This window comes from Ranitomeya imitator, chromosome 2 (genome assembly GCF_032444005.1).
Source record: "Ranitomeya imitator isolate aRanImi1 chromosome 2, aRanImi1.pri, whole genome shotgun sequence".
NCBI classification, from domain to species: domain Eukaryota; kingdom Metazoa; phylum Chordata; class Amphibia; order Anura; family Dendrobatidae; genus Ranitomeya; species Ranitomeya imitator.
In genome coordinates this window covers 170,508,640-170,580,728 of record NC_091283.1, presented here as the reverse complement: position 1 = coordinate 170,580,728, position 72,089 = coordinate 170,508,640, and the positions used below count along the sequence as shown (strand labels likewise).

At 45.7% G+C, this 72,089-nt stretch overlaps 1 protein-coding gene across 1 annotated transcript; it reads left to right on the top strand.

Annotated features, from left to right (window-relative positions):
- The first annotated feature begins 15,237 nt into the window (after positions 1-15,237).
- Positions 15,238-61,251, top strand: LOC138662400 (uncharacterized). The gene is made up of 6 exons (XM_069747958.1): positions 15,238-15,307; positions 41,083-41,164; positions 43,220-43,326; positions 59,445-59,509; positions 59,868-60,006; positions 60,084-61,251. Exons 1-6 carry the CDS (start codon positions 15,273-15,275, stop codon positions 61,234-61,236), a joined length of 1,581 nt encoding a protein of 526 aa, XP_069604059.1. The 5' UTR covers positions 15,238-15,272; the 3' UTR covers positions 61,237-61,251.
- The last annotated feature ends 10,838 nt before the right edge of the window (positions 61,252-72,089 follow it).

Below are 72,089 nucleotides of genomic sequence, written 5' to 3'. Positions count from 1 at the left end.
ACGGTCAAGCAGTCCAATGCCAGAGGCAGCAAAGCAACCCCAAAACATCAGGGAACCTCCGCCATGTTTGACTGTAGGGACCGTGTTCTTTTGGGCCTTTGCCCAAAAAGCTCTACTTTTGTCTCATCTGACCAGAGAACATTCTTGCAAAATGTTTTAGGTTTTTTCAGGTAAGTTTTGGCAAACTCCAGCCTGGCTTTTTTATGTCTCGGGGTAAGAAGTGGGGTCTTCCTGGGTCTCCTACCATACAGTCCCTTTTCATTCAGATGCCGACGGACAGTACGGGTTGACACTGTTGTACCCTCAGACTGCAGGGCAGCTTGAACTTGTTTGCATGTTTGTCGAGGTTCTTTATCCAACATCCGCACAATCTTGCGTTGAAATCTCTTGTCAATTTTTCTTTTCCGTCCACATCTAGGGATGTTAGCCACAGTGCCATGGGCTTCAAACTTCTTCATGACACTGCGCACGGTAGACACAGGAACATTCAGGTCTTTGGAGATGGACCTGTAGCCTTGAGATTGCTCATGCTTCCTCACAATTTGGTTTCTCAAGTCCTCAGACAGTTCTTTGGTCTTCTTTCTTTTCTCCATGCTCAATGTGGTACACAAGGACACTTTAGTCAACTTTAATCCATGTCAACTGGCTGCAAGTGTGATTTAGTTTTGCCAACACCTGTTAGGTGCCACAGGTAATTTGCAGGTGCTGTTAATTACACAAATTATAGAAGCATCACATGATTTTTCGAACAGTGCCAATACTTTTGTCCATCCCCTTTTTTATGTTTCGTCTGGAATTATATCCAATTTGGCTTTAGGACAATTCTTTTTGTGTTTTTTTTTCATTTAAGACCAATTAAATGAAGATAATAATAACAAATAATTTGTGTTTGCAATCATTTTCAGGAAGAAACTGAGTATTATCTGATAGAATTGCAGGGGTGTCAATACTTTTGGCCAAACTGTATATAGTCACTGATGTGTATATACTCGATGTATATACTCCCTGTATACACTGTATATAGTCACTGATGTATATACTTCCTGTACACACTGTATATAGTCACTGATGTATATACTTCCTGTACACACTGTATATAGTCACTGATGTATATAATCCCTGTATATAGTCACTGATGTATATTCTCCCTGTATACACTGTATATAGTCACTGATATATATTCTCCATGTATATAGTCCCTGATGTATATACTCCCTGTATATAGTCACTGATGTATATTCTCCCTGAATACACTGTATAGTCACTGATGTGTATACTCCCTGTATATAGTCACTGATGTATATAGTCACTGATGTATATTCTCCCTGTATACACTGTATAGTCACTGATGTGTATACTCCCTGTATATAGTCACTGATGTATATAGTCACTGATGTATATACTCCCTGTATATAATCACTGATGTATATTCTCCCTGTTTAGTCACTGATGTATATACTCCTTGTATATAGTCACTGATGTTTATACTCCCTGTATATAGTCACTGATGTATACACTCCCTGTATATAGTCACTGATGTATATACTCCCTATATATAGTCACTGATTCATGTACTTCCTGTATACACTGTATATAATCACTGATGTATATACTCACTGTATACACTGTGTAGTCACTGATGTATATACTTCCTGTATACACTGTATATAGTCACTGACGTATATACTCCCTGCATATAGTAACTGACGTATATACTCCCTGTATAGTCACTGATGTATATACTCCCTGTATATAGTCACTGATGTATATACTCCCTGTATATAGTCACTGATGTATATACTCCCTGTATATAGTTCACCTTCCCCATCCACCTCCCCTATGCCATGGACTATAGCCCCCACCCTGGATCTGCCCCATCCACCTCCCCTATGCCATGGACTATAGCCCCCACCCTGGATCTGCCCCATCTACCTCCCCTATGCCATGGACTATAGCCCCCACAATGGATCTGCCCCCATCCACCTTCCCTACAGCTCCTACCCAACATCCCCACAGTCCCTATCCCTATTGCCTTTATACACTTGCTTTGGCAAAACTGATGCGTATTTGGTCCTGCCAATAAAGCTTCTTTGAATCTTGAATCTAGTCACTGACTTATACACTCCCTGTATATAGTCACTGATGTATATACTCCCTGTATATAGTCACTGACGTATATACTCCCTGTATATAGTCACTAATTTATGTACTCCCTGTATACACTGTATATAGTCACTGATGTATATTCTCCCTGTATACACTGTATATAGTTACTGATGTATACACTCCCTGTATAGTCACTGATGTATACACTCCCTGCATATAGTCAGATTTATGTACTTCCTGTATATAGTCATTGATGTATATACCCCCTGTATACACTGAATATAGTCACTGATGTATATACTCCCTGTATATAGTCACTGATGTATATACTCCCTGTATACACTGTATTTAGTCACTGATGTATATTCTCCCTGTATGCACTGTATAGTCACTGATGTATATACTCCCTGTATACACTGTATATAGTCACTGATGTATATTCTCCCTGTATATAGTCACTGATGTATAAACTCCCTGTATATAGTCACTGATGTATAAACTCCCTGTATATAGTCACTGATGTATAAACTCCCTGTATATAGTCACTGATGTATACACTCCCGTCTATAGTCACAATGTATATTATCGCTGTATACACTGTATAGTCACTGATGTATATACTGCCTGTATACACTGTATATAGTCACTGGTGTATATACTCCCTGTATATAGTCACTGATGTGTATATACTCCCTGTATATAGTCACTGATTTATGTACTTCCTGTATACACTGTATATAGTCACTGATGTATATACTTCCTGTATACACTGTATATAGTCACTGATGTGTATAATCCGTGTATACACTGTATATAGTCACGATGTATATACTCCCTGTATACATTATACTGTATATAGTCACTGATGTATATACTTCCTGTATACACTGTATATAGTCACTGACGTATATACTCCCTGCATATAGTAACTCACGTATATACTCCCTGTATATAGTCACTGATGTACAGTATATACTCCCTGTGATGTATATACTCCCTGTATATAGTCACTGACTTATACACTCCCTGTATATAGTCACTGACGTATATGCTCCCTGTATATAGTCACTAATTTATGTACTTCCTGTATACACTGTATATAGTCACTGATGTATATTCTCCCTGTATATAGTTACTGATGTATACACTCCCTGCATATAGTCACTGATGTATACACTCCCTGCATATAGTCAGATTTATGTACCGTACTTCCTGTATATCGTCATTGATGTATATACCCCCTGTATACACTGTATATAGTCACTGATGTATATACTCCCTGTATATACTGTATATAGTCACTGATGTATATACTCCAGGGATTCAAGCTTGAGGAGGCTAATTTGCATATTCCAGGTGCCTTCTGGGAAAAGCAAAGAGTCTCCCTAAGCTAGAAGATCGTTGGGTACAGCCGGGACCAGCTGCTTAGAAAGCATCACCAAACCGCGCGCCGTAAGGCCTGTAGGACATTATTGCAAGAGAGCTTGGCTGAGTAGATTACACAAGAAGGAAAGCACACAGCAAGTCAGCAGGATCTAGGAGCAACATGGCAGATGTGACAACCTACATGGTGAGCTGCAACATGTGCTACATGTTCACAGATCGACCAGAAGAAGAATCAAATTTCACCTGTCAGAAGTGTAGACTAGTGGCCCTTTTAGAAGAAAAGGTGCGGGGTCTGGAAGAAAAAATAGCAACTTTGAAACTCATCAAAGAGAATGAAGACTTTCTAGACAGAACAGAAGCATCTCTACTGGTCACAGAAGGTGAAAAAAGTGTCAGAGAACCTCCAAAAGCAGATGAGTGGAAGCATGTGACCAAAAGAAGCAAGAAGACCGTGGAGAAATCACCAACCACACAACTGAAGAACCGATATCAAATCTTTGTAGAGGATGAAGATGGCACACCTAAGGATGAAGCAATACCAGCAAGCAAAAAAGAAAAGGGCACACAGCAACAAGAGACAGCAAAAAGTACAGCCAAGAAGCAACGAAGAGTGGTGGTGGTGGGAGACTCACTACTGAGAGGCACAGAAGCAGCCATCTGCAGACCGGACATAACTGCAAGAGAAGTATGCTGCCTTCCAGGTGCGATGATCAAGGATGTGACCGATAGGATACCAAAGCTCTTCAGCTCCAAGGACGTCCACCCATTTCTTCTGATACATGTTGGCACCAATGACACGGCAAGGAAGGACCTACCGACAATCTGCAAGGACTTTGAAGAGTTGGGGAAGAAAGTAAAGGAACTGGATGCACAGGTAGTTTTTTCTTCTATCCTTCCAGTAGACGGGCATGGCACCAGGAGATGGAACAGGATCCTTGATGCAAACAACTGGCTAAGACGATGGTGCAGACAACAAGGATTCGGATTCCTGGACCACGGTGTGAATTACTTGTACGATGGACTCCTCGCCAGAGACGGACTACACCTCAACAAATCTGGGAAACACACATTTGCCAGAAGACTCGCTACACTCATCAGGAGGGCGTTAAACTAGAAGAAGAGGGGACGGGAAGAAAAACATTAGACTTGAACAAAGAAGACCCAGGAAAACATACTCAGAAGGGAGGTAAGAACATTTCTAAAACAATCCACAGCGAGGAGATTGGAACAAAACAAAATCCTCTAAACTGCATGCTCGCAAACGCCAGAAGCCTGATAAACAAGATGGAAGAACTAGAAGCAGAAATATCTACAGGTAACTTTGACATAGTGGGAATAACCGAGACATGGTTAGATGAAAGCTATGACTGGGCAGTTAACTTACAGGGTTACAGTCTGTTTAGAAAGGATCGTAAAAATCGGAGAGGAGGAGGGGTTTGTCTGTATGTAAAGTCTTGTCTAAAGTCCACTTTAAGGGAGGATATTAGCGAAGGGAATGAGGATGTCGAGTCCATATGGGTCGAAATTCATGGAGGGAAAAATGGTAACAAAATTCTCATTGGGGTCTGTTACAAACCCCCAAATATAACAGAAACCATGGAAAGTCTACTTCTAAAGCAGATAGATGAAGCTGCAACCCATAATGAGGTCCTGGTTATGGGGGACTTTAACTACCCGGATATTAACTGGGAAACAGAAACCTGTGAAACCCATAAAGGCAACAGGTTTCTGCTAATAACCAAGAAAAATTATCTTTCACAATTGGTGCAGAATCCAACCAGAGGAGCAGCACTTTTAGACCTAATACTATCTAATAGACCTGACAGAATAACAAATCTGCAGGTGGTTGGGCATCTAGGAAATAGCGACCACAATATTGTACAGTTTCACCTGTCTTTCACTAGGGGGACTTGTCAGGGAGTCACAAAAACACTGAACTTTAGGAAGGCAAAGTTTGACCAGCTTAGAGATGCCCTTAATCTGGTAGACTGGGACAATATCCTCAGAAATAAGAATACAGATAATAAATGGGAAATGTTTAAGAACATCCTAAATAGGCAGTGTAAGCGGTTTATACCTTGTGGGAATAAAAGGACTAGAAATAGGAAAAACCCAATGTGGCTAAACAAAGAAGTAAGACAGGCAATTAACAGTAAAAAGAAAGCATTTGCACTACTAAAGCAGGATGGCACCATTGAAGCTCTAAAAAACTATAGGGAGAAAAGTACTTTATCTAAAAAACTAATTAAAGCTGCCAAAAAGGAAACAGAGAAGCACATTGCTAAGGAGAGTAAAACTAATCCCAAACTGTTCTTCAACTATATCAATAGTAAAAGAATAAAAACTGAAAATGTAGGCCCCTTAAAAAATAGTGAGGAAAGAATGGTTGTAGATGACGAGGAAAAAGCTAACATATTAAACACCTTCTTCTCCACGGTATTCACGGTGGAAAATGAAATGCTAGGTGAAATCCCAAGAAACAATGAAAACCCTATATTAAGGGTCACCAATCTAACCCAAGAAGAGGTGCAAAACCGGCTAAATAAGATTAAAATAGATAAATCTCCGGGTCCGGATGGCATACACCCACGAGTACTAAGAGAACTAAGTAATGTAATAGATAAACCATTATTTCTTATTTTTAGGGACTCTATAGCGACAGGGTCTGTTCCGCAGGACTGGCGCATAGCAAATGTGGTGCCAATATTCAAAAAGGGCTCTAAAAGTGAACCTGGAAATTATAGGCCAGTAAGTCTAACCTCTATTGTTGGTAAAATATTTGAAGGGTTTCTGAGGGATGTTATTCTGGATTATCTCAATGAGAATAACTGTTTAACTCCATATCAGCATGGGTTTATGAGAAATCGCTCCTGTCAAACCAATCTAATCAGTTTTTATGAAGAGGTAAGCTATAGGCTAGACCACGGTGAGTCATTGGACGTGGTATATCTCGATTTTTCCAAAGCGTTTGATACCGTGCCGCACAAGAGGTTGGTACACAAAATGAGAATGCTTGGTCTGGGGGAAAATGTGTGTAAATGGGTTAGTAACTGGCTTAGTGATAGAAAGCAGAGGGTGGTTGTAAATGGTATAGTCTCTAACTGGGTCGCTGTGACCAGTGGGGTACCGCAGGGGTCAGTATTGGGACCTGTTCTCTTCAACATATTCATTAATGATCTGGTAGAAGGTTTACACAGTAAAATATCGATATTTGCAGATGATACAAAACTATGTAAAGCAGTTAATACAAGAGAAGATAGTATTCTGCTACAGATGGATCTGGATAAGTTGGAAACTTGGGCTGAAAGGTGGCAGATGAGGTTTAACAATGATAAATGTAAGGTTATACACATGGGAAGAAGGAATCAATATCACCATTACACACTGAATGGGAAACCACTGGGTAAATCTGACAGGGAGAAGGACTTGGGGATCCTAGTTAATGATAAACTTACCTGGAGCAGCCAGTGCCAGGCAGCAGCTGCCAAGGCAAACAGGATCATGGGGTGCATTAAAAGAGGTCTGGATACACATGATGAGAGCATTATACTGCCTCTGTACAAATCCCTAGTTAGACCGCACATGGAGTACTGTGTCCAGTTTTGGGCACCGATGCTCAGGAAGGATATAATGGAACTAGAGAGAGTACAAAGGAGGGCAACAAAATTAATAAAGGGGATGGGAGAACTACAATACCCAGATAGATTAGCGAAATTAGGATTATTTAGTCTAGAAAAAAGACGACTGAGGGGCGATCTAATAACCATGTATAAGTATATAAGGGGACAATACAAATATCTCGCTGAGGATCTGTTTATACCAAGGAAGGTGACGGGCACAAGGGGGCATTCTTTGCGTCTGGAGGAAAGAAGGTTTTTCCACCAACATAGAAGAGGATTCTTTACTGTTAGGGCGGTGAGAATCTGGAATTGCTTGCCTGAGGAGGTGGTGATGGCGAACTCAGTCGAGGGGTTCAAGAGAGGCCTGGATGTCTTCCTGGAGCAGAACAATATTGTATCATACAATTATTAGGTTCTGTAGAAGGACGTAGATCTGGGGATTTATTATGATGGAATATAGGCTGAACTGGATGGACAAATGTCTTTTTTCGGCCTTACTAACTATGTTACTATGTTACTATGTTACTCCCTGTATACACTGTATATAGTCACTGATGTACAGTGGGGCAAAAAAGTATTTAGTCAGTCAGCAATAGTGCAAGTTCCACCACTTAAAAAGATGAGAGGCGTCTGTAATTTACATCATAGGTAGACCTCAACTATGGGAGACAAACTGAGAAAAAAAAATCCAGAAAATCACATTGTCTGTTTTTTTAACATTTTATTTGCATATTATGGCGGAAAATAAGTATTTGGTCAGAAACAAACAATCAAGATTTCTGGCTCTCACAGACCTGTAACTTCTTCTTTAAGAGTCTCCTCTTACCTCCACTCATTACCTGTAGTAATGGCACCTGTTTAAACTTGTTATCAGTATAAAAAGACACCTGTGCACACCCTCAAACAGTCTGACTCCAAACTCCACTATGGTGAAGACCAAAGAGCTGTCAAAGGACACCAGAAACAAAATTGTAGCCCTGCACCAGGCTGGGAAGACTGAATCTGTAATAGCCAACCAGCTTGGAGTGAAGAAATCAACAGTGGGTGCAATAATTAGAAAATGGAAGACATACAAGACCACTGATACTCTCCCTCAATCTGGGGCTCCACGCAAAATCCCACCCCGTGGGGTCAGAATGATCACAAGAACGGTGAGCAAAAATCCAAGAACCACGCGGGGGGACCTAGTGAATGAACTGCAGAGAGCTGGGACCAATGTAACAAGGCCTACCATAAGTAACACACTACGCCACCATGGACTCAGATCCTGCAGTGCCAGACGTGTCCCACTGCTTAAGCCAGTACATGTCCGGGCCCGTCTGAAGTTTGCTAGAGAGCATTTGGATGATCCAGAGGAGTTTTGGGAGAATGTCCTATGGTCTGATGAAACCAAACTGGAACTGTTTGGTAGAATCACAACTTGTCGTGTTTGGAGGAAAAAGAATACTGAGTTGCATCCATCAAACACCATACCTACTGTAAAGCATGGTGGTGGAAACATCATGCTTTGGGGCTGTTTCTCTGCAAAAGGGCCAGGACGACTGATCCGGGTACATGAAAGAATGAATGGGGCCATGTATCGTGAGATTTTGAGTGCAAACCTCCTTCCATCAGCAAGGGCATTGAAGATGAAACGTGGCTGGGTCTTTCAACATGACAATGATCCAAAGCACACCGCCAGGGCAACGAAGGAGTGGCTTCGTAAAAAGCATTTCAAGGTCCTGGAGTGGCCTAGCCAGTCTCCAGATCTCAACCCTATAGAAAACCTTTGGAGGGAGTTGAAAGTCCGTGTTGCCAAGCGAAAAGCCAAAAACATCACTGCTCTAGAGGAGATCTGCATGGAGGAATGGGCCAACATACCAACAACAGTGTGTGGCAACCTTGTGAAGACTTACAGAAAACGTTTGACCTCTGTCATTGCCAACAAAGGATATATTACAAAGTATTGAGATGAAATTTTGTTTCTGACCAAATACTTATTTTCCACCATAATATGCAAATAAAATGTTAAAAAAACAGACAATGTGATTTTCTGGATTTTTTTTTCTCAGTTTGTCTCCCATAGTTGAGGTCTACCTATGATGTAAATTACAGACGCCTCTCATCTTTTTAAGTGGTGGAACTTGCACTATTGCTGACTGACTAAATACTTTTTTGCCCCACTGTATATACTCCCTGTATATAGTCACTGATGTATATACTCCCTGTATATACTCACTGATGTATATACTCCCTGTATACACTGTATATAGTCACTGGTGTATATACTCCCTGTATATAGTCACTGATGTGTATATACTCCCTGTATATAGTCACTGATTTATGTACTTCATGTATACACTGTATATAGTCACTGATGTATATACTTCCTGTATACACTGTATATAGTCACTGATGTGTATAATCCGTGTATACACTGTATATAGTCACGATGTATATTCTCCCTGTATACACTGTATAGTCATTGATGTATATACTTCCTGTATACACTGTATATAGTCACTTACGTATATACTCCCTGCATATAGTAACTGACGTATATACTCCCTGTATAGTCACTGATGTATATACTCCCTGTATATAGTCACTGATCTATATACTCCCTGTATACATTATACTGTATATAGTCACTGATGTATATACTTCCTGTATACACTGTATATAGTCACTGACGTATATACTCCCTGCATATAGTAACTGACGTATATACTCCCTGTATATAGTCACTGATGTATATACTCCCTGTATATAGTCACTGATGTATATACTCCCTGTATATAGTCACTCATCTATATACTCCCTGTATATAGTCACTGACTTATACACTCCCTGTATATAGTCACTGACGTATATGCTCCCTGTATATAGTCACTAATTTATGTACTTCCTGTATACACTGTATATAGTCACTGATGTATATTCTCCCTGTATATAGTCACTGATGTATACACTCCCTGTATATAGTTACTGATGTATACACTCCCTGCATATAGTCACTGATGTATACACTCCCTGCATATAGTCACTGATGTATACACTCCCTGCATATAGTCAGATTTATGTACCGTACTTCCTGTATATCGTCATTGATGTATATACCCCCTGTATACACTGTATATAGTCACTGATGTATATACTCCCCCCCTGAGGAAGGCCACCCGCCGAAACGCGCGTCGGGGAGGACTGGACTTCGGTGCACAGTCCATTGATCCATCACAGTGGTATGTACTGGGTATCTTATACCTGTCTGTGACCATGAGTGCCATTAATTGAAACCTTTATACCATTGTGGATATTTTTTATCTGACACTTGTCTCTAAGATTATGAACATTATTGATCGATGGTTTTGTACCATTGATGTTACCTCTATATATATGGATTTGATATACATGGTCCATGATTACTAGCTGTGCACCTTAGCTCAGTCCCTGTGTTTTATATGCGTGTGTGGGCTCGTATAGGGGATCTGTTTTGCCTGCCATGCTGCATACCTGTGTGTCTACTTTTAATCAATAAAGTTGTTTTACATTTTCATTATTGGACGCTTTCTGGCTGCGTTTTTTGGTGCTTTTGTTGTTTATTATATATATATTTATGCAGTTGTCCCTTTTTTGAAGTCCTATGTCTGTCTTGGTCGATATGACTGTTATAATCCATTATTACTATACGATCTAAGTAACCTTGACGGACTATGTATGCTTCTGCTTTGTATCCCTGTATATACTGTATATAGTCACTGATGTATATACACCCTGTATACACTGTATATAGTCACTGATGTATATACTCCCTGTATATAGTCACTGATGTATATACTCCCTGTATACACTGTATATAGTCACTGGTGTATATACTCCCTGTATATAGTCACTGATGTGTATATACTCCCTGTATATAGTCACTGATTTATGTACTTCATGTATACACTGTATATAGTCACTGATGTATATACTTCCTGTATACACTGTATATAGTCACTGATGTGTATAATCCGTGTATACACTGTATATAGTCACTGATGTATATACCCACTGTATACACTGTGTATATAGCCTCTGATGTATATACCCACTGTATAGTCACTGATGTATATACCCATGTACACTGTATATAGTCACTGATGTATATACTTCCTGTATACACTGTATATAGTCACTGATGTGTATAATCCGTGTATACACTGTATATAGTCACGATGTATATTCTCCCTGTATACACTGTATAGTCATTGATGTATATACTTCCTGTATACACTGTATATAGTCACTTACGTATATACTCCCTGCATATAGTAACTGACGTATATACTCCCTGTATAGTCACTGATGTATATACTCCCTGTATATAGTCGCTGATGTATATACTCCCTGTATATAGTCGCTGATGTACACACTCCCTGTATATAGTCGCTGATGTACACACTCCCTGTATATAGTCGCTGATGTACACACTCCCTGTATATAGCCGCTGATGTACACACTCCCTGTATATAGTCACTGATGTATACACTCCCTTTATATAGTCGCTGATGTACACACTCCCTGTATATAGGCGTTGATGTATACACTCCCTGTATAGTCGCTGATGTATACACTCCCTGTATATAGTCGCTGATGTACACACTCCCTGTATATAGTCACTGATGTATACACTCCCTGTATATAGTCGCTGATGTATACACTCCCTGTATATAGTCGCTGATGTACACACTCCCTGTATATAGTCACTGATGTATATACTCCCTGTATATAGTCACTGATCTATATACTCCCTGTATATAGTCACTGACTTATACACTCCCTGTATATAGTCACTGACGTATATGCTCCCTGTATATAGTCACTAATTTATGTACTTCCTGTATACACTGTATATAGTCACTGATGTATATTCTCCCTGTATATAGTCACTGATGTATACACTCCCTGTATATAGTTACTGATGTATACACTCCCTGCATATAGTCAGATTTATGTACCGTACTTCCTGTATATCGTCATTGATGTATATACCCCCTGTATATACTGTATATAGTCACTGATTTATATACTCCCTGTATACACTGTATATAGTCACTGATGTATATACTCCCTGTATATACTGTATATAGTCACTGATTTATATACTCCCTGTATACACTGTATATAGTCACTGATGTATATACTCCCTGTATATAGTCACTGATGTATATACTCCCTGTATACACTGTATATAGTCACTGGTGTATATACTCCCTGTATATAGTCACTGATGTGTATATACTCCCTGTATATAGTCACTGATTTATGTACTTCATGTATACACTGTATATAGTCACTGATGTATATACTTCCTGTATACACTGTATATAGTCACTGATGTGTATAATCCGTGTATACACTGTATATAGTCACGATGTATATTCTCCCTGTATACACTGTATAGTCATTGATGTATATACTTCCTGTATACACTGTATATAGTCACTTACGTATATACTCCCTGCATATAGTAACTGACGTATATACTCCCTGTATAGTCACTGATGTATATACTCCCTGTATATAGTCGCTGATGTACACACTCCCTGTATATAGTCGCTGATGTACACACTCCCTGTATATAGTCGCTGATGTACACACTCCCTGTATATAGTCGCTGATGTACACACTCCCTGTATATAGGCGCTGATGTACACACTCCCTGTATATAGTCGCTGATGTACACACTCCCTGTATATAGTCGCTGATGTACACACTCCCTGTATATAGTCGCTGATGTACACACTCCCTGTATATAGGCGCTGATGTACACACTCCCTGTATATAGTCGCTGATGTACACACTCACTGTATATAGGCGCTGATGTACACACTCCCTGTATATAGGCGCTGATGTACACACTCCCTGTATATAGTCGCTGATGTACACACTCCCTGTATATAGTCGCTGATGTACACACTCCCTGTATATAGGCGCTGATGTACACACTCCCTGTATATAGTCGCTGATGTACACACTCCCTGTATATAGTCGCTGATGTACACACTCCCTGTATATAGTCGCTGATGTACACACTCCCTGTATATAGGCGCTGATGTACACACTCCCTGTATATAGGCGCTGATGTACACACTCCCTGTATATAGGCGCTGATGTACACACTCCCTGTATATAGTCGCTGATGTACACACTCCCTGTATATAGTCGCTGATGTACACACTCCCTGTATATAGTCGCTGATGTACACACTCCCTGTATATAGGCGCTGATGTACACACTCCCTGTATATAGGCGCTGATGTACACACTCCCTGTATATAGTCGCTGATGTACACACTCCCTGTATATAGGCGCTGATGTACACACTCCCTGTATATAGGCGCTGATGTACACACTCCCTGTATATAGTCGCTGATGTACACACTCCCTGTATATAGTCGCTGATGTACACACTCCCTGTATATAGTCGCTGATGTACACACTCCCTGTATATAGGCGCTGATGTACACACTCCCTGTATATAGTCGCTGATGTACACACTCCCTGTATATAGGCGCTGATGTACACACTCCCTGTATATAGTCGCTGATGTACACACTCCCTGTATATAGTCGCTGATGTACACACTCCCTGTATATAGGCGCTGATGTACACACTCCCTGTATATAGTCGCTGATGTACACACTCCCTGTATATAGGCGCTGATGTACACACTCCCTGTATATAGGCGCTGATGTACACACTCCCTGTATATAGTCGCTGATGTACACACTCCCTGTATATAGTCGCTGATGTACACACTCCCTGTATATAGTCGCTGATGTACACACTCCCTGTATATAGTCGCTGATGTACACACTCCCTGTATATTGGCGCTGATGTACACACTCCCTGTATATAGTCGCTGATGTACACACTCCCTGTATATAGGCGCTGATGTACACACTCCCTGTATATTGGCGCTGATGTACACACTCCCTGTATATAGTCGCTGATGTACACACTCCCTGTATATAGTCGCTGATGTACACACTCCCTGTATATAGTCGCTGATGTACACACTCCCTGTATATAGTCGCTGATGTACACACTCCCTGTATATAGTCGCTGATGTACACACTCCCTGTATATAGGCGCTGATGTACACACTCCCTGTATATAGGCGCTGATGTACACACTCCCTGTATATAGTCGCTGATGTACACACTCCCTGTATATAGTCGCTGATGTACACACTCCCTGTATATAGGCGCTGATGTACACACTCCCTGTATATAGGCGCTGATGTACACACTCCCTGTATATAGTCGCTGATGTACACACTCCCTGTATATAGTCGCTGATGTACACACTCCCTGTATATAGTCGCTGATGTACACACTCCCTGTATATAGGCGCTGATGTACACACTCCCTGTATATTGGCGCTGATGTACACACTCCCTGTATATAGTCGCTGATGTACACACTCCCTGTATATAGTCGCTGATGTACACACTCCCTATATATAGTCGCTGATGTACACACTCCCTGTATATAGTCGCTGATGTACACACTCCCTGTATATAGTCGCTGATGTACACACTCCCTGTATATAGGCGCTGATGTACACACTCCCTGTATATAGGCGCTGATGTACACACTCCCTGTATATAGGCGCTGATGTACACACTCCCTGTATATAGTCGCTGATGTACACACTCCCTGTATATAGTCGCTGATGTACACACTCCCTGTATATAGTCGCTGATGTACACACTCCCTGTATATAGTCGCTGATGTACACACTCCCTGTATATAGGCACTGATGTACACACTCCCTGTATATAGGCGCTGATGTATACACTCCCTGTATATAGTCGCTGATGTATACTCTCCCTGTATATAGCCGCTGATGTACACACTCACTGTATATAGCCGCTGATGTACACACTCCCTGTATATAGTCGCTGATGTACACACTCCCTGTATATAGGCGCTGATGTATACACTCCCTGTATATAGTCGCTGATGTATACACTCCACTGGTGTGTGCAGTGATGTCCGCAGCTGTCTCTGGTGCTGATCTCTGGATTGATGCGCTCTGCGCTCTCCCCATACAGGCGGATTGATTGGTTGTGTCTGTTTCCTTAGGAACGAGGGAAGCTGAATGTGTTGTCAGTGCGGGAGAGCGGAGGAATATGAGCGACAAGGAGCGGAGCGGACAGAGGCGGCAGTGAGTGCGGGAATATGGCTGGATGTGTGGGTACCTGCAGCTCCACTTCAGGGCTGTGTATGGGGGAAAATGTGACTGTAATATATGTATTTATGCAGGGCCGGACTGGGACTAAAATTCAGCCTTGGCATTGAAGTCACACAGGCCCACTTGTCGCATGGTGACTGTATAATATCTTTCAGTGACCAACAGAAAAAAGCAAAGTAGCACAGCCTGTGTTAGAGACCAAATCTGTAATCAGTCTTTGAGACCGCAACCCGGTGCTAGTCGGGAGGTGCTCGCGTAGAAACAACAGGAGAACCATATGAGAGAATAAGGCCATGTTCACACGTTCCTGATTTCCCTGCTGTTTTTTCTGCACTAAAAACCGCAGCTCTTGGCAGAAAACGCAGGTCCTTTTTTTGATGCGTTTTTTAGTGCGTTTTTTTATGCAGTTTTCTATGCAGAGTCTGTGTTTTCTAGGAAGTTTTTTAGGGTTAAAATGGCTGAAAATACCCTAACCCTACCCCTAACCCTACCCCTATTCTAACCTTAGTGGGAAAAAAAAAAATATTTTTTTATTGTCCCTACCTATGGGGGTGACAAAGGGGGGGGGGGGGGGGTAGCATTTACTATTTTTTTTAATTTTGATCACTGAGATAGGTTATCTCAGTGATCAAAATGCACTTTGGAACGAATCTGCCGGCCGGGCGCACTGCGCATGCGCCCGCCATTTTGCAAGATGGCGGCGCCCAGGGAGAAGACGGACGGACGGACACCGGGAGGCCGGGTAAGTATAAGGGGGGGAGATGAGGGCACGGGGGGGGGGGGCGTCGGAGCACGGGGGGGGTGTGGCATCGGAGCATGGGGGGGGTGGGATTGGGGCACGGGGGGGCAGCCACACTGCAGCGGTTCTGCACCACAAACCGCAGAAAACCCGCAGATATTTTTTTCATCTGCGGGTTTTACTGCGGGTTTGACCTCACAATGGAGGTCTATGGGTGCAGAACCGCTGCAGTTCCGCAAAAAGAAGTGACATGGTACTTCTTTTTTACCGCGGCTATTCAGCGCGGCTTTTTTCGTGATTTTCCGCAATGTGGGCACAGCAGTTCCTGTTTTCCATAGGGTACATTGTAATGTACCCTGCATGGAAAACAGCTGCGGACCCGCAGCGGGAAAATCGCGGCGGTTCCGCATTAAAAAAAGGATGGTGTGAACATGGCCTAAAAGAAAAACGCGGCAACATTCCCCAATCCTGTAAAAAGGGGGGCTTTATCTTTATTGCAACATCCAGTACAACATCTTCACGGTACGGGGGAGTGAAACGGAGGGTACAGTGAGCAGAGAAGGACGACGGCCGTTTCACGCTACAACCAGCGCTTCTACGGGTCCATGCTGAAAGGAAGTGGCGTCCGGGGAGAAAAGTGGAAAATCACCGCCCCCTCCAGCACCAGATCCAATCAGCGTGCAAAAGATAACAGGTGCATCTTAAAACATAATTAAAAACAAACATATCGATAACGATCTCTATGTATCTGACCAACGATAGTACAAGAGGTGAGCGGTCATCAATATTAAACGGTAACAACAGGACTGTGCACACAGATCCCAATCACATCCGTTTTTTCTTTTTATCTTTTGACACTATAGTATATTACTTAAATTATTCCCCACATAAATGGGGCGAACAGCTAAATAGGAAACACCTATAAATGGACCGAACATTAGCCAAATTACCAAAGAAGAGAAAAACGAAAAACATAAAAAACCATGTATGAACACACAAATATCGCACAAAATAGCAAATTAACAAAAACAATAAATGAAGGAAAATACATAAATGAAAAAAATCCTTATTCCGAAAACCAATACAGAGACTACAAAAGTTTCAAATTATCTCAAGGAACATGAAGAGAAATCAATAATGTCTAGCAATATAAAAATACAGAAAAAAAGATCAAAACCCAGATTAATATTATTTTTCACCAATATTTTCATAGCACATTTATTTGGTATCAGAGGAATCTTAAAATATTAAAGAGTCCTCTTACCAAGAATATACAAATATACTCAAACCTATTCAAGAAGGGAGCCCCTGTATTACAAATAGGTACTTGTACTACCTCATTCATAGGAAGACAGACATGTCAATCCTATCATTAAGACCTGCCGGTCCTGTTGCTCGTGCTTTCATGATCCACTTAGCTTCCTGTTGGAGAAGTAATTTGTGCAAATCACCTCCTTGTCTGCGTGACATAACCCTCTCAATGCCTGCAAAAGTAAGTATATCTGGGTTACCTTCATGGCATTCTCTAACATGCTGGATCAAACGTGGAACTCCTTTTCCAGAGGTAATTGATTTATAGTGCTCTCTAAAGCGCATATATAGTTTCCATATGGTCTTTCCAATATAGAATCTTTTGCAAGGACAAAGGACCACATAGACTACATACTCAGTCTTACACGTAATAAGTTGTTGTACAATATGAGTCATGGGGCCAATATTCAAAACACGGTCTTGGATATGGAAGCGGCAATATAGTATAATGTATTCCCCATAGTCCTCGATACACTATAATGCAGCCCACATATAGTATAATCATGCCACCCCAGAGTATAATGCAGCCACCCACCCCACAGAATATATTGTAGCCCCGAGTATAATGTAACCCCCCAGAGAATATAATGCAGCCCCCTCATATAGTATAATGCAGCTCCTGCATATATATGGTAGCCCCCTCATAAAGCATAATGCAGCCCCCCATAGAATATAATGTAGCCCCTCCATAGAATATTACAATGAACGAGAGAAAAAAGGGTAGCATGCAAACTAAAGGGATCACCACAAAGATTTACCAAAATATAACAATTTTATTAAACCACACTCATAGAACACTACGCACAGCAGTTAAAAACACTTAAAATTTGCAAAAACATAGCAAAAAGGTAATAAACACCAGACCTGTAATAAGGTTAAACCGCAGTTCCACCCTGAAAACTACCCAAGGAATCAAAATGAGAGTTCCCCCGTGGCTAAGAATAGCCAGACCATAGGGCGTCCTATACTACCTGACAAAATATACCCAGGCCTCCAAGGTAGCATCCCCATGTGATGGATCAGGGCAATAGAAGATGGTGAAATGAGAAGGTGGCATCGGGCACAGGTGCCTAACGCGTATCGCCAGTAGACTGGCTTCCTCAGAGGCAATGTCAGTAGTGTCCATAACTGGTGGTTGAATACCTTTCAAGTAATAAGCAGAGTAGAGTCAGCTGGAGACAGGAGCTGTCCGGACTTAGTCTGGGTAATGAGCGTACATCCGAGGGCCGGAAGTGGCCCGCGACTGCGCAGTGAAGGAAAAAAGTCTGGGGCTCCCACTCCGGACCGCCCGCCCAGATGAAAGTGCGCACGCGCCAGAATGGCGCAGGCGCAATGCATACACCGCGGGCACGTCACAGACAGGAAGCACCTGAGCCAGTAACCAACATGCCAGCGCTTGCGTAGTAGGGCGCATGAGGTCACGGTCCCCTGTCCCAAGATGTCCGCCCCGGGCCCAGAGAGCACTCGCAGTGGGCCGAGGACGGACACCGAGGAGACAGAGGAACCAAAAGGAATAACAGAATCAAATTTCAAAGCCAGAGAGCAGGTGTGCTTTACATAAAGTGCGGGTGCAAACAAATAAAAAGGCGCCCGGTCCAGGCCCCAATAAACCGGCTCATGCGCATTAGACCCAGGTCCCCCGTCCCAAGATGGCCGCCCCGGGCCCAGAGCACATGCGCAAACCAGCGCACGCGCAATGGGCCGAGGACGGACACCGAAGAGACAGGGAGCCAGTAGCAGGAAATATCCATCACAGGGGGCAAAGTATAGATACGATGAGGCAACAGAAGAGGGAGATCTCCTAAACAACAAGAAAATGTATATAAATATACGGACAGAAACTCAGATCCCCACATCAGTAATAACATCCCAGAGTGCCCAAATACACTCAGAAAAAGAATGGTATATTTTGTCAGATAGTATAGGACGCCCTATGGTCTGGCTATTCTTAGCCACGGGGGGACTCTCATTTTGATTCCTTAGGTAGTTTTCAGCGTGGCACTGCGGTTTGACCTTATTACAGGTCTGGCCTTTATAACCTTTTTCCTATGTTTTTGCAAATTTTAAGTGTTTTTAACTGCTGTGTGTTTGTTCTATGAGTGTGGTTTAATAAAATTATATTTTGGTAAATCTTTGTGGTGATCCCTTTAGTTTGCATGCTACCCTTTTTTTCTTAGTGTGTAACTATATGTGTGTCTCGGTATGTTAGAATATATATGTATGTACACATTTGTAAAGTGTGTAAGTAGCTATATGCGGCTACCCACTGACGGGTACAGTGCCTTTAAAAGGTATACATACCCTGTGAACATTTCCACATATTTCATGTTACACCGAGAAAGCTAAATGTATGTTGTAATTTTATGTGATACCAACACAAAGTAGCAAGTTTTTGTGAAGAAAATGATACATGTATGTACCCCCTATATACACCTTATATTGTCAGTCACTGATGTATATACCCCCTGTATACACTGTATATAGTCACTGATGTATATACCCCTTGTATACACTGTATATAGTCACTGATGTATATACCCCCTGTATACACTGTATATAGTCACTGATGTATATACCCACTGTATACACTGTGTATATAGCCTCTGATGTATATACCCACTGTATAGTCACTGATGTATATACCCATGTACACTGTATATAGTCACTGATGTATATGCCCCCTGTATACACTGTATAGTTATTGATGTATATACTCCCTGTATATAGCCCCTGATGTATATACCTATCTGCACACTGTATACTCACTGCTGTATATACTCTTGTATAATTGTACATAGTCCCTGATGTATAAACCCATGTATACACTGTATATAGTCACTGATGTATGTACACTGTATATAATCCCTGATGTATATACCCCTTGTATACAGTGTATATAGTCACTGATGTATATACCTGTGTACACTGTATATACCTGTGTACACTGTATATAGTCACTGATGTATATGCCCCGTGTATACACTGTATAGTCACTGATGTATATACCACCTGTATACACTGTATACTCACTGCTGTATATACTCTTGTATATATTGTATATAATCCCTGATGTATATATCTCCTGTGTACACTGTATTTAGTCACTGATGTATATACCCTCTATACCCAAGTTTTCTAATTATTTAAAACAAATTTGGATATTGTGACTTGTATTTGTATTCAGCCCCCTGTATTCGGATACCCTAAATAAAACCCTAAGTGACCAATTGCCTCCGGAAGTCACTTACCGTAATTAGTAATCTTCTGAATCCACCTGGGTGTATCCTCGGTATAACTACAGCGGTTTGTGTTGTGAATTCTGCTCTTGGGTTCCCTCCAGTGGTTGTAGGTGGGAATGCAGTTGCCTCTGAGTCACAGTCCTGGCCAGGTGTATCTGCTAATTGCTGTTCTGACTGGGATATTTAAGTGTGCAGGATTCATTAGCCCTTGCCAGTTGTCAATGTTTCTTTGGAAGTATTGGATCCCTGCCTGGCCTCACCTGCTTAGCTGCCAGTTCAGCAAAGATAAGTGTCTGTTTCTTTTCCTGTTGCACACATGCAGTGTGCTTATTTTCAGTACTGTTCGTTTGTTTTTCTTTTGTCCAGCTTAGACAGTGTCTGTGTTTTCTCAGTCTGGTTGGATTCTCTGGAGTTGCAGATATACGCTCCACACCTTTAGTTAGGTGGTGGAGTTTATTTTTGTATTTTCTGCTGTGGATTTTTTGGAAGGATTTTTATGCTGACCGCTTAGTATCCTGTCCTATCCTTTCCTATTTAGCTAGAAGTGGCCTCCTTTGCTAAGCCTGTTTTCTGCCTGCGTGTGTCTTTTCCTCTCCAACTCACAGTCATTATTTGTGGGGGGCTGTCTATCCTTTGGGGGTCTACTCTGAGGCAAGATAGTTTTCCTATTTCCATCTTTAGGGGTATTTAGTCCTCCAGCTGTGTCGAGGTGTCTAGGTTTTGTTAGGCACACCCCACGGCTACTTCTAGTTGCGGTGATAAGATCAGGGTTTGCGGTCAGTATAAGTTACCACCTACTCCAGTGAAGGTTTTCATGCTGCTCCAAGGCCACCTGATCATAACAGTACAACTGGCCAACAATGAGTTAAATGCATCTCAGAAGAAGGGAGGAAAGGTCTTAAGCCATTTTTTTTCTTCAGTCTGTTTTGTCTTCTCCTCCCTCTTTATCTCTGGGTGGCTGAAGAACCTTGTGCTAGCATGAACGTTCAGGAATTAGCTTCCCGTGTAGACCAGCTTGCTGCTAGGATACAGGGTATTTCTGATTATATTGTTCAAACTCCTGCTTTAGAACCGAAGATTCCTACTCCTGATTTGTTTTTTGGTGACAGGTCCAAATTTTTGAGTTTTAAAAACAACTGTAAACTGTTTTTTGCATTGAAACCTCGATCCTCTGGTGATTCCATTCAACAAGTTAAAATCACCATCTCCCTGCTGCGTGGTGATCCACAGGATTTGGCAATTTCCCTGGAATCTGGGGATCCTGCTTTGCTTAATGTAGACTCCTTCTTTCAGGCGTTAGGATTACTGTATGATGAACCTAATTCTGTGGATCAAGCTGAGAAAACCTTGTTGGCCCTGTCTCGGGGGCAAGAGGCGGCTGAATTGTATTGTCAGAAATTCAGAAAATGGTCTGTGTTGACTACATGGAATGATGATGCTTTGGCGGCAATTTTCAGAAAGGGTCTTTCTGAATCCATTAAAGATGTTATGGTGGGGTTTCCCACACCCTCCAATCTGAGTGATTCTATGTCTCTGGCCATTCAGATTGACTGGCGCTTACGGGAGCGCAGAGCTGTGCGCGCTATGGCGTTATCCTCAGAGCAAATTCCTGAGCCAATGCAGTGTGATAGGATTGTGTCTAAAACAGAACGACAAGGTTTCAGACGTCTCAATAGGTTGTGTTATTATTGTGGCGACGCTTCCCATGTCATTTCTGTCTGCCCTAAGCGGACAAAGAGGATCGCCAGTTCATTTACCATCAGTACTGTACAACCTAAATTTCTGTTATCTGTGTCCTTGATCTGTTCATTGTCATCATTTTCTGTCATGGCGTTTGTGGATTCGGGCGCTGCCTTGAACTTAATGGACTTTGACTTTGCCAGGCGTTGTGGTTTTCCCTTGCAGCCTTTGCAGAACCCTTTTCCTTTAAGGGGCATTGATGCTACACCCTTGGCTAAAAATAAGTCCCAGTCTTGGACACAGGTGACCATGCGCATGGCGCCATCCCATCAAGAAGATTGTCGATTTCTGGTGTTGCATAATTTGCATGATGCTATCGTGCTGGGCTTTCCCTGGTTACAGGTACATAATCCTGTTTTAGATTGGAAGTCCATGTCTGTGACTAGTTGGGGTTGTCAGGGGGTTCATAATGATGTTCCTCTGATGTCTATTGCCCCTTCTTCCTCTTCTGAAATTCCGGAGTTTTTGTCTGATTTTTAGGATGTATTCGATGAGCCCAAGTCCAGTTTCCTTCCACCGCACAGGGACTGCGATTGTGCTATTGACTTGATTCCAGGCTGTACGTTTCCTAAGGGCCGACTTTTCAACCTGTCTGTACCTGAACATGCCGCCATGCGGAGCTATATTAAGGAGTCTTTGGAGAAAGGGCATATTTGGCCATCTTCTTCACCGATGGGAGCGGGGTTCTTTTTTTGTTGCTAAAAAAGATGGTTCCTTAAGACCCTGTATTGATTATCGCCTCTTGAATAAGATCACGGTCAAGTTTCAATATCCTTTACCTTTGCTTTCCGATTTGTTTGCTAGGATTAAGGGAGCTAGTTGGTTTACTAAGATTGACCTTCGGGGGGCTTATAATCTTGTTCGTATTAAACAGGGTGATGAATGGAAAACTGCGTTTAACACGCCCGAAGGCCATTTTGAATACCTTGTGATGCCATTCGGACTCTCTAATGCTCCATCTGTTTTTCAGTCCTTCATGCATGATATCTTCCGGGATTATCTTGATAAATTCTTGATTGTATATTTGGATGATATTTTGATTTTTTCCGATGATTGGGAGTCTCATGTGCAGCAGGTCAGGATGATATTTACATAGTAACATAGTAACATAGTTAGTAAGGCCGAAAAAAGACATTTGTCCATCCAGTTCAGCCTATATTCCATCATAATAAATCCCCAGATCTACGTCCTTCTACAGAACCTAATAATTGTATGATACAATATTGTTCTGCTCCAGGAAGACATCCAGGCCTCTCTTGAACCCCTCGACTAAGTTCGCCATCACCACCTCCTCAGGCAAGAAATTCCAGATTCTCACTGCCCTAACAGTAAAGAATCCTCTTCTATGTTGGTGGAAAAACCTTCTCTCCTCCAGACGCAAAGAATGCCCCCTTGTGCCCGTCACCTTCCTTGGTATAAACAGATCCTCAGCGAGATATTTGTATTGTCCCCTTATATACTTATATGTTATGAGAGGCAATTCAGTACTACAATGGACATAGCGGTCAGAGCACATACAGTGATCTGACAATAACCCAAAATCATAGAACGAGCTCTGAGACGTGGGAACTCCGCAGACCGCAATCCCTAATCCTCTCCAAACAACACTAGAGGCAGCCGTGGATTGCGCCTAACTCTGCCTATGCAACTCGGCACAGCCTGAGAAACTAACTAGCCTGAAGACAGAAAATAAGCCTACCTTGCCTCAGAGAAATACCCCAAAGGAAAAGGCAGCCCCCCACATATAATGACTGTGAGTTAAGATGAAAAGACAAACGTAGAGATGAAATAGATTCAGCAAAGTGAGGCCCGACTTTCTTAACAGATAGAGGATAGAAAAGGTAACTTTGCGGTCTACACAAAACCCTAAAGAAAACCACGCAAAGGGGGCAAAAAGACCCTCCGCACCGAACTAACGGCACGGAGGTACACCCTTTGCGTCCCAGAGCTTCCAGCAACAAATTAGACAAGCTGGACAGAAAAAATAGCAAACAAATAGCAAAGAAGAACTTAGCTATGCAGAGCAGCAGGCCACAGGAATGATTCAGGGAAAAGCAAGTCCAACACTGGAACATTGACAGGAAGCCAGGATCAAAGCATTAGGTGGAGTTAAGTAGAGAAGCACCTAACGACCTCACCAGATCACCTGAGGGAGGAAACTCAGAAGCCGCAGTACCACTTCCCTCCACCAACAGAAGCTCACAGAGAGAATCAGCCGAAGTACCACTTGTGACCACAGGAGGGAGCTCTGCCACAGAATTCACAACAGTACCCCCCCCTTGAGGAGGGGTCACCGAACCCTCACCAGAGCCCCCAGGCCGACCAGGATGAGCCACATGAAAGGCACGAACAAGATCGGGAGCATGGACATCAGAGGCAAAAACCCAGGAATTATCTTCCTGAGCATAACCCTTCCATTTAACCAGATACTGGAGTTTCCGTCTAGAAACACGAGAATCCAAAATCTTCTCCACAATATACTCCAACTCCCCCTCCACCAAAACCGGGGCAGGAGGATCAACAGATGGAACCATAGGTGCCACGTATCTCCGCAACAATGACCTATGGAATACGTTATGTATGGAAAAAGAATCTGGAAGGGTCAGACGAAAAGACACAGGATTAAGAACCTCAGAAATCCTATACGGACCAATGAAACGAGGTTTAAACTTAGGAGAGGAAACCTTCATAGGAATATGACGAGAAGATAACCAAACCAGATCTCCAACACGAAGTCGGGGACCCACACGGCGTCTGCGATTAGCGAAACGCTGAGCCTCCTCCTGGGACAAGGTCAAACTGTCCACTACATGAGTCCAAATCTGCTGCAACCTGTCCACCACAGTATCCACACCAGGACAGTCCGAAGACTCAACCTGTCCTGAAGAGAAACGAGGATGGAACCCAGAATTGCAGAAAAATGGCGAAACCAAGGTAGCCGAGCTGGCCCGATTATTAAGGGCGAACTCAGCCAAAGGCAAAAAGGACACCCAGTCATCCTGATCGGCAGAAACAAAGCATCTCAGATATGTTTCCAAGGTCTGATTGGTTCGTTCGGTCTGGCCATTAGTCTGAGGATGGAAAGCCGAGGGAAAAGACAAGTCAATGCCCATCCTACCACAAAAGGCTCGCCAAAACCTTGAAACAAACTGGGAACCTCTGTCAGAAACGATATTCTCTGGAATGCCATGTAAACGAACCACATGCTGGAAGAACAATGGCACCAAATCAGAGGAGGAAGGCAATTTAGACAAGGGTACCAGATGGACCATCTTAGAAAAGCGATTACAGACCACCCAAATGACTGACATCTTTTGAGAAACGGGAAGATCAGAAATAAAATCCATAGAGATATGTGTCCAAGGCCTCTTCGGGACCGGCAAGGGCAAAAGCAACCCACTGGCACGAGAACAGCAGGGCTTAGCCCGAGCACAAATCCCACAGGACTGCACAAAAACACGCACATCCCGCGACAGAGACGGCCACCAAAAGGATCTAGCCACCAACTCTCTGGTACCAAAGATTCCAGGATGACCAGCCAACACCGAACAATGAACCTCAGAGATAACTTTATTGGTCCACCTATCAGGGACAAACAGTCTCTCCGCTGGACAACGATCAGGTTTATTAGCCTGAAATTTTTGCAGCACCCGCCGCAAATCAGGGGAGATGGCAGACACAATTACTCCTTCCTTGAGGATACCCGCCGGCTCAGACAAACCCGGAGAGTCGGGCACAAAACTCCTAGACAGAGCATCCGCCTTCACATTTTTAGAGCCCGGAAGGTACGAAATCACAAAGTCAAAACGGGCAAAAAACAGCGACCAACGAGCCTGTCTAGGATTCAACCGCTTAGCAGACTCAAGATAAGTCAAGTTCTTATGATCAGTCAATACCACAACGCGATGCTTAGCTCCTTCAAGCCAATGACGCCACTCCTCGAATGCCCACTTCATGGCCAGCAACTCTCGGTTGCCCACATCATAATTTCGCTCAGCAGGCGAAAACTTCCTGGAAAAAAAAGCGCATGGTTTCATCACTGAGCAATCAGAACCTCTCTGCGACAAAACAGCCCCTGCTCCAATCTCAGAAGCATCAACCTCGACCTGGAACGGAAGAGAAACATCTGGTTGACACAACACAGGGGCAGAAGAAAAACGACGCTTCAAGTCTTGAAAAGCTTCCACAGCAGCAGAAGACCAATTGACCAAATCAGCACCCTTCTTGGTCAAATCGGTCAATGGTTTGGCAATACTAGAAAAATTGCAGATGAAGCGACGATAAAAATTAGCAAAGCCCAGGAACTTTTGCAGACTTTTCAGAGATGTCGGCTGAGTCCAATCATGGATGGCTTGGACCTTAACAGGATCCATCTCGATAGTAGAAGGGGAAAAGATGAACCCCAAAAATGAAACCTTCTGCACACCAAAGAGACACTTTGATCCCTTCACAAACAAAGAATTGGCACACAGGACCTGAAAAACTGTTCTGACCTGCTTCACATGAGACTCCCAATCATCCGAGAAGATCAAAAAGTCATCCAAGTACACAATCAGGAATTTATCCAGGTACTCTCGGAAGATGTCATGCATAATGGACTGAAACACTGATGGAGCATTGGCAAGTCCGAATGGCATCACTAGATACTCAAAATGACCCTCGGGCGTATTAAATGCAGTTTTCCATTCATCTCCTCGCCTGATTCGCACCAGATTATACGCACCACGAAGATCTATCTTGGTGAACCAACTAGCCCCCTTAATCCGAGCAAACAAATCAGATAACAATGGCAAGGGGTACTGAAATTTAACCGTGATCTTATTTAGAAGGCGGTAATCAATACACGGTCTCAGCGAACCATCCTTCTTGGCTACAAAAAAGAACCCTGCTCCTAATGGTGACGATGACGGGCGAATATGCCCCTTCTCCAGGGATTCCTTCACATAACTGCGCATAGCGGCGTGCTCAGGCACGGATACATTAAACAGTCGACCTTTTGGGAATTTACTACCAGGAATCAAATTGATAGCACAATCACAATCCCTATGCGGAGGTAGGGCATCGGACTTAGACTCATCAAATACATCCCGGTAATCAGACAAGAACTCTGGAACCTCAGAAGGGGTGGATGACGAAATTGACAGAAATGGAACATCACCATGTACCCCCTGACAACCCCAGCTGGACACCGACATGGATTTCCAATCTAATACTGGATTATGGGCTTGTAGCCATGGCAACCCCAACACGACCACATCATGCAGATTATGCAACACCAGAAAGCGAATAACCTCCTGATGTGCAGGAGCCATGCACATGGTCAGCTGGGTCCAGTATTGAGGCTTATTCTTGGCCAAAGGCGTGGCATCAATTCCTCTCAATGGAATAGGACACTGCAAGGGCTCTAAGAGAAACCCACAACGCTTAGCATACTCCAAGTCCATCAAATTCAGGGCAGCGCCTGAATCCACAAATGCCATGACAGAATACGATGACAAAGAGCAGATCAAGGTAACGGACAGAAGAAATTTTGACTGTACCGTACCAATGGTGGCAGACCTAGCGAACCGCTTAGTGCGCTTAGGACAATCAGAGATAGCATGAGTGGAATCACCACAGTAGAAACACAGCCCATTCAGACGTCTGTGTTCTTGCCGTTTAACTCTGGTCAAAGTCCTATCGCACTGCATAGGCTCAGGTTTAAGCTCAGGTAATACCGCCAAATGGTGCACAGATTTACGCTCACGCAAGCGTCGACCGATCTGAATGGCCAAAGACATAGACTCATTCAAACCAGCAGGCATAGGAAATCCCACCATGACATCCTTAAGGGCTTCAGAGAGACCCTTTCTGAACATAGCTGCCAGCGCAGATTCATTCCATTGAGTGAGCACGGACCACTTTCTAAATTTCTGACAATATACCTCTATCTCATCCTGACCCTGACAAAGAGCCAGCAAATTTTTCTCTGCCTGATCCACTGAATTAGGTTCATCGTACAGCAATCCGAGCGCCAGGAAAAAACGCATCGATATTACTCAATGCAGGATCTCCTGGCGCAAGAGAAAATGCCCAGTCCTGAGGGTCGCCGCGCAAAAAAGAAATAACAATCAAAACCTGTTGAACTGGATCACCAGAGGAGCGAGGTTTCAAGGTCAGAAATAATTTACAATTATTTTTGAAACTCAGAAACTTAGTTCTATCTCCAAAAAACAAATCAGGAATAGGAATTCTTGGTTCCAACATAGCTTTCTGATCAATAGTGTCTTGAATCTTTTGTACTCTTGCCGATTGCTGATCCACAAATGAAGACAGACTTCTAATGTCCATCGCTACACCTGTGTACTGAACCACCCAAATGTCTAGGGGAAAAAAAAAGGCAAAACACAGTGCAAAGAAAAAAAAAATGGTCTCAACTTCTTTTTTTCCCTCTATTGAGAATCATTAGTACTTTTGGCTTCCTGTACTGTTATGAGAGGCAATTCAGTACTACAATGGACATAGCGGTCAGAGCACATACAGTGATCTGACAATAAACCAAAATCATAGAACGAGCTCTGAGACGTGGGAACTCCGCAGACCGCAATCCCTAATCCTCTCCAAACAACACTAGAGGCAGCCGTGGATTGCGCCTAACTCTGCCTATGCAACTCGGCACAGCCTGAGAAACTAACTAGCCTGAAGACAGAAAATAAGCCTACCTTGCCTCAGAGAAATACCCCAAAGGAAAAGGCAGCCCCCCACATATAATGACTGTGAGTTAAGATGAAAAGACAAACGTAGAGATGAAATAGATTCAGCAAAGTGAGGCCCGACTTTCTTAACAGATAGAGGATAGAAAAGGTAACTTTGCGGTCTACACAAAACCCTAAAGAAAACCACGCAAAGGGGGCAAAAAGACCCTCCGCACCGAACTAACGGCACGGAGGTACACCCTTTGCGTCCCAGAGCTTCCAGCAACAAATTAGACAAGCTGGACAGAAAAAATAGCAAACAAATAGCAAAGAAGAACTTAGCTATGCAGAGCAGCAGGCCACAGGAATGATCCAGGGAAAAGCAAGTCCAACACTGGAACATTGACAGGAAGCCAGGATCAAAGCATTAGGTGGAGTTAAGTAGAGAAGCACCTAACGACCTCACCAGATCACCTGAGGGAGGAAACTCAGAAGCCGCAGTACCACTTCCCTCCACCAACAGAAGCTCACAGAGAGAATCAGCCGAAGTACCACTTATGACCACAGGAGGGAGCTCTGCCACAGAATTTACAACACTTATACATGGTTATTAGATCACCCCTCAGTCGTCTTTTTTCTAGACTAAATAATCCTAATTTCGCTAATCATTAATAATTTCAGATCCTTTGTGACAATGCCTTGTTTGTGAAAGGGTCTAAGTGTCTTTTTGGGGTGCAGAAGGTTTCCTTTTTGGGCTTTATTTTTTTCTCCTTCGTCTATAGAGATGGATCCGGTTAAGGTTCAGGCCATTCATGATTGGATTCAGCCCACATCCGTGAAGAGCCTTCAGAAATTTTTGGGTTTTGCTAATTTTTATCGCCGTTTCATTGCTAATTTTTCCAGCGTGGTTAAACCCTTGACTGATTTGACGAAGAAGGGCGCTGATGTGGCGAATTGGTCCCCTTCGGCTGTCTCTGCCTTTCAGGAACTTAAACGCCGTTTTACTTCTGCTCCAGTGTTGCGTCAACCGGATGTTTCTCTTCCGTTTCAGGTTGAGGTTGACGCTTCTGAGATTGGAGCAGGGGCCGTTTTGTCTCAGAGGGATCCTGTTGGTTCCTTAATGAAACCGTGTGCCAAATTTCCCGTAAGTTTTCGCCTGCTGAACGCAATTATGATGTCGGTAATCGGGAGTTGTTGGCTATGAAGTGGGCGTTTGAGGAGTGGCGACATTGGCTTGAGGGAGCTAAGCACCGTATTGTGGTCTTGACCGATCATAAGAATCTGATTTACCTCGAGTCTGCCAAACGGTTGAATCCTAGACAGGCTCGATGGTCCTTGTTTTTTTCTCGTTTTGATTTCGTAGTCTCGTACCTTCCGGGTTCTAAGAATATTAAGGCTGATGCCCTCTCTAGGAGTTTTTTGCCTGATTCTCCTGAGGTCTTAGAGCCGTTCGGTATTCTGAAAGAGGGGGTGGTCCTTTCTGCCATTTTCCCTGATTTACGACGGGTTCTTCAGGAATTTCAGGCTGACAAACCTGACCGCTGTCCTGTGGGGAAACTGTTTGTTCATGACAGATGGACTGGTAGAGTGATTTCTGAGGTTCACTGTTCCGTGTTGGCTGGTCATCCTGGCGTTTTTGGTACCAGAGATTTGGTTGGTAGGTCCTTTTGGTGGCCTTCTTTGTCGCGTGATGTGTGTTCTTTTGTGCAGTCCTTTGGGACCTGTGCGCGGGCCAAGCCTTGTTACTCCCGTGCTAGTGGGTTGCTTTTGCCATTGCCAGTCCCTGAGAGGCCCTGGACGCATATTTCTATGGATTTTATTTCCGATCTTCCTGTTTCCCAGAGGATGTCGGTTTATCTGGGTTGTTTGTGACCGATTCTCTAAGATGGTTCATTTGGTGCCTTTGCCTAAATTGCCTTCTTCTTCTGATTTGGTTCCGTTGTTTGTTCAGCATGTGGTCCGTTTGCATGGTATTCCGGAGAATATTGTGTCAGACAGAGGTTCCCAGTTTGTTTTCTAGGTTTTGGTGGGCCTTTTGTGCCAAGCTGGGCATTGATTTGTCTTTTTCCTCTGCATTTCATCCTCAGACAAATGGCCAGACCGAGCGAACTAATCAGACTTTGGAGACTTATTTGAGATGCTTTGTGTCTGCTGATCAGGATGATTGGGTGGCTTTTTTGCCATTGGCTGAGTTTGCCCTTAATAATCGGGCTAGTTCGGCTACTTTGGTTTCGCCTTTCTTTTGTCATTTTGGTTTTCATCCTTCTTTTTTCTTCTGGGCAGGTTGAGCCTTCTGACTGTCCTGGTGTGGAGTCTGTGGTTGACAGGTTGCAGCAGATTTGGGCTCATGTGGTGGACAATTTGGTGTTGTCTCAGGAGGAGGCTCAGCGTTTTGCTAACCGTCGTCGATGTGTTGGTTCCCGGCTTCGGGTTGGGGATCTGGTCTGGTTGTCTTCCCGTCATGTTCCTATGAAGGTTTCTTCTCCTAAGTTTAAGCCTCGTTTTATTGGTCCTTATAGGATTTCTGAGATTATTAATCCGGTGTCTTTTCGACTTGCGCTTCCGGCCTCTTTTGCTATCCATAATGTCTTCCATAGATCTTTGTTGCGGAAATATGTGGAGCCCGTTGTTCCCTCTGTTGATCCTCCGGCCCCTGTGTTGGTTGATGGGGAGTTGGAATATGTTGTTGAGAAGATTTTGGATTCCCGTTTTTCGAAGCGGAAGCTTCAGTACCTTGTCAAATGGAAGGGTTATGGCCAGGAGGATAATTCTTGGGTTTTTGCCTCTGATGTCCATGCTGCTGATTTGGTCCGTGCCTTTCATCTGGCTCATCCTGATCATCCTGGAGGTCCTGGTGAGGGTTCGGTGACCCCTCCACAAGGGGGGGGTACTGTTGTGAATTCTGCTCTTGGGTTCCCTCCAGTGGTTGTAGGTGGGAATGCAGTTGCCTCTGAGTCACAGTCCTGGCCAGGTGTATCTGCTAATTGCTGTTCTGACTGGGATATTTAAGTGTGCAGGATTCATTAGCCCTTGCCAGTTGTCAATGTTTCTTTGGAAGTATTGGATCCCTGCCTGGCCTCACCTGCTTAGCTGCCAGTTCAGCAAAGATAAGTGTCTGTTTCTTTTCCTGTTGCACACATGCAGTGTGCTTATTTTCAGTACTGTTCGTTTGTTTTTCTTTTGTCCAGCTTAGACAGTGTCTGTGTTTTCTCAGTCTGGTTGGATTCTCTGGAGTTGCAGATATACGCTCCACACCTTTAGTTAGGTGGTGGAGTTTATTTTTGTATTTTCTGCTGTGGATTTTTTGGAAGGATTTTTATGCTGACCGCTTAGTATCCTGTCCTATCCTTTCTTATTTAGCTAGAAGTGGCCTCCTTTGCTAAGCCTGTTTTCTGCCTGCGTGTGTCTTTTCCTCTCCAACTCAGTCATTATTTGTGGGGGGCTGTCTATCCTTTGGGGGTCTACTCTGAGGCAAGATAGTTTTCCTATTTCCATCTTTAGGGGTATTTAGTCCTCCGGCTGTATCGAGGTGTCTAGGTTTTGTTAGGCACACCCCATGGCTACTTCTAGTTGCGGTGATAAGATCAGGGTTTGCGGTCAGTATAAGTTACCACCTACTCCAGTGAAGGTGTTCATGCTGCTCCAAGGCCACCTGATCATAACAGGTTTGTCTGAGAACATATGGCATATTGAAAGGGGCTCTGGTTAGATGAGACCAAAGTATAAGATTTTAGGCTAAATACAAAATGCTACGTGTGGCGGAAAAGCAGGATTTTTGGTTGTTTACCGTAAAATCTGTTTCTCGGAGCCTTCATTCGGGGACACAGGAGCCATGGGTGTATGCTGCTGCCACTAGGAGGCTGACACTATGCACAAAAAAGTTAGCTCCTCCTCTGCAGTATACACCCCACCGACTGGCACTAGGTTAATCGGTTAATGAGAAAGCAGTAGGAGAAGCAACAAGATAAAGAGAAAAGCAACTCAAAACTATAACAGAACACAGAAAAAAAGAGCTGATAAACATGGGAGGGCGCTGTGTCCACCAATGAAGGCTCCAAGAAACAGATTTTACAGTAAGCAGCCAAAAATCCTGTTTTCTCTATCGCTTCATTGGGGGACCCAGGAACTATGGGATGTCCCAAAGCAGTCCCTGCGGAGGGAACCGCAGAAACTCTGTTCAGGTCAGAGAACTCACCACTACCGCCTGCCAGATCCTTCTGCCTAGGCTGACGTCCGACGAAATGTAGGTATGGAACTTATAAAATTTGGCAAAAGTTTGAATGGAAGACTAGGTTGCCACTTCGCAAAGTTGTAGGGCGAATGCCCTATGGTGTACTGCCCAGGAGATGTCCACTGCCCAGATAGTCAGCCTTAATCCCACGGGGAGCCACTCTGTTCTTGACCTGGTAAGCCTCCAAAATTGCAGTTCTGATCCAGCAATCAATCGCAGCCTTGGAGGCCAGCAGGCCTCTTCGCGCACGATCTGGAGTGACGAAAAGCGAGTCCGTCTTCCTAAAGGGGGCAGTCCTAGCCAGTTAGACCCACACTGCCCTGTCCAGGTCTAACCTGTTCAGTGAATGCTCCAGAAGATGAGACAGAGCAAGACAAAAGGAAGGGAGGACAATATCCTCATTCAGGTGAAAGCCGGACACCACCTTGGGAAGGAAGGAAGGAAGGCGGAGGCCGCAAAACCACCTTATCCTGGTGAAGGACAAAGAAAGGAGGGCGATAGTAAAGAGCCGCCAACTCCGAGACTCGCCTAATGGAGGTGATGGCCACAAGAAACGCCACCTTCCAAGACAGAAATGACATGGGAACCTCTAGAAGAGGTTCAAAGAGAGAACTCCTCAGGACCTCTAGAACTAGATTGAGGTCCCAAAGGTCCACAGGTGTCCGATACGGAGGAGTCGAATGATCTACCCCTTGAAGAAAAGTTCTGACCTGAGAACAGGAGGATAAATTCTTCTGGAAAAGAATGGAAAGCGCTGACACCTGGCCCTTCAGAGCACTAAGGGCAAGACCAGTGTCTAGTCACGTCTGGAGAAATGCCAACAAGGAAGGGAGAGAAAAAGACATAGGCGGAATGTGATTAGACTCACACCAGCTGAAATAGGCTTTCCAGGTCAGATAATAGACCCTGGAAGACTATGGCTTCCTAGCCTGGATCATGGTGTGAATCATCCAATCTGAAAATCTGGACACTCTCAGCACCGCTGTTTCAACAGCCATGCCGTTAAATTGAGCGACCGAGAATTCTGGTGGCAGATCGGACCTTGGGACAAAAGATCTGGTCTGAGAGCCTCCAGGGGGTGTCCGGGAGAAGATTGACTATCTCTGCGAACCAAGACTTTCTGGGCCAATCCGGTGCAATCAGAATGACCATCACCCCTTCCGCCTTGATCTTCTTCAACAGCTTGGGAAGAAGGGGCAGGGGAGGAAACAGATAGGGAAAAACAAACTGCGACCAGTGAATGGCCAGTGCATCGGTGCCCACCGCGAGAGGATCACGGGACCTGGAAACGAACTATGGAACCTTCCTGTTCAGCCGGGAGGCCATGAAGTCCACGTCTGGAGTTCCCCATAGAAGGGAAATCTGATGGAAGACTTCCTGATGGCCTTGAAGAGAGCAAACTCCCTGCTGGAGGATTACTCATTTCTCTTCGGCAAGAAAAATCCTTGTCTGGCGGGTGTTGAACAGCATGCCTGGAAAAATGAGGCGCTGAGTCGGAACAAGGCAAGACATTGCCCTGTTGACTAGCGCACCGAAACGGGACAAGATGTCAAGAACGATGGCCAGACTTTCCTGGGCCTGAGAAAGACAGAGCCTTGATGAGGATGTCGTCGAGGTACGGGATAAACACTAGGCCTCTGATCCTCAAAATGGCCATCAACGCTGCCATGATTTTTTGTGAAAACCCTGGGAGCAGTTGCGAGCCCAAATGGTAGGGCGACAAATTGAAAATAGTCCTGCTGTACCACAAAACTCATGATTCTCTGATGCCCTCAGAAAATAGGGACATGGGGATAGGTGTCTTGGATGTCTATGAAGCACAGGAATTCCTGCGCCTCCATGGAAGCAATTACTGAATGAAGGGACTCCATCCTGAAATGTCGCAGGCGGACCCTTTTGTTCAGTAACTTTAGATCCAGGATGGATTGAACCATGGCGTCTTTCTGTGGCACCACAAACAGGTTTGAATAGAAACCTGTGAAACGTTCCTGGTCTGGAATGGGGACGATGACCCCTGAACTGAGAAAGGAGGCAATGGATACAAAGAAACCCAGAACCAGAGAAGCAGGACGGGATTCAAAGAATCAATCTTGGGGCCGCAAAACGAAATCTATTTTGTATCCTGAGGAAATAACCTCCCTGACCCATGCGTTCTCCACCGAGGCGAGCCAAGCCTCTCTGAAAAAACGGAGACAACCACCCAGCCTGGGAGATACGCTGGGATCTTGAGATGAGTCATGCTGAGGAAGATCTGCTAGGTCTAGGCCTGGTGGATCTACCTTGGGCGTTACGGGAATGCCAGGAAGGGGTAGGTTTAAAGGAAGCCTTTTTCCTATCCTGGCGAGCCTGTGGCCTCGGCTGGTGGGGAAAAAACCTCCGCCTCTGAGGAACGTCGAAAGTGATGAAAGGACCGAAACTGCCGCTTCAGTTTGGATTGGGGAAGGAGTGAACTCATGCCCCCAGTGGCCTCCTTAATAATTTGGTCCAACCTGGAGCCAAACAGACGGGAACCCTGGAAAGGCAGGCTGGTAAGAGACTTTATTGACGATAAGTCCGCCTGCCAGGCCTTGAGCTAAATAGTCAGTCGGATAGCCACAATATTGCTGGACGCCTGAGCATCGCAAGATGCGGCATCCATGGAGGCAGATGCCATGTACTTCCCTGCTTGAGAAGTCTGGTCCACAAGGTCGGCCAATTCCTCCGATCGAGCACCAGCAAGAATGCCCTGATGAAGTTGTTTAGCCCATGCAGCTATGGACTGACACCCAGGTAGAGGCAAAAGCCGGGCATAATGTAAAAGCGGCTGCTTCAAAGGCCGACTTCCAAAAGATTCTATGATCCTGTCATTGGAATTCTTGAGGGATGCTCCATTAAAAAGCGGGAGGACAGTGTTGGCGGACAGTCTGGAAACTGGCGGGCCCACGGTAGGAGAGGCTGTCCAGTTGGCAGTGAGCTCAGGAGAAAAGGGATATAGGATGCCAAGGTGCTTCCCTATTTTTGAAAGCGTCTGGTCGGGTTCTCCCTTTCCCTGGCAAGTACCTCCTCAAATTCTCTATGTGGAGGAAAGGCCTTGAGAGGTGGTTTTTACCGTCTAAACAAAACCGCCTGATCTGCGGCTTCCGTAGAGTTGTCCTTAATGCTAAAGGTCTGGTTGAACCCCAGAATGAGGCTCTGGACCATGTCTCTCATGTTAGAGACTTGATCTGAATCCATATCCGAGTCATCCTCTGAAAGTGTGTCTGAATTTTCCTCGCCTGACTCAGGAGAGGAGGATCGGGAAGGGGCAGATGCCGGGAGAGTCGGGGGGGGGGGGGGGGGGGCAGATGGAGCAGGAAGAGGACCTAGAACGACGCGCCTGCCTGGATTTCTTACAGCCTGTGTTAAAGGGCCCAGACGGTGAGTCCTGTGACCCACTAGGAACTGCAGAAGCCGGAAGGGGCAACCTGTCAAGCATGGACACCAGGGTCTTTGACACTTTAGTGAGGTCCGCCATGGACTGTGACAGATAGGAAGCCCAAACTGGGATAGGGGCCTCGATCTCACCTGGGGCCAAAGAGTACTCCTGGACGGTGGGCACATAGGGGTTGCTGTAGTCCTGACAGAGGACTGACCTGAATGGAGCTAACATTTACACAAAGAACATACAAAGTGTCAGACAAGAGCAGAGGAGGAGGCAGGAGGACAGGAACGCTCTTCTTTGGGATTAGGCATGATGAGTAAACGACCCACTGATACCAGAAGGTTAGGGGACTGGAAGAAATGCAGAGGAGAGAATGTCAGCCTGCAGAGCAGAGCTATTCACAGTAAGTGCAGTTGTCCTGTAGTCTGCTTCCAGGCTGTAAGGCTGATGTGCACTGAGAATATGCCGGACCCGCAGGGAAAGGGTCACCATCTGGATCCACAAGCCTGAAAATGGCAACCGCACGAGGATACCAGGAGGATAAAAGTGCGCGCTGCAGGGACATGCTGAAAAAGTCCGCTCTGATGCCGGAAGGGGCAGCGCAAAACACCAGGTCCAGGAAAAGAAAGATGGCGCCGGCCCTGAGCTGAACGATGAAGCCGAGGGGTGCAGGGCTAGCCGCAGGCCGGAAGGAAATGGGCAGGCGATGGGCAGGCGAAAAGCCTGTCCGAAGTGCAGGGAAGAAGAGGGGCAGGGCCAACTCCACAACTAGGCCCGAGAGAAGCCGGGACCTAAATTAAAGCTGGTGACCGACGGAGCATGGGGGAGCGGCACAGAGGTCCCAAAAAATGCCGCAAAAGGTACCCCAGGTGCCCCAATCCATAGGGACATATAGGAAAAAGGCCCCGTAGTGATCCTAGAAGGACCCTTACACAAAACCCCTAAAAAGAAAAGCGAGTTGGGGAAATAGCTCATCTTTTTTTTTCTGTCTTCTTCCCTTTGGTATTATCTTTTTCTTTGCCTTGATTTTCTCCTCGTTGCCTCTGGAATGAACCTGGGGGAGGGGAAGAGGGAGAGAGAGAGAGAGTGTGAAATAACTCCCCATCCAGAAAAGATTGGACATCCAAAAATCCTGTGCTGTGGGACGCCCACGTCTCCTCAAACAGACAGGCTCTGGTGGGCGGGTGGGTAGGGGACGGGGGCCAGGACCGAATCCGGATCACCTAAACACTCATCCGTGTTAGGGGTTTGGGTCCTGCCGGCCAGACATGAGGATACGGGTTGGCAGTACACGCCGTACTCATAGTCTCTACGTGGGATTACAGTTGTGACTGTTCAGACTGTATCCCTCCAGAGGAAAAGATGATCCATCTGAAAAGAAACTATGCACACTGAGGTAGATATGGGTCTAATGAAAGACCCGTGTCCACCTCCTACTGACACTAAGCTAAAACTGATTAACCTAGTGCCAGTCGATGGGGTGTATGCTGCAGCGGAGCTAACTTTTTGTGCACAGTGTCAGCCTCCTAGTGGCAGCAGCATACACCCATGGTTCCTGTGTCCCCCAATGAAGCGATAGAGAAACTAACACTGCACATCTCCCTGAAAACGCCATCCCCACCGTCACACATGGTGGTGACAGCATCATGCTGTGGGGAGGATTTTCTTCAGTAGGGACAGGGAAGATGGTCAGGGTGGGTGAGAAGATGGAGGGAGCTAATTACAGAGCAATCCGGGGGGAAAATCTGTTAGAGGCTCTAAAATACCTAAACATCCTGCTAGAGCTACAATGGATGGTTTAGATCACCGCATATTCATGTGTGTGAACAGTCCAGTCACAGGCCAGACCAAAATCGCAGTGGTAATCTGTGGCAAGACTTGGAAAGTGCTGATCACAGACATTTCCATCCAATCTCAGTGAGCGAGAGCAAGTGTACAACGAAAGAGCAAAAATGTCACCTCTAGATGTGCAAAGCTGGTAGACAGACCCCCAGAGACTCGTAGCAGTAATGTAGCAAAAGATGGTCCTACAAGGTATTAACTCGGGGCTGACTATAAATGCAAGTCACAGTTCTCACATCTGTATGTTTAAATAATTAGAACATCTTGTATCATTTCCTTTACACTTAACAAATACTTGCTACTTTGTGTTGGTATCACATAAAATCCCAATAAAAATGCATTTACGTTTGTGGGTGTAACTTGAAAAAATGTGGAAATGTTCAAGGGGTATGAATAGTTTTTAAGGCACTGCATGTATGCCACATATGTGCTTAGTATGTATGTCTGTCTTTGCATGTGTAAGCATGCGGCTACCCGCTGTAGATGTATGCGTCTGTGTAGTTGTATGTATCTTGTATACAGTGTACCTATAAATTTGCATATGCATTTCTGTATGTCTGTGTATATACGTTTATCTACTTTAGGACTTTTGAGAATTTGATGTAGTTTTAGTTCAAATTTATGCAGAAATCAGGGTAATTCTTAAGGGTTCACAAACTTTCAAGTGTGTGTGTGTGTGTGTGCTCCTATTTGTAGTGTATACAATTTCCATGTTGGTTTCTATGTATCCTTTTCATCCTGCTGTGTCTGATGGCCAGGTGGAGTATTCCTACCACTATCAGGTTATTTACCTGTGATTAGAACCATTGGAGATTGACGATTCCTTCTTCCCATTCCGCTCTGGTAAATAATGTTTTTATGGGATGTTCCAGGCGATGACGGCGGTGGGTAAAGATTCCTTCACCAAGGAGCTCTCCATATATGAGGAGCAGCCGTATACAACCTGCAGCCCACCAGACCCAACTCCTCAGCACATCGGCACCTATCTCCAGAGCACAGGCCAATATGGCTGCAGACGTTTCCGGACAGTGCTGTGGTCACTCCACACGGCTCACAATCATGCTTTTATTTCTAAGCACTCGCTGTGTGACACTTATTTTAGAGTCGGGGTCATTACAGATACTAATTATTAGTGTTTTTCTATGTACCGTATTTTCCGGCGTATAAGACGACCCCCAACTTTTCCAGTTAAAATATAAAATCTCAAGTCGGGGGTTGTCTTATATGCCGGGTGTCATCTTATAGGGTGGGTGCGGAGCAATCTGTGGTCGAAGTATATAGTGGGGGGGGGAGTGGTCCCAATGACGAGGTGAGGGAGTGCCTCACCAGGAAGGTGTAAGTGAAGCAATCTGTCAGCGTCTGGGATGCCAGGGGTATGCAAAAAAGAGAGAGCGAGCGGTGCTGTGCCTAGAAAAACACTCCTCTTTCACTCATCTGGCTCACCCTTCTATCCTATTATCTCCTTCTCTGCCTCTGCTTCACTTACACCTTCCCGGTGAGGCGCCCCCTCACCTTGTCATTGGGGTCGCTCCCCCCACAATATTACTCCGCACCTGCCCTATAAGACGACACCTAGCGTATAAGACGATACCCGACTTTTGAGAAAATTTTCAAGGGTTAAAAAGTAGTCTTATACGCCAGAAAATACAGTATATATTTGACTGTTGGCTGTACCACTTAGGTGCTGTGGTCAGCATTAACTGCAGCATCCTGGGGGTTAAGATTCAGTCTAACCTTTGGCTAGAGCAGAATGTTCCCTTTATGTATTACTTATTCCTGTTAACCTCTACACTGATCGGACTTATCGGGGGAGGGTGGAGGACAAAGCAGGAGGTAGGATTCATCTTTATTGGCGCTCATGGAGGGAGAAGCCACAAAGGGAACACTGGTGAGTGGGGTAACCCTTACCTCACCTCATGTTGAGGACTGATAACCCAGTGGAGTAAAAAAAAACCCTCATTATTTGCAGATCGGGAAGTAAGGGTTAACCCCCCTACCCAGAGAAAGAAGGGGCAGGAGCAAAGATTGCAGCGTGCTGGGAGATTAATGATCCTGATTAATCGCCCTAATGTAAATTAATGTGTACATGTTGGCTCTGGTTGTACCCTCCTGATCACTACTGATTGGCTGCAGTAATCATATGCAATATTGCAGAAAAGAGAGGAGCGACAGGCGATTGGATCACAACGGGCCACTCACACCTGTCAACCGGTGGGATTAAACGTCCGCCAATCAGCTGCTGGTTTACTACTCGTCAGTCTGTTGCACAGTGAGATGTGCACTCGATGATCAGTAATGGACAGCCATTGTTCCCAGCAGCGCAGATCCTGGTTACACAGAACAATGATCGTTTGTGCAATCCAAAAGATCACTTCATCCAACAATCGGCGGCCTGTATACAAAGCTCGATTATCATGAACTGATTGTTCCTAAGAACAATAATTGTCCAGGGTTGGACATGGCTCAGCAGATGGTGCTGCATACCTGTAAATTATCACACTATACTTATATAAAGTTTCTTCCCTACTGGACCAGTGATACATTATTAATGATTTACATTTAACCCCTTCAGCAAGGCAAAGGCTCCAAGCACCAGTGCACCTGCAGCTACCGGACGAACATCGTCAGGAGGAGCGTCCGTTCTGATCCCAAAGGTTAGCGAGACTACGAACGCAGATCAATCTTATACCTCCCCTCCCCCAGCTTAATGATCGGGAGATGGAAAGATAATGACTGGAATAAATGGGCACAAAGCTGTTACACAATCAAGAAAGGGCATGGAGTGTGCCAAGCGTCACGGGCTGAGATAAGACGAGCTGCAGGCTATTCTCAGTCAGGGCAAGAAGTCCCCAGCTCCTTATGGTGCAGTGACTGCAGCTCTGCTTGTCAGGGCAGTCAGACGGCTGTATAAATCAGACCGAGATCACAACGCAGTGCACGGACTGCCCATGGCTCTGCCGACCCGAGCGTGCCCGCTGCATAGAAATATAAGAAGCTGTTATGTTCGAGTGAGCCGTCGGCCAGTCCGAGCATTGCAGTCCGACCTTGATACGATTTATAGGATCGTCTGACTGCGCCTGTAGAGAGATCAGACAGAAACAAAAAGATATATATATATATATATATAAATATGTGAGATATATGATCGGTTACTGTGTGACAGAATAGAATAGATATATATACATAGAATAGATATAAAGATGTCAGTGACATAATTAGTAGTGCTTCTGTAGCTTACTGTACATGTATTTTTCTAATTACATTATTTAAAAAAAAAAATTAGTGTGGGATCCCTCAACATTTTATTAACTAGCAGAGGGAAAGCGGACAGCTGGGGGCAGATGTTGATAACCTGGAAAGGGGGGGTAATACCCATGGAGCTTTCCAGCCTATTAATATCAGCCCTCATCTGTTTGCCTACCCTTTGCTGGTTATTAAATACGGGGGCACACGGTCATATTTTTTTTTCACCCCATTTTAATAACCACTAAAGGCTGAGCATACAGGTGTGAGCTGATATTCATCTGGGAAGATCAATGGGTATTACCACCTTCCCAGGTTATAAACAGCTGTGCCTGATCATGTTCCCCAACATCTGCGACTGGGGAGAGTCACGAGGCCCCTGTGCATCAGGTGGTCTGCCAAAATAAGTCATACTCATCTGAGAGGAAAACGGACAAGTGCAATCGGATTTTAGTCTGACCAATGTTGACTAGGATTCCCTGCTCTTCTGTAATTTATTTATTTTTTCCCTCAGCCGAAATTGGACAGAAAAAAAAATTGCAGCATGCTGCGATTGTCCTTATATCTCAGGCAAGACTCGCCAATGCAAGTTAATGGGTACAAGAGACAAATTGCATGGCACTCGGGGTATGCGAGGGCTGTCCAATTTTTGCACACCCATGTCCTTTGAAAGGCCGACAATTCATCTGCTGTGTACAGCATGACCCGATAGAATAGATATAAAGAGGTCAGCCACATATATAATTAGTACAGTGCTTGTGTAGTTTACTGTACATGTATTTTTTTTTTTTTTACATACTAAATTCTTTTCTGAAAAAAAGGTTCTGGAACCCCATGATATTTCATTAACCAGCAGAGGGAAAGCAGATAGCTGGGGGGCTGGTTTAAAATATGACCAATCCTTGAGTTCTTTGGGGAAATAAACCTCCACCAGAGATGTCTCTCCTCTCCTTCCAGAGGACACAAGCACGTATGTAGGGAGGGGGAATAGCTGATGGCCAATGTGCATCACCACTCTGGGCAATGTAGGAGCTCTTGCTGATAACCTTTTTCTTTTAGGGGTGGAATGGGTGGGTGACTTCTTTAGTTACCCCACAGTCTGCTACGTAACTCTTTATTAGTACCAGTTTGAGTATGATAATGTGAAGTATGTATCTGTCCATAACTTTCAGTGTTCACGCCAGTCGTGCTTGAAACAAATATTCCTGAAGAAAGCAACTCCCACGGCCAGCACTAGGGGGAGCTTGCTGCTCGTGTTAGTGGTGTAACTATGTATGCAGTGCGCTTCCCCCTAGTGGTGGCTAGAAGTAGTAGGAGTTTGCTAGTCACAGCTCATAACCACTCAGCCCCAAGCCCTTTGACACTGCTGAATGTAAGCATCAGGTACTCTTTGCACACAACCTATAGGCAGCATTGTATATATTGGTATTGGGATGTATATTATGAGTTTTCTTTGTTCTCCACAGAAAGGAGCGAGCAATGGAAGCGTCAGGGTACCTAGAGAGAGACACAGCGTTCCTTCCATCCAGAAACCCCCGTACGCGCTCATACCTGTGAGACTGAAAAAGACAGGGTAAGTGTCACACTTGTATATGGAAAGGGCACCAGTAGGATGTATGAACATCTGGGACAGTCCGCTCCGTCCATTAGCGGCCTGTAACCCTAATCCCGTAACATACACATCCCAAAATACTCTGTGCTGCTCCAGTCTTCTCATTTGGCTGTGCATGTGACAAGGACTGTGATGAGACGGGTTAATGCCTCCTTCAAGATCACCATAACCCCTTCCTTAAAAGGGACTCGGCTTGGACAGTCATTCTGTGAAGACAAAGTCCCACCACTCGGTGCATCATGATGCGGCCATTTATATACACCTTCCCACCTGCTTATTTTCCATATATCTGCACCCTCCTACCACTTCTTTGACTGACATCTCTGGCGTCATAAAGCCAGAGAAGGGTGGAGATAGGTGGGAAAGTGTATGTTAATGACTGGCCCCGCCGTGAAGCACCGAGCACCTGGACTTGGTTTGAACGGTCGTTCTGTGCTGACAAAGTGCCTCGAAATACTCTGTGCAGCTTTGTTACTATAAAGTTGGCCATATACTTTTAAAAGCTGTTGTATCCATGGTTACGACCACTAGCAACTAGCAAACTGTCACTATATCAGTGGTCATAACCATGGATACCTAAGGTCCTGCAATGCCTGCACATGAGCAGAGACACCGCAAATCAGAAGAACTATACTACATTTCTGATTGGAGGTATTTGTAAATATTATTATATCTACTACATCTTGGGAAAGGATTTTGCAGATGGGAATACCACTTTAAGGTATTGATCTTTGGGGTAATACAATCAGCTCTTCATTATTTCTGTTTAAAAAAAAAAATTGGAACAAAATAAAGGGAGGGATTAAGCCAAAGATAAGCAACAACTCGCCAGATTTGAGCCGACTTACTATTAGGAGTCTGTAAAAGTCGGAACTGTAATGATGACCCAAGTGGTTGTCACCCATCTTTCCCAGGAATGGATAACGTAAGACTGAATCTGTAGAGGAAAAAAGTTTTGGGGTGACAGTATGGATCTTGACTGGTGATTCAGTTTGGGGTAATGTATGGATACAATAAGGGGTATGTCAGGAATCCCTGACCGCTGCCACCAATTTGTCACGATTCACACCGTGACCGTCACCCCTACATCACGGGTCGGGGTGACTTTAGGCCAACAGACTGCTATCACATGTGCAGGGGGGCTTATCTTAGTTATCCCTCCACTGCTAGCAATGTGATGAAAAAACACACACAAGGCTATTGACCTCTTAGTTTCCAGCAGGGGCTTATTTTAGGTATCCCACTGCTTTTCAATATACCACGAACTGCAGGGATTTATGTCTATCCCGCTTACAGTTTCACTTCACACTTGCAGCTCTCTGGCGCCCCCTTACTCTCAGGTCAGATTAGGTACTGCACCCTGGGTAATTAGTCACCAGACAGGCTGCCTGCTGTGTACTGGCTATTGGGCACGCTGCAGCGACGCAATAAATTACTCCCACTCAGGCAGGAACAATAATTATCAACGCCGCAGTCGCTACAACATAACCCAAAAGTCTGCACACGGTATCACTGCCACCAGCTTCGATTAAACGGGTCCGAAGCTAACCCAAAAACAACAGTAGCATATTTCCCTTCAGGAGACTTAGGGTACGGTTTTTAGAGCATGGAGAATGAACTAATATGAAATATTATATCCCATAAAAATTAGGCAGTGCTTTATCAAAAATATTTTATAAAGATGTTACAAATGAGACAATTGCAAATATGTGCAAGGGTAATTATAAAATAAACGGGGGGGCGTGGCCTGAGAGTCCATGTGAGCGGACGTGCGGCTGTGAGCTCCCGCCGCTGTATATTGTAAAATCCTGCAGAGCCGCTGCTGTTTGGTCCCTGCGGGGGCTTACTGGCTGCGGGGAGACTTGGAGAGGCCGGCGGTGCTGTTCGGTAGCGCTGGAACCGACGAACATGACCAGGAGACGGCAGAAGGACGCGGGAGCCGGGGATGCAGGCGCAATCCAAGATGGCGCCGACTTGAGGGAGAAGGCAGACAAGGAGAACGCCGCATGCAGAAAGCGTATGGAGGTAGCGGCAAAGCTCCAGCAGTTTGCGAGAGCGGAGGCCGCAGAGGAGGGAGCCGGAGCTGATACCGAAGAGGAGGAGGAGGAGGAGAGCCCAGCAGGAGAACATGAGGTACAACAGGGGAGAAAGGAGAGTAAAATGGCGGTGGCAGAAGGGGGACCCGAGGAAATGGCGCCAGAAGCTGAGCCTACCCTAAGAGACGTTTTTGCGCTAGTCTCTTCATGTAAACAATCTCTGACCATACAGATACAGGAGGTTAAGGGGGACACAGCCCAGATAAACGCAGCCATGCAGAAGATTGACAAACGTGTGGGGGAGGTAGAGGAGAGAGTGAGCACTGCAGAAGATCATATAGTGCAGCTGCAAAAAGCAGAGAAAAAGTTCACTCAAGCAATTGCTGAATTGGCTGCGAAAAATGAGGACCTTGAGAACAGGTCCAGAAGAAATAATATTCGCATAGTGGGCATCCCTGAAAAAGCTGAAGGGAGGAATCCAACGGAATATATTGAAAAATGGCTGTTAGAGACATTTGGAGATAGCGCCATAACAAAAGTGTTCGCGGTAGAAAGAGCGCATAGGGTCCCGCCGAAACCACCTGTCCCTGGAGCGAATCCCCGTACCATGCTCGCCAAAATTCTAAACTATAGAGACAGAGACATTATCCTGAGGAAGGCCAGAGACATGACGGATCTGACAGTTGAAGGTCAAAAGATTGCTATATACCCAGACTATTCTACTCTGGTGCAGAAACAACGGATGATGTTCACGGGTATCAAGAGACGGCTGAGGGAATTGGGTGTGCAGTATTCCATGATGTTCCCAGCAAGACTGAGGGTGGTGGCGTTTGATAAAATTCATTTTTTCCAGAAGCTGGAGGACGCTACCCAGTGGATCGATATTAATGCTAAAAAGCTTAAAGGAAAAGGAGACTGAAACTGTGGGAAGAGTCTGAAGTTGTTTACTTATCTGTCAGTTGGAAAAGAGTCATGTGATTGACAAGCCAAGGGGTATGGGGGGGGAAGAAGGGAGCTGGATTATATCCAGTTAAAGTTAAAGGGATGATGTAATGGTTGCTGGGAAAGGGGGAGGAAGGGTTTGCGACATATTTTAAGTGTATGCAGGCTTCTTGCGTGTGCAAATAATTCTAAGTTAAAATGTTTTGAGAACGTTATTTTTCAAAATGTCTGAAATCCTGTTATGTACAGTGGTGGGAGGAGGGTTGGGATGGTAATGCCAAACGGAGTGTTCGCTATGGGCGATGATGCCCCACTCTTGGAAAGAGGTGGAATGGTTAGATGTGAGGGGGGAAGGGTGGGAGGGGGAGTTGGGAGGGGGGAGGGGGGAGGGGGGGAGGATAGTTAGACAGCCTGAGCTCAAAATTGATGATACTTATAGTGAAGATGAGCCAAGTGATGGAATGTGAGAGGCCTAGGGGAGAAATCTAGACGTGCTGCGTGTTTGCAATATGCAAGAGACCAAAGGGCCTCAATGATATGCTTGCTGGAGACGCATTTGGTAAGGGAAAAAGTGGATGTTTTGAATAGACGATGGATCCAGAGGGGATATCATTCTACCTTCTCCACGTATGCAAGAGGAGTCTCAATCTTGGTTCCAGCGGGAGTTCAGTATGAGGAGGTGAAGGTATATGTGGACGTGGAGGGACAGTATGTACTATTACGGTGTATACTGTATGGAGTGATGCTGTGTGTTGCCGCGATGTATATTCCGCCTCCCTACTCTAGCAGGAAGATTAGAGAAGTAATGGAGCGAGTGGAAAAATGGGGACCGACACCGTTAATAATTATCGGAGATCTAAATAACATCTGTGATGAATATTGGGATAAAAATAAAAATTATAAAATAAACAGGGATTAAATGAGAAAAGATAACACTCACATGTTCTCAGTTCATTGCATGGCAGGCAACCATAGGTCCCAGCTCATTGGATGTGCGCAGGGCTTTCCAGAAGAAGCAAGCAAGCAAGGCAGGCTGGGGGATCTGGCAGAGATTTAAAAAACCTGCAGCCTGTGACATCACAGAAAGGCTGGCTTATCCAGACCCTCCTCTCTCTGCATTCTGAGTACTGCAACCTTAAATTTATCGACTTTCTATAACTTCGCTACAAAACATGTCATAGTCATAACAAACCCAGCATTCATCTCGGATTAATGTGAGCATTCTAATGAGATCAAATATGTCCTATCTGGGATACATATTTACAGAGAAATCCCTACTTCTTTACCAGACGGAGTTAGAAGCCCGTGTAGCGAGGGATGGGCAGATCCACCGAGGGAGAATAAGAATATATATTTTCGTGTTCTTACCGTAAACGGTTTGCATAATATCTTACAAAAACTAAACAAAGAACTTCCATGGATTTCTGGAAACTTCTAGACACTTCTAAACAGTTCTCTGCTAGAGGAAAATTTGAGTCTAGTCGTAAATACCTTTCGGCCATAAAACTCCCCCCAGTACATTGGCAAAGCAGCTCTTGGCTGAGTGAAAGGGAAGGGGGGCTTGTTAGCCCACAGCCTTGAGCAAGAGAAGCTACTTATATATTTCATACCATATCGTAACACCTCCCCCTTTTGGTGTGCGCTAGGGAGGCAGAACCCCACGGTATGCCTCCATGGGCACCTCAGTAGGTTCACCCTGGTGGGACAGTCCATCTGCATTCCCATGCTCTTTGCCCGTTTTGTGTTCAATGGTGAAGTCAAACTGATGAAGGGCAAGGCTCCAGCGTAGCAACCTGCCGTTGGTTCCACACATGGCGTTTAGCCAGCGCAGAGGGTTGTGTTCCGTCACCACAGTGAAGGGGCGACCGTACAAGTAGGGCTGCAAGCGCTGCAGGGCCCAGACTATGGCCAGGCACTCCTTCTCGATGGTAGAGTAGGCCACTTCCCTCGGCAAAAGTTTCTGGCTCAGGTATAACATGGGGTGCTCTTGGTCCTCCGAGTAAACCTGGCTGAGTACAGCACCAAGGCCAAACTCGCTGGCGTCGGTCTGCACCAAGAACGGTCCACTGCTGTCGACTGCTTTCAACACAGGGGCGTTGCACAGTGCGGTTTTCAATGCCTGGAAGGCCCCCTCACAGCCATCTGTCCCAATGTGGGGTAGCTTCTTCCTGGTGAGGTCAGTCAAAGGTTTTGCCAGGCTACTATAGTGCTGAACGAAGCGCCTATAGTACCCTGCAGTGCCCAAGGACATCACCTGTTTCTTGGTCACGGGAGTGGGCCAGTTCACGATCGCGCCCACTTTCTCCGGCTCTGGCTTCAAGGTGTTCCCGCCTACCCGGTGCCCCAGGTAGTGAACCTCCCTCATGCCCATCTGGCACTTTCCCGGCTTGATAGTCAGTCCTGCTTGGTGAATTCGCCTGAGCACCTCCTCGAGATGCTGCAGGTGTTCCTTCCAGGAGGAACTGAAGATGGCAATGCCATCCAAGTACGCCACGGCGTACTTCTCCAGTCCCTGAAGCAGAAGGTTGACCATCCGCTGGAAAGTGGCAGGGGCATTCTTCATGCCGAAGAACATGACCGTGGACTCGTACAGTCCAAAGGGTGTGATAAAGGCGGACTTCTCCTGCGCCTCGGGGCTCAGGGGAATCTGCCAGTATCCTCGACTCAGATCCATTATCGTCAGGTATTGCGCGCCAGCTAACTTCTCAAGCAGCTCCTCGATGCGCGCCATTGGGTGCGCGTCAGAGGCTGTGATGGCGTTGAGCCCCCTGTAGTCCACGCAGAACCGGGTGGTCCGGTCCTTCTTTGGCACGAGAACTACAGGTGATGCCCACGCGCTCTTTGACCGTCGAATCACCCCCAGCTGTAACATCTCATCGATCTCTTGGTGCATAATCTGCTGCACCTGGTCAGAGATTCGATAGGGTGTTCGCCGTAGTGGGGCGTGATTCCCGGTGTCCACCTCGTGGACTGCTAACAGAGTCCTCCCAGGTCGGTTGGAGAACGCGACCCGGAAGGGTTCCAGTGTGGTTTGCAACTGCAACTGCTGGGGTTCAGTTAACGAGGCACTTACCTCCACGTCCTCGATGGACCCATTGGCCTTGGCTTGGGCCAGCATGTCCAGGAGGGTGTCTTCCTCACCGTCTTCGGGCAAGCTGCAGACCGGTAGGACGAATGGTTCACGTTCGTGATGAGCCTTCATCATGTTGACGTGAAAGGCCTTTCGCCTACCCCGAGCGTGGTCAAGCGTGACCACATAAGTGACCGGGTTGAGCTGTTGGTGGACGACGTACGGGCCCTCCCAGGCTGCCTGAAGCTTATCCGTTGGTACGGGGACCAGCACCCACACCTTTTGACCCACGTGGTAGGTCCGCTCCCGGGCGTTCTGGTCATACCAGTGCTTCTGGTCAGCCTGAGCCTGCGTCATGTTGTCATGCACCAACTGCGTCAAGGTCTGCATCTTGTCACGGAAGCGCATGACATACTCAACTATGGACACTTCAGAAGGGTTTGGCTCCTCTTCCCAGGATTCACACAAGCCATTGGTCTGTGGGCGATATGCACTCGATACCAGGTGCTTCACCTGCATTCTCTTACAGAGAGCCTCCATTAGGCGAGACATAAATTGGGTCCCTTGATCAGTAAGCATTTCCCTGGGAAATCCTACACGTGAAAAGATAGTCAACAGGGCATCCGCCACCTTATCTGCCCTAGTTGACGACAGAGCTACTGCCTCTGGGTACCGGGTAGCGTAGTCTACCACAGTAAGGATGTATTGCTTTCCAGAGCTGCTGGGGACGGCCAGCGGGCCCACAATGTCCACCGTGATCCTCTGGAAAGGCTCCTCTATCACTGGCAAAGGGATCAGGGGAGCCTTAATAGCAGGCCCCGCCTTCCCCACTCTTTGACAGGTGACACAGGAGCGGCAGTAGTTTGGCACATCTGTCCCCATCTTAGGCCAATAGAAGTGTTGAGACAGCCGGGCCTTAGTTTTGCTGATCCCCAAGTGTCCAGCTAGCGGGATCTCATGGGCAATCCGCAACAACTCACCCCGGAATTGCTGCGGGACGACCAGCTGTCTTTCCCTCAACCACTCCTTTTGTGATTCTCCGGGTACTGTCTCCCGGTATAACCTTCCTTGTTCCCAGAACACCCTCTCCTTATCAGTCTCGGAGGTGGGCGTCTCGGCGAGTTGCCTCAAACTCTCTAGGCTCGCATCTGTGTGCAGAGCGGCCTGAAACTCATGGCTAGGGGAAGCCAGAAGCGACGTCAGGGTCCCTTCCCCATGGGAACCCTCTTGGACCTGCTCCGGGTCCACCTCTGGTTCAGTCTCAGTGATGACTGAGGAGGGTCCGGAAGGCAGACAGTTATCTGCGTTCCGGGCACTCTGACTGCGGGTGACAGCAGCTACGTAGGCTGTCTCCCCGGGGGTTTCTACAGACCCATCAGCCGACGCTGCTATGGGCTCTACCTCCCCATCCACCCCCAACACTCCAGGGGCAGTGCTACTTATGGGCCAGTTACCTTCCTCGGTGAAACTGGTCACTTTCATGGCATCACCTTCCTCACGGTTCCTATGCATCTCCCCATTTCCTGTAGCACCGACACTTGCCCCTGTTAGGGGTTCCTCAGCCGTCTCACTCCGCAGAGCGGCGTGGCTGGGCACGCCTGTACCTATGGACACATTAACCTTCACAGAAAAATCATTATCAGGTTCAGCTGGCACAGGTACATCATTTTCACCATCAATCCTAGGAAAAAAATGGTTATTAGATGCATCATTACAAGATAAAGCATGGTCAGGTAACACATGCGATTTCCCATCATCATCATCATCCGGGTTAACGTTACCCTCATTAGTAGATTGGGGAGGGGTGTCCGGAACGTAGTATGCAACCATCCTCCCCAAATCAGTCCCAAACAAAACATCAGTGGGCAAATTATCAGACAGCCCCACTTCCTTCACCCCGCTCCCGGCACCCCAATCAATAAAAACCCGGGCCATCGGTAAGGGACAGCTGATGCCTGCAATCCCAGTGACAGGGTTTTCCCCGGAATGATTTCTTCAGGGGCCGCCAGTTCGGGTCGGATGAGGGTTCGTTCAGCCACGGTGTCCTTGAGCAGGGCCGCCATCAGGGCATTACAGCCTTGACTGGCGTATGGGGCCCGGTGAGCAGAGGGGGCCCGCATCGGGCCCCCTTTTACCTGCTCACCGGGCCCCTACCGGCAGCCGCAGGCTGAACCGGGCCCTTAGCGGCGGCCGGCGCTGCAGCTGTTTAACGCTATTGACGTGCGGGCCCGCACGTCAATAGTTAACAGCCGCAGCGTGCAGTTCGCCGGCATCTGACGTCATTGTCACTCGCCGGCGAGTGCACGCTGCAGCTGCGTGGAGAGAGCAGGAGCGCGGCAGGTAAGCAGAACTTGTTGGGGGGGGGGCCCAGGGCAGTAAAGCTGGACACAGGGGGGGCAGAAACCTGGGCACAGGGGGGCAGAAAGCTGGGCCCAGGGGGGGCAGAAAGCTGGGCACAGGGGGGGGGGGCAGAAAGCTGGGCACTAGCAGAAAGCTGGACACAGGGGCAGAAAGCTGGACACAGGGGCAGAAAGCTGCACACGGGCTGAACGCTGCACACAGGGGCAGAAAGCTGCACACAGGGGCAGAAAGCTGGACACAGGGGCAGGAAGCTGGACACAGGGGCAGGAAGCTGGACACAGGGGCAGATTGCTGGACACAGGGGCAGAATGGAGAAACGGGGCATGATTGGAGACACAGGGGGCAGGATGACAGACATGGCGGCATGACTGGAAACACTGGGGCATGACTGGAGACAGATGGGGCAGAATTGAGACACAGGGGGCATGATTGGAGATGGGGCAGAATGGTGATACGGGCATGATTGGAGACACTGGAGGCAGGATTGGAGACAGATGGGGCAGGATCATGGGGCAGGATGGATATGATGGGGAGATCATATGGGGCAGGATGGATACTCATTAGGGCAGGATGGGAGAACATATGGCTGACGCCAGGAATGCGACACACGGGGGCTAGGATGGCAAATATTATTACCATAGGGGCTAATTAAGGGATATTATTACTGCAGTGATGTATTTATTTTATTTTTTGAGTATACTGTTCTAAATGGGGGGGCGGTCCTATTACTGTGTAGAGTGATACTATGTCGCCTTCTTCATGTGGTGTAATGTAGAAGTTGGGAAAATTAAGTAATGTGTTCTGCAAGTGGAACTCGAGATAACGGTGTTATTTCCTGCAGAGACGAGTCCTGGCTGGATGAAGTGATGGCGGTCTGTGCTGGATGAAAGATGAAGGACTTCACCTAGAGACGTCACTGGTGAGTCAGTGTGTTACCTATACACTGACACTATACACTGTATACTATATACAGAGGTCCTGTGTATAATGTCACCAGTGATCACTGGATTACCTATACACTATATACAGAGCTCCTGTGTATAATGTCACTGGTGATCACTGTATTACCTGTACACAGACACTGCATACTAAGTACAGATCTCCTGTGTATAATGGCACTGATGGTGATAGTATTGTGGGTTTTTTTTTAATTATTGATCAGTATTGTAGTATTCAGTCACTATGATGTGGTGGTGGTAATATGTGGTCTGGCCATGATGTTGTGGTATTTGTTCTTTGTATTTGATATTATTCGATCACTGTGGTGGTAATATGTCATCTGGTCATGGTGTGGCGGTATTTGTGCCTTGTAGATACTATTATAGGTCACTGTGGTGATATGGTGTCTGGTCATGGTGCTGTGGTATTTGTTCCTTGTATGTGGTATTATAGGTCATTTTAAAAATTGGAAAATAAATAAAAATATACCTAAATTGTATTGCATATTTTAACAAATATTTAATAGGTTACAGTAGAGTAGGGCCCGGCCAAAAGTGTCTACCTTGTCATTTTGGTGGCTTAAAAAATATTTTGGCCAAAACAAAAGCTGCCGGCTATATGTGTGATCTGGTGATGGGAACTGTTAATGTGTGATAGGTGAGAAGTGGAGTTTTTCCAAGAAAGAGTGGTGGGACTGTGGACAGTTTAAGGAGTGGAGCGTGGAGGCAGGGCTCGGGTGGAGCCTGGGCGGAGTCTCAAGGGGGCCCCGGAAATTTTGCCAGTATGGGGCCCTGAAATTTCTAGTGGCAGCCCTGTCCTTGAAGCCTGTAGCAACATGGCCTCCCACAGTGACGTGCTGTACGTTGTCACACACCCTCCCAACCACACCACCCACCAAAACATAGTAACATAGTTAGTAAGGCCAAAAAAAGACATTTGTCCATCCAGTTCAGCCTATATTCCATCATAATAAATCCCCAGATCTACGTCCTTCTACAGAACCTAATTGTATGATACAATATTGTTCTGCTCCAGGAAGACATCCAGGCCTCTCTTAAACCCCTCGACTGAGTTCGCCATCACCACCTCCTCAGGCAAGCAATTCCAGATTCTCACTGCCCTAACAGTAAAGAATCCTCTTCTATGTTGGTGGAAAAACCTTCTCTCCTCCAGACGCAGAGAATGCCCCCTTGTGCCCGTCACCTTCCTTGGTATAAACAGATCCTCAGCGAGATATTTGTATTGTCCCCTTATATACTTATACATGGTTATTAGATCGCCCCTCAGTCGTCTTTTTTCTAGACTAAATAATCCTAATTTCGCTAATCTATCTGGGTATTGTAGTTCTCCCATCCCCTTTATTAATTTTGTTGCCCTCCTTTGTACTCTCTCTAGTTCCATTATATCCTTCCTGAGCACCGGTGCCCAAAACTGGACACAGTACTCCATGTGCGGTCTAACTAGGGATTTGTACAGAGGCAGTATAATGCTCTCATCATGTGTATCCAGACCTCTTTTAATGCACCCCATGATCCTGTTTGCCTTGGCAGCTGCTTCCTGGCACTGGCTGCTCCAGGTAAGTTTATCATTAACTAGGATCCCCAAGTCCTTCTCCCTGTCAGATTTACCCAGTGATTTCCCATTCAGTGTGTAATGGTGACATTGATTCCTTCTTCCCATGTGTATAACCTTACATTTATCATTGTTAAACCTCATCTGCCACATTTCAGCCCAAGTTTCCAACTTATCCAGATCCATCTGTAGCAGAATACTATCTTCTCTTGTATTAACTGCTTTACATAGTTTTGTATCATCTGCAAATATCGATATTTTACTGTGTAAACCTTCTACCAGATCATTAATGAATATGTTGAAGAGAACAGGTCCCAATACTGACCCCTGCGGTACCCCACTGGTCACAGCGACCCAGTTAGAGACTATACCATTTATAACCACCCTCTGCTTTCTATCACTAAGCCAGTTACTAACCCATTTACACACAATTTCCCCCAGACCAAGCATTCTCATTTTGTGTACCAACCTCTTGTGCGGCACGGTATCAAACGCTTTGGAAAAATCGAGATATACCACGTCCAATGACTCACCGTGGTCCAGCCTATAGCTTACCTCTTCATAAAAACTGATTAGATTGGTTTGACAGGAGCGATTTCTCATAAACCCATGCTGATATGGAGTTAAACAGTTATTCTCATTGAGATAATCCAGAATAACATCCCTCAGAAACCCTTCAAATATTTTACCAACAATAGAGGTTAAACTTACTGGCCTATAATTTCCAGGTTCACTTTTAGAGCCCTTTTTGAATATTGGCACCACATTTGCTATGCGCCAATCCTGCGGAACAGACCCTGTCGCTATAGAGTCCCTAAAAATAAGAAATAATGGTTTATCTATTACATTACTTAGTTCTCTTAGTACTGCTGCATTAGGCCCTGGGGCCTTGGCTGGGGTGTTCTTCTGCTTGGTTGGGCAGGAGGGACTGAGATGACCAGTCTGATTGCAGGTGTAACACTTGCGAGATTCGGTGGTAGGTCTGGTGCTGTTGGCTACGGGGACAGGACCTCTGGTGTGCTGGCTGGCAGGGGTACTGGCGTTGGTTGCAGGCTTACCCCCTCTCCAGCTGGTGGTAACTGGCTTCCGCACTTCCGATCTACGGTTGGCCTCGTAGGCATCGGCAATCTGCGCTGCTTTCGTCATGTCTTTGGGTTCTCTGTCCATCACGAACTGTCGCACCTCAGCTGGGCAAAGATGAAAGAACTGGTCTTTGATCATCAGGTCTCGCAGCTGTGCAAAGGTGGTCACTGACAGTCCTTGGGTCCACTGGTCAAAGTGGGTCCCCAGTCCATGCACCACATCACTGTAACTGTCGTGTGGGCCACGTTGGAGGGTCCGGAACTTTCTACGGTACACCTCGGGTGTAAGCTGGTACTTTGCTATCAGGGCCTGCTTGATGGCCTCATAGTCACCATCTTGTTCTTGAGGGAGGGCAGCAAACGCCTCCAGAGCTTTGCCTCTCAGCCCTGGTGTCCGGTATCGGGCCCATTCATCTGTAGGCAGCCGGTACTGTCTGCAGGCTTTCTCAAAGGCCCGCAGAAACGTGTCCAAGTCTCCGTCCTTCTCCATAACAGGGAAGTGATCGGGCCGGGGCTTAGGTATCTGAGCGCTGCTGGGCTCACGGCTCTGGGCGGTAGAGGGCATCCCCCTCTGCCGGAGCATCTCCAGTTCGTGTTCTCGCTGGGCTTGGCGCTCGGCTTTCTCAGCCTCCCGCTCGGCTCGGGCCTCTCTCTCGGCTTGCTGGGCCTCCTGCCGGTATTGCTGAATCAGCTGCAGACGTCTCTCTAGGTCATCTGCGGAGCATTGTTGCAGAGCCAGCTGCAGACGTCTCTCTAGGTCATCTGCGGAGCATTGTTGCAGAGCCAGCTGCAGGAGGAGGTCTGCGCCCCCCTTGTTGCCATTAGGGTCCGTATTCAGTGGTTGGACCTCTGCTGCAGCACCATGTTCACTTGTGCTGGCTTCTGCGGCCTCTGTGACCTGGCTTGGTCTGCTTCGAATTGCACCAGTTCAGCGACCATTTGAGCCTTGGTCTTACCCTGGGGGTTTAGGCCATGGCACGTGCATATCCCAGCAAGAAAGTCCTTCTTCTGTTGGTTGTACCAGGCTTCCCCTTTCGCAGCCATGGATGCCAAATAAAAGATAGGACAGAAAAACGAAGAGAAAGGGAGGGGATAATTACCAGTACGCAATTGTCTCAAGACTAATAAAACACTGAGTTCGTTCTCCAAACTTATTTGCGCAGAGTCCTCGCAAGAACTTTCTGCAAGTTTTTAGTGAGAGGAATGATTGCTCAAACCAAATCACTAATGCTCTAATATCCCACCGCCTTGCCACCAATTTGTCAGGAATTCCTGACCGCTGCCAATTTGTCACAATTCACACCGTGACCGTCACCCCTACATCACGGGTCGGGGTGACTTTAGGCCAACAGACGGCTATCACATGTGCAGGGGGCTTATCTTAGTTATCCCTCCACTGCTAGCAATGTGATGAAAAAACACACACAAGGCTATTGACCTCTTAGTTTCCAGCAGGGGCTTATTTTAGGTATCCCACTGCTTTTCAATATACCACGAACTGCAGGGATTTATGTCTATCCCGCTTACAGTTTCACTTCACACTTGCAGCTCTCTGGCGCCCCCCTTACTCTCAGGTCAGATTAGGTACTGCACCCTGGGTAATTAGTCGCCAGACAGGCTGCCTGCTATGTACTGGCTATTGGGCACGCTGCAACGACACGATAAATTACTCCCACTCAGGCAGGAACAATAATTATCAACGCCGCAGTCGCTACAACATAACCCAAAAGTCTGCACACGGTATCAGTGCCACCAGCTTCGATTAAACGGGTCCGAAGCTAACCCAAAAACAACAGTAGCGTATTTCCCTTCAGGAGACTTAGGGTACGGTTTTTAGAGCATGGAGAATGAACTAATATGAAATATTATATCCCATAAAAATTAGGCAGTGCTTTATCAAAAATATTTTATAAAGATGTTACAAATGAGACAATTGCAAATATGTACAAGGGTAATTATAAAATAAACAGGGATTAAATGAGAAAAGATAACACTCACATGTTCTCAGTTCATTGCATGGCAGGCAACCATAGGTCCCAGCTCACTGGACGTGCGCAGGGCTTTCCAGAAGAAGCAAGCAAGGCAGGCTGGGGGATCTGGCAGAGATTTAAAAAACCTGCAGCCTGTGACATCACAGAAAGGCTGCCTTATCCAGACCCTCCTCTCTCTGCATTCTGAGTACTGCAACCTTAAATTTATCGACTTTCTATAACTTCGCTACAAAACATGTCATAGTCATAACAAACCCAGCATTCATCTCGGATTAACGTGAGCATTCTAATGAGATCAAATATGTCCTATCTGGGATACATATTTACAGAGAAATCCCTACTTCTTTACCAGACGGAGTTAGAAGCCAGTGTATCGAGGGATGGGCAGATCCACCGAGGGAGAATAAGAATATATATTTTCGTGTTCTTACCGTAAACGGTTTGCATAATATCTTACAAAAACTAAATAAAGAACTTCCATGGATTTCTGGAAACTTCTACATACATGCTAGCCACCTTAGGGAGAGACCCAAGTTGGGCTAAATGTAGCGGGACGAAAGAGACCGAAAAGCCCTCTACTTAAAGGAAATACATAGTGGATGCTTTCCTGAAACGGAAAGTACTTGCAAGCAGCATAATACAAAGAATAGCAGGTTTACCCAGAATCCTTTGCAGTAGGCGGAGCTATGCAAATCATCTCTTTCCACCCCAGTCTAATCCACAGCGCTTGGAATCGCCAAGCGTGCAATGCTGCGGATTAGTTTCTAAATTTACACAGCCAACCAATTCCTACCTGTGAGAGATGATTTGCATAGCTCCGCCTACTGCAAAGGATTCTGGGTAAACCTGCTATTCTTTGTATTATGCTCTTCCGTTTCAGGAAAGCATCCACTATGGAAACTTCTAGACACTTCTAAACAGTTCTCTGCTAGAGCAAAATTTGAGTCTAGTCGTAAATACCTTTCGGCCATAAAACTACCCCCAGTACATTGGCAAAGCAGCTCTTGGCTGAGTGAAAGGGAAGGGGGGCTTGTTAGCCCACAGCCTTGAGCAAGAGAAGCTACTTATATGATATTTCATACCATATCGTGACAGGGTACCTCCCCCACAATATATGACATCAGTTATACAGATCCCCGCTTCTTTTACTGGAGGAACAGAACAATATGAGGTGAGATCGTTCCTTTTGTTTCTTTATAACATTGTTACTTTTGGTCCGTAAATGGTTGGTCAAATGTTATTGCTTCTATACCTTAGTATCATTGGGAACATGTGCTTCTTTGATAGTTATACTCTTGGTACTCTCTGTATTATATTTATTATGGATTAATCTACTCCGTTGTGTTACTACACAGGTTTTATATAATTCCTGTAACAATATCGTAGATTTACCCATCCAGTAGTGTTAGCATGTAGTTTAGTGTTAATTAGTGTGTTCAAATTATGTTTTTTTTTAGGTGTTCAACACCATTTTTAAACACTTATTAAAAGTTAAATTTTAAATATTGGTCCCATAACGGCCGGACGTTGTAGCATAGTGGCTGGGATATTACATCAATCAAATGTATTGAATGCGGTAAAATCCACACGGTTCAGTTAACACATGCAGATTTACCTGCGTTCAATAGGCGGAAGCGCTGCTACATCCGAATCGTGGGCACCTGACCTGATTGTCATAGGCACTCACTCCGGTTAATCACAGATGTAGCAGAGCTGAATTTTCTGGGTAACCTAACCCCTATTTTCAAAATGACAGCTCACTGAGCATAGGTACTACAGGGTGCGCGCCGTCCAATAGTAATCTTCAGGTATCACCAGGCATTGTGCCAGTGACAATCTCCACTCTGTCTATACACTGGGACATTACAATCTCCTGCTTTCAGCCCTTCCAATTTGTTCTGAAGTGTTTGAGGATCCTCCTTTTCCTGTGCCTTCTCCTATGGAGCAGAGTGAGGAGTAGCACTCACTGTAACCACATTTTGTCCCCCGGCTTCAGATAAATGCATAGCCCCTGCTCGCTTCCTCATTCTCCTACTTTGTTTATTAACTTCCCATACAGGATTAACATATTTTTTTTTCTTAAAAGGTTGAAACTTTTGGACCCTGAAAAAGTGAAGAGTTTGACGTCAGCATCTCGGCTCCATGTGCCAGGTGCAGTTGAGGGGGGAGGGGAAGGGTCTGTATTTAGAGCAGGACTGTGCCCTGTTATCTGACAGGCAGGATATGTGGGTGGTAGAATTGGTGCAAATTGACTCTCGGGACCCAGGCCATCACCCACGTGAGTGATACCCAGAGACCTGCATCCTACCCAATAGCTCGGCTGACACACACGTGCAGTCACGGTGATGACATCTGGGATTGCAGAATTCATTTGAATGATGAGCTGCAGTACCAGGAAAAGTAAATGGGGAAAAAAATATTGTGATCTCAAGACTGTGTATTAAAAGGGTTTGTCAAGCAGTCATTGAATGGTGTCTAATATCTATATTCTTGTTTTGGGTGGAGTCAGGTGGTGCAAAACAGAACCCAATTCTTCATCAGACCACAAATAACAAGCAGCCACCTTGGAGCTGTAAGCGTACATTACCAAGATCATCAGTAAAACTGACCTTGACTTCAAGCAAGAGGACTGGAATTGCCAGCAGACGGTGAGGACGGAGGACGCCATTCTGTATGTAGGTATATACACATGTCCCATTTATTTTCATGTACTTTCTCCCCCTAGAGAGATTATTAACCCATTAGGAAGGGTGAAGATTCGGCAGGCGGATGATGATACCAGAAGGCGACAATTGTGGCACCAAATGAAGCATCTGCTTCTCCTGGATGACAAATCTAGAGAAAGTGACAAAAGTCAACTGCAACATGTCCAACCTGGAGACGGCAAGACCTCTGGTCAGACAGTCCCGAACCATGCTGGCAACTTAGAGGAATCCAACATAGAGGACCATGAGAAGTCCTCACACCTAAGTGACCATCAAGCAACGTCCACGCAGATCAATGAGGCAGAAGACAGGGTAACTTTAGTATCGGACCCACAGACTGGTGATGTCCAAGAACTGGGAGACTACAAAGAACCACAACCTTCATGTCATTGGGAAGAGAACCATGAAACGAAGGGAAGTCACAATGAGGGTCCACCTACCCACCTGAGCAATCCTGACAATGTGGTTGCTGGTTTATTGAAACAGTCTCCTGCAGCAGAACCACCCACCAGCAGTCAAAAAAATGATCAGTCAAGTGGTAGCCAGCTGACAGACACTGGTACCCGTGGTCACAAGTCACAACCTGTGTCACCAGAAGGTACAAAGGTCTCCATATCAGAGAATTTAGCCAGTAGCCAGAGATGCAAAACCATCTTGGGACCAAATCTACCCAAAGACCAACAAAATGCCTCAGAAATGGGCAGTCAAGAACTGAAAGGACATCTCTGGTCAAGAACCTATGATGTTATAAGGCAAAGCCAAGGAGTCTTGGTGTTGACGAGAAGCACAGATGAGAACGCAGTCTTCATCCCCAAACTTAAGCTTGAGTTCACCCCTGACAACAGCATAGACTGGACTAGGCCTGATGCACCACCACCGCTGGGCACCAATAAAGGAGGTGCACCCATAAAGAACGATCTCGGGGTCCTGAATGCATGTACACCTCGAGGACCTACCTTTAGTAAGAGCATGCTAAAGAAGTCCTCCATGTTGTATGGTCAAGATATTGTTCCAGGAGTTTCCTCAGAATCTGATATCCCAATGATCAGTGCGTGTCCTCTGGATAGAATTGTGGATCTCTCCATTTCCTTCCAGGGTAAATATGAGGAGCAGGAAATCCCAGCAGATATTCCTAAAATTCTACTACCTGAGGAAGACTATGATGAGGACTAGGGTGGGGTGTATGGTCCAATATCCATCTGCTGACTCACTCATAATACAGATCCGTCAGTACTCCATGCTTTATACTGCAGCTCTCCTCACTTTAGCTGTTTTTAGGAATGTCAGGTGGTCCGTGCATGGCACCCATTTACCTCCATTCTTTTTTTTTTTAATTTAAATAGATTTTTATTAACAATATAAAAAAAAGGAGAACAACAGAATGCCATTTACATTGCATTATATCAGATACACATTTTCTTACTTTAATAAACCCCAACATTACCCCAACTACCCCCCTCCCCCATAAGACAGCTCAGTCTCAATCTCCACCCCACCGAGGCATTATCTGCCTCTTGTAATTTATCCTCTTCCAGGTCTTAGGAAACACGACGCCTATACTCCTCAATCCAAATCAAACCAAGGAGACCATATTTTATTAAAGAGTTCTATTTTCCCCCTTTTACTGTACACCCCCTTTTCCAATTTTAGACCATGTTGAACATATTGGAGAAATTCCCTTCTCACAGGTGGTTCCGCGTTTATCCAGTTTCGTGCTATTACTTTCCTGGCCATGTAGAGTAGCCTAGCAATTGCAATCTTCCAAGTATTGTCAACTCCAATTTCTTCCACATATCCCAGCACACATACTATCGGGTCTCTAACAACTCTGCACTTATACGCTGCTTCAACTCGGCTCAAAACCACCACCCAAAAGGCAGCCAGTCTCGGACACGTCCACATCATGTGATATATTCCTGCCTTCTCACTCGCACACCTCGGACACCCAGAATTGGCACGCAATCCCGCTTTGTATAACACTTCCGGAGATTTATATACCCTATGCAAAATGTATAGCTGCGAGAGCCTATATGGTTCACTCAAGGATAGTCGCGGAACCCACTCCATCACCGATTCCCAGGTTTCATTTTCCATCGGCCCCACTTCTCTCTCCCACTTAGCTCTCGCCTTTATAGGGAAATCTAGCAGAAATGTGTGCATAAGGTCCTTATACAGAGTGGAAATAACTCCCCTTGTAGTACCCTCACCACACACATACTCCAACACTATATCATCTTGAACCCTGATATCAGCCTTCTTATTCTGAGCTCTAAAGGCATGTCTCATCTGCGCATACTGATATTCCCCTGTGGATCGCAAACCAAATTCTTCCTGCAATTGGGAAAAGGACTTCAGCTCCTGCTGCTGGATTATCTGGTGAACAAAGCAAATTCCCTTATTCTGCCATTCCATCAATCCTCCCAGGGCCTCAAAATCCTTTAAGTTGTGGTTAGACCATATCGGTGTGAATTTAGTCAACCCTGTAACCCCACGAATCTGCCTTAATCTATTCCATAATTTACGAATCAGGAACAGGGTTGGGTATATTTTCCCCAGCGCGCCCAATGAGCCATCCTCCAAACACCTGGCCATCGGTCCGTCACCTCTTCCAATAGCTGTTGTACTGCACTGGATGACGCCCCTCGCGCCCAGCCCTTCAAATGCTGGCTCTGGGCCGCAAGGAAGTATATTTCCGGGTTGGGCAAAGCCAAACCACCATCTTCCTTGGGTCGTTGAAGCGTCTCCAAGCTAATACGTGGATATTGTCTACCCCATATCAAACTTCTAAAGAGGGCATTAATCTGCCTGAACTTCCCCCGAGGGATCCAAATTGGTGCGTTATGCAGAACATAAAGAATTTTGGGCATAAGGACCATTTTAATAAGGTTTACCCTACCGACGACCGATAGATGTAGCTTATTCCAGGCGTCTACCTTTGCCTTGAGTACCCCCATAACAGGAGTCAAATTTCTTTGCAGAAACTCCGCCACCGGCACCGAAATCCATATTCCAAGATATTTAAATTGGGAAACCACCTTCAGCCTCTCATCCCCAACATCCTCACTCACATTCTCTCCTACGTCATCCACTCTAAAAAGAACCGTCTTATCCCAATTAATTGTTAGTCCCGACACAGTACCAAATCTCTCAACAATTTCAACGGCCCCTCTTAGTGAATTGTCTGGATCCTCCAGGAACAGCAAAACATCATCCGCATATAACGCTATTTTTTCCTCTACTTTGCCATACCTAAACCCAGGGACCCCATCCGACTGCCGAATCTTAGCAGCAAGAGGTTCTACAGCCAACGCGAACAGGAGGGGTGAAAGCGGGCATCCCTGCCTAGTACCCCTAGCCAGCCCTATAGGACGAGATAGCTCCCCATTTACTCTAATTCTGGCGGATGGTAATGAGTACAACAGCTGTATCCAGGCCACAAACTGCGGGCCAAACCCCATACATTCCAGCACCTGCCAGAGGTACCCCCATTCGACGCTGTCAAACGCCTTGTGTGCATCTAGCGATACAATCACTCTTCGACCACAGTTATCAGACTCTACCTGCAAATTTACATATAACCTCCGCAAATTGATCGCCGTTGATCTATCCGGCATAAAGCCAGATTGGTCCGAATGCACCAGACTCGCAATAACACTAGAGAGGCGGAGAGCCAACACCTTGGCCAGAAGCTTGACATCAATTGTTAGTAAAGAAATTGGGCGGTACGACTCCGGTTTCCCCAAGTCCTTATCCTCCTTTGGAATGACCACTATTATGGCCTCTCTCATAGAGGCTGGCAAGCGCCCACAAGACCTAGCTTCCTCCAATACCATTTTTAATCTAGGAATCAACACTTCTGCCAACCCTTTATAGATCTCAGCGGGTAACCCATCGACCCCAGGCGCCTTCCCATTGGCCATAGACATCAATGCCCGACTCAATTCCTCCTCAGTGATAGGGGCCTCAAGGCTCTCCCTATCTGCCTCACTCAGTCTCGGCAAATCCAGACCTTCCAAGAAAGTCAGTGCATCCTCGACCGATTCACCAACCCGAGAGGAATACAAATCTGCATAGAAGTCCGCAAAGGCTCTCAAAATTTCAGGTGTTTCCGTTATTTTACCTCCACTAGCAGAATCCAAAGAGTGTATATATGAAGAACCTCTCTGAGCAGCAGCCACTACCGACAGCATATGTCCCACTGTTTCTCCCTCCTGATAGAACAATACCCTTTGGAAATCTCGTTTCCTCTCAGCTTTGCCTAGCAGAATTTTTTCCAAATGATTTTGTGCGTTTTTCATTCTTCTCTCTGCCTCAGGGGTTCCCAGTGTGGCCATCCCATCCTCTGCTTCCTTCAACTCCTCAACTGCCGCTTTTTCTACCTCTCTCGTCCTCCGCTTACACCTACTAATGTCCCTAAACAGTAGTCCCCTCAGGTACGCCTTCATTGCATCCCAAATTGTAAGAACGTCGGCGCTTCCATCATTTAAGAGAAAGAATTCCGCCACCTCCCGTCCTATACTTTCCAACTCAATACTCTGTAACCAATTAGGATGAATCTTCCATTCTCTCCCACTTAGCGAGCGAGCCCCCTCCAATCTAACCTCTACTTCAATTGGACTATGGTCCGACAAGGCCCTTGGCAGATATCTCACCTCCCCAACCAATGTGTCCAAAATCCTGTTACCCAGAGCCATATCAATCCTAGAGAGTGTGGCATGTGCCGGTGAATAACATGAGTACCCTCTCTCCCCCACATGTCTAACCCTCCACAGATCAATCAAACCTATCTCCTGTATATAGGTGCCAAATGTTGTTATGTGTCCCTCCGACCTATTCTGAGTATTTTTATCCCAATATTCATCACAGATGTTATTTAGATCTCCGATAATTATTAACGGTGTCGGTCCCCATTTTTCCACTCGCTCCATTACTTCTCTAATCTTCCTGCTAGAGTAGGGAGGCGGAATATACATCGCGGCAACACACAGCATCACTCCATACAGTATACACCGTAATAGTACATACTGTCCCTCCACGTCCACATATACCTTCACCTCCTCATACTGAACTCCCGCTGGAACCAAGATTGAGACTCCTCTTGCATACGTGGAGAAGGTAGAATGATATCCCCTCTGGATCCATCGTCTATTCAAAACATCCACTTTTTCCCTTACCAAATGCGTCTCCAGCAAGCATATCATTGAGGCCCTTTGGTCTCTTGCATATTGCAAACACGCAGCACGTCTAGATTTCTCCCCTAGGCCTCTCACATTCCAGCACAAAATCTTAAAACGGGTCCCCATCACTTGGCTCATCTTCACTATAAGTATCATCAATTTTGAGCTCAGGCTGTCTAACTACCCTCCCCCCCCCCCCCCTCCCAACTCCCCCTCCCACCCTTCCCCCCTCACATCTAACCATTCCACCTCTTTCCAAGAGTGGGGCATCATCGCCCATAGCGAACACTCCGTTTGGCATTACCTTCCCAACCCTCCTCCCACCACTGTACATAACAGGATTTCAGACATTTTGAAAAATAACGTTCTCAAAACATTTTAACTTAGAATTATTTGCACACACAAGAAGTCTGCATAAACTTAAAATATGTCGCAAACCCTTCCTCCCCCTTTCCCAGCAGCCATTACACCATCCCTTTAACTTTAACTGGATATAATCCAGCTCCCTTCTTCCCCCCCCATACCCCTTGGCTTGTCAATCACATGACTCTTTTCCAACTGACAGATAAGTAAACAACTTCAGACTCTTCCCACAGTTTCAGTCTCCTTTTCCTTTAAGCTTTTTAGCATTAATATCGATCCACTGGGTAGCGTCCTCCGGCTTCTGGAAAAAATGAATTTTATCAAACGCCACCACCCTCAGTCTTGCTGGGAACATCATGGAATACTGCACACCCAATTCCCTCAGCCGTCTCTTGATACCCGTGAACATCATCCGTTGTTTCTGCACCAGAGTAGAATAGTCCGGGTATATAGCAATCTTTTGACCTTCAACTGTCAGATCCGTCATGTCTCTGGCCTTCCTCAGGATAATGTCTCTGTCTCTATAGTTTAGAATTTTGGCGAGCATGGTACGGGGATTCGCTCCAGGGACAGGTGGTTTCGGCGGGACCCTATGCGCTCTTTCTACCGCGAACACTTTTGTTAGCGCCATATCTCCAAATGTCTCTAACAGCCATTTTTCAATATATTCCGTTGGATTCCTCCCTTCAGCTTTTTCAGGGATGCCCACTATGCGAATATTATTTCTTCTGGACCTGTTCTCAAGGTCCTCATTTTTCGCAGCCAATTCAGCTATTGCTTGAGTGAACTTTTTCTCTGCTTTTTGCAGCTGCACTATATGGTCTTCTGCAGTGCTCACTCTCTCCTCTACCTCCCCCACACGTTTGTCAATCTTCTGCATGGCTGCGTTTATCTGGGCTGTGTCCCCCTTAACCTCCTGTATCTGTATGGTCAGAGATTGTTTACATGAAGAGACTAGCGCAAAAACGTCTCTTAGGGTAGGCTCAGCTTCTGGCGCCATTTCCTCGGGTCCCCCTTCTGCCACCGCCATTTTACTCTCCTTTCTCCCCTGTTGTACCTCATGTTCTCCTGCTGGGCTCTCCTCCTCCTCCTCCTCTTCGGTATCAGCTCCGGCTCCCTCCTCTGCGGCCTCCGCTCTCGCAAACTGCTGGAGCTTTGCCGCTACCTCCATGCGCTTTCTGCATGCGGCGTTCTCCTTGTCTGCCTTTTCCCTCAAGTCGGCGCCATCTTGGATTGCGCCTGCATCCCCGGCTCCCGCGTCCTTCTGCCGTCTCCTGGTCATGTTCGTCGGTTCCAGCGCTACCGAACAGCACCGCCGGCCTCTCCAAGTCTCCCCGCAGCCAGTAAGCCCCCGCAGGGACCAAACAGCAGCGGCTCTGCAGGATTTTACAATATACAGCGGCGGGAGCTCACAGCCGCACGTCCGCTCACATGGACTCTCAGGCCACGCCCTTTACCTCCATTCTTACCTCTTGTTCTGTCCTTACATATGAGCAGTATTGGTCTGACCAGTGGCGCTGCTGGCATTTCTAAATTCACAGGCTTATCTCAGATACACGTGCCTGGATATAGACTGTATACAGTATTATCCTTCTACCTCTTCGCTCTCTGTCGGCGCTCCACGTTCCCACTGACTGTACTATTCTCTGACAGGATCTGCTCTCATTTTTGGGCGCAAAAAAATAAAAAAAATCTGTGCACAGTTTGTTCTTTTGTTTGGGCTCTGCTGTAAGCCCACTATTGTATAGTCCACCTCCTCCTGCTGACAGCACAGAATAAAGGAATAAAAGAGGGGAAAACTCCATTGTAAAAATTCTGTTTCCTTTCTAATCTGAACTGTAAAGTGATAAAACAGGTCTATCCCCAAAAAAATTTTCAGGTACCAAGTTTTTTCTTTTTAATGGATTTAGTGTATTTTGAGGGCGCGGAATTAAAAAAAAAAAAAAAAAATCCCATTACGTTTGCTGAATTGGTTCTAGTTTGAGATTATTCATCCATGAAAATAACGCGTTCCCCAATGCGACTTGTGTGAGAGTCAAAAGATCAAAATCTATTGCATTTTTCTCAGTGTCTTAGGTAATGAAATAGCACACATAATTCTATTCTATTTAATTTGTAGGCGTACAATGCTATAAAAGCCACTTTTTAAAAGCAGAAATCTACCATAAGTAATTAACTATTAAATATCTCAGAAACTAGAGCCAATCTGACAAAACCGGAGTCATGTGCCTTTGTAGCAGCGGAAACGTAATATAAACTGTTCAGACATCGCTGGCACCACAACCTCTGTACAGCGGTGTAAGTGATGTGTGCTGTGAGCAGCGCCGCGCTACAGACAGGACAACAACTAAAAGACGTGTCCACAATATGTATATGCTGCAGTTTGTCATGAAGAAAATGGACTGGGTTTAGCTGTGGAAGCAAAGTGAATGCAATTTCAAGGTGTAAAGACCCAGTATAACTGATTTTTTTTTGTGTCTATAATCTTCTATTGGGAGGCTCAAAAACACGAAAAATAACATTTTTAGGTGCAGAATCAAAGCTTTAGGGTATGTGCACACATCCGGAAAGTATGCAGAAATTTCCTGAGAAAATCCTGATTTTTTCCGCAGGAATTCTGCACGCGTTTTTTTGTGCAGATTTTTCTCTTTTTTTCCCCAGAGGTTCCCAATGCAATAATATAGTGGGAAATACGCTTAAAATCCGCAAAATTAATGAACATGCTGCGTATTTTTCCGCATGCGTTTTTTTTTGGCGGAAAAAAAAACGCAACATGTTCACAAAAATTGAGGAAACCGTTAAAAATGATGGGATGCTTAATGTATGCGTATTTTTAATGCGTTTTTGCCGCGGAAAGCCTCTGAAAAAAACGCACAAAATCTGCAAATAATCCGCAACGTGTGCACATACCCTTAATGTAATAAATTCTGCATCAAATAAAAGGTGGAAAAACAAAAAAAATAAAATGTAATAATCAGGGAAGCTTGTTACTGCATATTTAAAACTGGCCGTAATCCTGGAGGATAAACTCCGTACATGCTGCGACACGTCAATGAGCATCTTAAATTCACATACACATATTTGCTGCTAGTGTAAATTGGGCTCTAAAAGAAAAAAACTAGACAGAAAATCTGCAGCCCTTCCAATACGTGTGAAGAAGCCAGTAAAGGGGTCGTTCAGTACTTGGACAACCCAGTCGTTAATGAAACGGCCACACTGAAAGGAGGAAAAGAAGAAAAAAAAGCCTACACTAATCTCTGGGGTTAGTTGCCAACATTCACTACTGCCGTGCAGCTTCTGTCGGGACTCACGTGACCGCTGCAGCCACTCAGTCATACAGGGGAAGTGTGAGTACTGCAGCATGAGGGAAGCGTGACCAAAGCCGCACATTAGTGGATGCTAACTGCTTAAATCGCTCACTCGAGTTCTGACAGATCTGGTGCCAACACCGCTGGAACGACGTCAGTCCGGGTGAAGAGTGTAGCTGTCAGTCAATGAGGCCACATATCATTAAAGTACGGGTTGTCCAAGTAGTGAACGACCCCTTTAATATCTTGTCCAGACGCATTGGAAATGCTGCACACATTCCTGTCTGAATGTTTGGCCCAATTCACACAAGCAGCAAAGGAAGAGAAACTATAAGGTAATTCAGCCAACACAACCTGCGGTGATTTATTTTATTAACTATTATCCGCAGTACATTTTCTGTTGTGGGAAAAAATGTGGTTTTATTGCAGAATTTTCAGAGTGTAGATGCCACAATAATGGCCATTTTCTCCTCTTGGCAGTGTTTCTATGATGGTGTTGGTACATCTGAGGTTATGGCAGTAACAAGGATGAAATGTCACAACAGGAGGTTGTAGAAATAGTGCGAGGAGTGGCAGAACGTTTTTTTCTCCTCCTCCAGGAACTCGGCAACAAGATCTGAGTGATTCGGTGCAGATCTGCCGTGATGGTGTATTCCCATCTCTAGATTTTAGGATCTGTGAAATGTCCTAAACGTCTCTGCATGAATTTCAATGAGCAGGGATGCACATAAGCATGGCCACCTCTTAGGGGCGTGTCCTAGCTGGCCATGTGAGTGGAAGCAGGGAAGAGTGCTCCTGCTGCCATAAGGACAAAAATCCTGCTTTAACCCCGATTTTCGGGTAAACTCACCTAAATCCGGCTGGCTGAAGGTCCGGAGAGTGCAGCGGTGCGGAGCAGCAGGTCCGGAGTCGGCAGCGATGACCAGGAGGCGGCAGAAAGACGCTGGCACCAGCGATGCAGGAGCCAGCCAAGATGGCTTCGATGCTAGGGAGGACGCCGAGAGGGAGGACGCCGAGAAGGAGAACGCCGCATGTCAGCGACGCATGGAGGTGGCCGCAAAGCTGCAGCAGTATGCCAGAGTGGAGGCTGCTGAGGAGGCAGAACCAGGATCTGGAGCTGGAGCTGACCAGGAGGAGGAAGCAAGCACAGCCGAGCAGCATGAGGTACAGAGGGGGAAGGAGAGAGGCAGCATGGCTGGGGCTAGTGGGGGACCTGAAGCCATATCACAGGGAGAGGAGCCCACTCTTAGAGATGTTATCACACTGATCTCTTCATGTCAGCAATCCCTGAACTCCTTGGCTCAGCAGATGCAGGAAGTTAAAGGGGACACGGCACAGATTAATGCGGCTCTGCAGAAAATGGACAAACGTATAGGAGTGGTGGAGGAGAGGGTGAGCACGGCAGAAGATCACATAGTTAAGCTACAAAAAGCTGAAAAGAAGTTCGCCCAAGCAATAGCCGAGCTCGCTGCCAAAAATGAGGATCTGGAAAATAGATCCAGAAGAAATAATATACGTATAGTGGGGCTGCCTGAAAAGACTGAGGGGAGAAATCCCACTGAGTTTGTGGAGAACTGGCTGCTGGAGAAGATTGGGAGCACAGTGTTGACAAAAGTCTTTGCTGTTGAACGGGCTCATAGGGTCCCGCCGCAGCCCCCTGCCCCAGGAGCAAATCCCCGTACCATGCTCGCTAAAATACTGAACTACAGGGACAGAGACATTATCCTCAGAAAGGCTAGAGAGATGGAGGATCTGACGGCTGGAGGTCAGAAAATTGCCATTTATCCGGATTATTCCGCTGCAGTTCAGAAGCAGCGGATGAAGTTTACTGGAGTCAAGCGGCGACTGAGGGAGCTGGGAGTGCAGTACTCAGTGATGTTTCCCGCCAAGCTGAGACTGGTGGCTTTTAATAAGACACATTTCTTCCTGACACCGGAGGACGCTACCCAGTGGCTTGATACTCATGAGAAAAAACTTAAGGGAATGGGCGACTGACATTTCGGCAAGATCCAGTTGGGATTTGTTTTCTCTGTCGATGGAGGAGAGTTCTGCGCTCGTTAGCAATGGTTAAAGAGTTGAGCAACTGTTGGGGGTTTTGCTGGGCCATATTGAAGGAATGGCCGGAGGGGACAGTACCAACTACTAAGTACGGGGGAGGAGGGTTATGCTGGGTACTGTGAACTGGTTTGGTACTTTTTCTATATGTTAATATAAGTTGAAATGTTAAGATACAATAAAGTGAAAGTTGGGGGGGAAATTGTGATTGCTATGGCAGCGGGATGCGAATGGAGAGGGTTAAGTAAGGGGGAGTGTTCGCAGTGGGCAGTGGAGCCCCACTCGTGATGAGAGGAAGAATGCGTTATATTGGGGGGGTTAGGGGGGCAAGTTGGGAGGGGGCAAGTTGGGAGGGGGCAGGGGGGGTGGGAGGTTGGGGCAGCTCATACTTGGGAAATTGGATACTTTTAGAAATGATGAGCCACATGATGGGAGATTGTATTAAAATATTGAGTTGGAATGTGAGAGGTCTGGCAGATAAAACACGGCGGGCGGCAAGTCTGCAGTATGTCCGAGAACAGAAGGTCTCAATGATATGTTTGTTAGAGACACATTTAGTGCGGGAGAGGGTGAACGTACTGAATGGGCGCTGGATACAGAGGGCGTATCATTCTACTTTCTCGACGTATTCTAGGGGTGTGTCTGTGTTAATACCTGCGGGGGTGCAGTATGAGGAGGTAATGGTAAAAGAGGATGTCGATGGTCAGTATGTGGTGGTGAAATGTAAAATGAATGGAGTATTGATGTGTATAGTGGAAATGTATATTCCGCCCCCATACTCAAGCAAGAAGATAAGAGAGGTGCTGGAGAGGGTAGAGCGCTGGGGACCGTTACCATTACTAATTATCGGCGACCTTAATAATATATGTGATGACTTTTGGGATAAGAACAAAAACCCCCAGAATAGGACAGCGGGACATACCACTACGTTTGGGACTTATGTCGGGGAAGTGGGCATGGTTGATTTATGGAGAGTTAGGCATATCGGGGAAAGGGCGTATTCATGCTACTCACTAGCTCATGGTACGCTGTCTAGGATTGATCTGGCACTGGGTAACCGATTACTAGATACGATGGTAAGGGACGTGAGATATTTACCTAGGGCTCTCTCAGACCATAGTCC

What these genes read in the sequence shown, in the direction of transcription:
- LOC138662400 (XM_069747958.1), top strand. Translation starts at nt 15,273, where the DNA reads ATGAGCGACAAGGAGCGGAGCGGACAGAGGCGGCA. An exon ending in CGTCCGTTCTGATCCCAAAG is followed by an intron (nt 41,165 to 43,219) that starts GTTAGCGAGACT and finishes TGTTCTCCACAG; the next exon opens with AAAGGAGCGAGCAATGGAAG. An exon ending in ATCTCGGCTCCATGTGCCAG is followed by an intron (nt 59,510 to 59,867) that starts GTGCAGTTGAGG and finishes GGGTGGAGTCAG; the next exon opens with GTGGTGCAAAACAGAACCCA.